The sequence below is a fragment of the Macaca fascicularis genome, chromosome 1 (assembly GCF_037993035.2).
Source record: "Macaca fascicularis isolate 582-1 chromosome 1, T2T-MFA8v1.1".
NCBI lineage: Eukaryota > Metazoa > Chordata > Mammalia > Primates > Cercopithecidae > Macaca > Macaca fascicularis.
This window is the reverse complement of record NC_088375.1, coordinates 171,410,536-171,482,624: the sequence shown is the minus strand read 5'-3', so window position 1 is coordinate 171,482,624 and position 72,089 is coordinate 171,410,536. Positions and strand designations below refer to the sequence as shown.

The window sequence follows — 72,089 nt, the reverse complement described above, 5'->3', positions numbered from 1 at the left end:
TTTGTTCTTTTTAAAAGATGTTTAGTTTTTGGAGTCCTGTGAGATTCCATATAAATTTTAGGATAAATTTTTCTATTTCTGTAATAAATGTCATCAGGATTTTGAAAGGATTATGGTGAATTGTAGATTGATTTGGGTAGTATGAACATCTTAACAATATTAAGACTTCTGATCCATGAATATGGGATGTCTTTCCATTTGTTTGTCTTTTTAAACTTCTTTCAGCAATGTTTTGTAGTTTTCAGTGTACATGTCTTTAATCTCTTTGGTTAGGTTATTTTGTTTTATTTTTTTCAATGCTATTATAAATAGAATTGTTTACTGAATTTCCTTTTTGAATTGTTCATGTTAGTGTATAGAAATGCAACTGATTTTTATGTGTTGATTTTGTATCCTGCAACTTTGCTGAATTCATGTATCAGTTATGCTTTTTTAAAGTTTCGTGATTTTCCTCATATAGATTTTGTACCATAGTTTGTTACTTGCTCATTTTTTATACAATTGCACTTACTTCAGTATGGCTTCTATTCTTCCTTTAATATGTATATCATTATAAACATTTATTGTACAAGCTCTTTCAAATTATTCTATTATTTCTGGTTCTTAGGGTGCAAATAGTGTTACTTACATCTGATAACTATTCCTCATGGAGGGTTTTTTTCTTTATAAGGTTTGTAATTTTTTTCTATTTCATTTTTAGAGGAGTTTATATACTCTATGGCAGAGATAGGTGCCTCTGGGTTGTAAAGGTATGGACAATGACACAATATTTTCAGTTGTTTCTGCAGACATGTTTCGTCCAATGGTATCAACAGTTCTGGATTATTTCTTGAATTATGAATCCTACATCACGGAGGTAGAATAAATTTAAGCCCCACACATACATATAGCATAAGCCTGAGATTTCAATTTCCTGGACAGATGGCAATGCCCCCAGACAGATGGCAAACTTCTTTACCACATATTTGGGACAGAGGAAGAGGAAGAGTTTTTCTAGACTGTGAGTGTAAGAACCTCTAACTTCTAGGCTGTATACAGGGGCAACAATTCCAGGTTCTGTACCTTGCGTAGGCTTATTAGCCAAATCTCTTTTCTCTGTGTGGGCATTAAGAAACCAACATTCAGCAGGACGTGGTGGCTCATACCTGTAATACCAGCACTTTGGGAGGCCAACGCGGGTGGATCACCTGAAGTCAGGAGTTCAAGACTAGCCTGGCCAACATGGCAAAACCCCATGTCTACTAAAAATACAAAAATTAGCTGGGCGTCGTGGCATGCACCTGTAATCCCAGCTAACAAGAAGGCTGAGGCAGAAGAATTGCTGGAACCCGGGGGGCAGAGGCTGCAGTGAGCCGAGATTGCGCCACTGCACTGCAGCCTGGGTGACAGAGCAAGACTATCTCAAACAAAAAAAGAAAAAGAAAGAAAGAAAGAAAGAAAGAAAGAAAGAAAGAAAGAAAGAAAGAAAGAAAGAAACCAACATCCTTTTCCTAGGTCCTGTAATTCTCCCCAAGTCAACTTTCCTCCATACAGGCAAGGGGTCCAGCAGTGCAGCTGGTGCACAGTTACTGAAATCTCATTCACTGCCTTTTCACCTACACAATCACCTATATGATTTTATTTGAAAGCTTCAGAGCAGCAACTCACCCCAAAGCATCTTCCCCAATCAGGGGTCTTAAATCCTATCACAAAAGATTAATTTCTATGGGATAATCATCGCTTTCTTCTCTTTACATAGACAAAATTCTAAACAGACTTGTCTTGGTGACAGTACCTCTGGGAACATTTTTCAGAATGATGTTGGCACACATCTACTGAAATATATTGTCCCCATCTGGACTTATTTGTTTGGAGAGATCAATAAATTCACATATCAGTGTAAATGACAAGGTGGGGGAAGTCAGCAGGAAGAAGAATGAAATTGAGGTTTTATAAATTATCAAGACATGATCACTGAAAAACATTTTTTAATTAAAATAAGCATTGTCTGGCCAAGTGCAGTGACTCAAGTCTATAATCCTAGCACTTTGGGAGGCTGAGGCGGGGGATCACATGAGATCAGTTTAGTGTATAGAAATGCAACTGATTTTTATGTGTTGATTTTGTATTCTGCAACTTCGCTGAATTCATTTATCAGTTATACTTTTTTAAAGTTTTGTTGTCCAGACCAGCCTGGACAACATGGCAAAACCCCATCTCTACTAGAAATACAAAATTTAGTCAGGCATGGTGGTGCATGCCTATAGGCCCAGCTACTCGGGAGGCTAAGGCAGGAGAATCGCTTTAACCTGGGAGGCAGAGGTTGCAGTGAGCCAAGATCGTGCCACTGCACTCCAGCCTGGGCACAGAGCGATACTCTGTCTCAAAAAAAAAAAAAAAAATTGAGTCAATGGAACAGAAGAGGCAGACCCACCCTCAATCTGGGTGGGCACCATCTAATCAGCTGCCAGTGTGGCTAGAATAAAGCAGGCAGGATAAAATGGAGGAGCAGACTTGCTGAGTCTTCAGGCCTTTATCTTTCTCCCGTGCTGCAGGCTTCCTGCCCTCAAACATCAGACTCCAAGTTCTTCAGCTTTTGGACCCTTGGACTTACACCAGTGGTTTGCCAGAGGCCTTTGAGCCTTTGGCCACAGATTGAAAGCTGCACTGAGCTTCCCTGCTTTTGAAGTTTTGGGACTCAGACTGATCCATCACTGGCTTCCTTGCTCCTCAGCTTGCAAACGGCCTACTGTGGGGCTTTACTGTGTAATCGTGTGAGTCAGTTCTCCTTAATAAACTCTCTTTTGGCCAGGTGCAGTGGCTCACACCTGTGAGGCACTTTGGGAGGCCAAGGCGAGTGGATCACCTGAGGTCAGGAGTTCGAGACTAGCCTGGCCAACATGGTGAAACCCTGTCTCTACTAAAAATACAAAAATTAGTCAGGCATGGTGGCATAAGCCTGTAATCCCAGCTACTCAGGAGGCTGATGCAGGAAAATTGCTTGAACCTGGGAGGCGGAGGTTGCAGTGAGCCGAGATAGTGCCATTGCACTCCAGCCTGGGCGACAAGAGCGAAACTCTGTCTCAAAAAATAAATAAATAAATAAATAAATAAATAAAAAGAAAAAATAAACTATATTTCATATATGCATATATCCTATTAGTTCTAACCCTCTAGAGAACCCTGACTAATACACATTGAAACTAGAAGTAAAGGGTGGATGTGAACACAGATTAGCTTGTTAGGGGTCTGAGAAAGTTGCATGTGCATTTGCCATAAATATTGTAGTGTATTGATTTATCAAACAGTCTTTCAGATCTCCACAAAGGCAAGGACTGTATAAATATAGTGTGTGGTCAAAAGGAAGAAGGCATCAGGGGGCCAGGGAGTGAGGGTCGCAGAAAGAATCCCAGAGTTGTGGACGATGAACTTGGTCGACTTCACAGTTTAGCTGAGGCCCACTCTCAGTGAGAAGAAATCTAGGAAGGAAGGCCAGGGCAAGAAAACTTTAAAACTATTCAAACTGACAGACTGACCCAGCACATGAGAATGAAGTTTGTCAAGTAAATGGACCCTCGGGATGCAATGGGGAGGGTGCCATAAACAAAGACAAGTCCTACCAACAGCCAGACAGCTGGTAACAAAGGCTGGGCTGTAAAAAGGTCTTTCTGGCTGCCCTTTTATACAGAAGTAGGAAAATCACACATCTCTTCTGGGTGTGAGAGTGATCTGGCTACAACATCTGTCACCCCATTGATTGCCAGGCTGGCTTCATTAGTTCTGGCTGGCTAGGCTGGGGTCTCCTTCCTCCTTACCTTCCTGTGTACATCTTTTCTTCAGCTGCATGCTGTCAAGAAGAATATAGTTCTTAGCAGGGAATAACCCCACTTGACTCAAGAACCCCCTAAACAATCTCTTAGTTCTGACATATTTGTTCACCCTAAAGAATTATCTCTAATGTCAACGGCACCCAGAGTGGCTGAAGCCTCACAGGAAAAGATGTTCTATCTCTGGAATTAAGGATTCAGCAAGGGGAGTCCAAAGACTTTCAGACGTTGATTGAAGATTAAAAAGTCCAAAAAATTAAGAGGAACGTGGTTCAAACCACTGCCATGAGGATATTGTAGGATGTCACGAATGTTTGTCCTTCCTTTTCATGTTTGTTGAGGAGGCAGTGCAGCTTTGTGGGTTTTAAAATCTGTACTGTCTGCCCCAGGGCCTCTTGTGTTCATATTTTTCTGACTCAGTTACCATCTATGCACTGCTGATTTCCTGTCCAGAACTCATTCTAGTACTCCTAACCCTCCTATCAATCTGCCTATAAGACTCTTCTACTTTAGTATTCCATAGACGAAAAATATTTATTTGACATCTACTATGTGCCACGTAGTGTCCCAATCTGAACTTATGATCTTCATTCCCCACAAAAGAAAACTGGATGAAATCTTGAGGCCTACACCAGGGTTTCATATTGAACTAATGCTGGGAGTATGTATAAAGTGCCAGGTACAGTCCCAGCCACTTCCACCTACAGATCTCATATACCCTTCACGCTGATCCAGTGAAATCAGAATCAACACCCTCCATTTAACAGGTGAGAAAACAGATATATAAAAGTAAAAGGTGCTTCCAAGAGTTTAGGATTTCAAGGATATTTCAAAAGAGATTTGGGGACGTGACATGGGATTGCTGTTGATCTTAGCAAAGAGAAACAGTAAAAAAATTAGTATAATTTCATAAAAGATAGGCTGTATTAAAAACAAAAAGTAAAAAGGAGAAAAAATACAAACATTCATTTAAGTTTAATAAATTTTTGTTTATGGAAAATATATATTGTCCTTAGTTTTTTCATTCTGCTGTCAACCTGTGAAAGCCTAGCCACAGGCCGGGCGCGGTGGCTCACACCTGTAATCCCAGCACTTTGGGAGGCCGAGGCGGGCAGATCACAGGACCAGGAGATCAAGACCATCCTGGCTAACAAGGTGAAACCCCGTATCTACTAAAAATACAAAAATTAACCAGGCATGGTGGCGGGTGCATGTAGTCCCAACTACTCAGGAGGCTGAGGCAGTAGAATAGTGTGAACACAGGAGGCAGAGCTTGCAGTGAGCCAAGATCACACCACTGCACTCCAGCCTGGGCAACAGAGCGAGACTCTGTCTCAAAAAAAAAGAAAGCCTAGCCACAGGTCTTAAACTTGGGGACCACTAATTTGAGTTACTTGTTGAGGGCTCCTAGACTGACTGACTGATAAGTAGCTAGCTATCAGGGTTTCCTGATATTTGCATAAAGAACCAGGTTACATCTCTCTTTTTCAGCCATATTTCTTGACAAGTGCTAGGCAAATTAAATTATGTTGCCTTGCCTTAAAAGATGTGAAATAGAGAACAGCTCGAGCTCTACCTTAGGGGAGCTTTAACTCCTTCAGTGGGGTTGCTTTATATTTAGAAAATAAAAGAATTATAATCTTTGGTCTTTCTGGAAAAAAAAAAAAAACTTTGGGGATGTTCCATTTTCTTCAGAGATAGAATAATAAATTTCCGCAGAGAACATCATTTTGTCGTAACTGTATTTTGCAAAGATTATAAGATTATTCCACAGTATTATCAGAATAAATCAGAAATGAGTGTAACAGGGCTTGAAATTCTAGGTTTCAGGGTAAACACAGTAATAATTTCCAAATTATGAACTAATGAAGCCTTCCAAATTGTCAGAAACAATGAAAATTAGTTTTGGGTATACTTTCTAATAGTGAAATTAATTGATTTTTTTAAACGGTAACTATATTTGGAAATTAAATACCACCCACTATACCCTGATGCTTAAAAGTCCTCAAAGAAGTCAAATAATACTGCTTGCTAGACCTAGCCTGTTGGACTCTAGGCTCATTAACATTAAAAAATATATAATTTAGTATTTAGAGTGACAGGTATATTACTCAATTAATTTTTTGGTAATGAAATACAATTCAGTGAAGAAAGCAAGGCAAATATCAGCAATCAAGGTGAAATAGAAAGGTAGAAAGAAAACTATAAACAGTAATGTAATTAACATATTTGCAGTTGTGATTATTTTGGTAACTTTATTACATTTTTGGTCAAGTTAAAACACCTTAGCAAAAATTAATAGGTTGAATTGTCTAAAATTTTTATTTTTCTGTAGATCAAAAAAATGATCAAATGCCAGCTATTTCAAATCGTTCAAACTGCTGGCCACAGTGGCTCACATCTTTAGTCCTAGCTACTCAGGAAGCTGAAGTGGAAGGATCACTTGATCACAGGCATTTGAAGCTGCAGTGAGCTATGAAGGGGCCACTCCAGCCTGGGTGACAGAGCAAGACCCTGTCTGTAAATAATAATAATAATAAATAAAAAATAAGCTTTCTTTCGGCCTTAGCACCCTCCTCTTGGAAACCTCCGCTCCATGAGAGCCAAGTGGAGGAAGAAGCAAATGTGCAGGCTGAAGCTCAAAAGAAGATGAGGTACAGGTGTCCAAGTAAACCGCTAGCTTGTGCACCCATGGAGGCCCCAGGAGCAGACACATGGAGACCAGAGGCTGGGGATGCCGGTATAAGTTGTTGGACTGCATGCTACTGTCTAGAACTTGTCTCTCAAAGGACCTAGAAGTTCCATCACCATCTGATCGCCAAGACCACCTTTGAGAGACCCACCTTGCTCATACCAAAACAGCCCCTGTTGGTCATTTACCCTGGACCTGTAACATTCTGGGCTCATTTCTGTGTTCACTTATGGCCAAGCGTAACAAGCATACAGTAAATCACCTCTTCTGCTGTCTTAGTTGAAGAATCGAAAAATCAAAAAATAAAAAATGAAAATAAATTGTTAAGGAACAAATAGTTTAAACGAATATCATATAATCCTCAATACATTTTAACTGGGTAAATGAAAACATTGTATTCATTTTTATACAGGAAAATGGGTAGATCCTGTGACTGCTTTATGCCGGATTATCATGGGAGAATCAACAACAGAACTAGAAGTATGGACCATTAGAATAACAGGATTATTAGTTACATTAAGTCATCAAGTGCCTACCATGGGCCAGGCAAAATTGGAGTGAGGGAGCAGTGTCACATACTTTACAGAGAGCTGGACATTTAAAATTTGCCGAGCAGAGTTTAACATTGGAAAGGCACAAGGAAAAGAAATAAGGCTACCTTTTTTTTTTTTTTTTTTTTGCTTTCACTTCTATTGTCAAAGTGAAGTATTTGTTTTCTATTAAACAGAAACTGGTTTAATAAAGATGTGTTGACTTAATAAGTGATATATGAATTACCCAGCAAAGCCAGGCTTAGGCAGTAGTTTCATATGCTAATATCAACAACCTAAGCACTTTCTGTCAGGGACTTAGACTGAGTGAAGTTTAATGAATTGACATTGTAGCAAAGTATTCACTGTAATAACAAGTCTGATAATTCTTCTTCCTTGCCTGTCTTGTTCAACACTACAACCCAGTGTTAGTCCATTCATGCTGCCATAACAAAATATCTTAGATTGGGTAATTAATAAACAACAGGAATTTATTCCTCACAGTTCTGGAGGCTAGGAAATCGAAATCCAAGATCAAGGCCCTGGCAGATAAGACATCTGGTGAAGGCTTGCTCTCTGCTTTATAACAGAGCCTTGTCGCTGTGTCCTCACAGAGCAGAAAGCAGAGGGCACAAGAAATGAACCCTGTGTCCTCACGTGGCTAATGAGATGGAAGTGCCTAGCAGCCTGAAGCCTTTTTCACAAGGGCATTAATCCCAATCACAAGGGAGGAGCCCTTGTGACTTAATCACTTCCTAAGGACTCACCTCTTAATACCATCACCTTGGGGTTTAAGTTCCAACACATGAATTTTGGAGGGACACATATATTCAAACCTTAGCCATCGCCATTCTGGCAAATAAAAAACCCTCAATAAATATTTGTTGTATGAACAAATTAGCTGGTGCTTGGTCCTCAAGTACAGTATAATAATTTCTGCCAAAAAAAATAAGTTCACGATGTTTATTACTACTTATAAACTTTTCAACGAACAGCAAAAATCACCATAAATTCATTAATTCTGACATCTTCCCCTTCCAAATAGTACCATTATCTCTCAATTGGAGTTTTAAATTTAATTTTGTTTTTTTCTTTTGTAATTTTATTTATTTATTTATTTATTTATTTATTTTTGAGACAGAGTCTCTGTATCAGCCAGGCTGGAGTCAGTAGCACGATGTCGGCTCACTGCAACCTCTGCCTCCCAGCTTCAGGCGATTCTCCTGCCTCAGCCTCCCAAATAGCTGGGATTACAGGCATGCACCACCACATCTGGCTAATTTTTGTAGTTTTAATAGAGATGGGGTCTCACCATGTTGTCCACATTGGTCTCAAACTCCTAACCTCAAGTGGTCTACCTGCCTCAGTCACCCAAAGTGCTGGGATTACAGGCATGAGCCACCATGCCCAGCCTTTTTTTCTTTTTTTAAAGATGGGGTTCCTCCATGTTGCCCAGGCTAATCAAGAACTCCTGGCCTCCAGCTCGGCCTCCCAAAGTGCTACCACGAGCCAAACAAAATCTATATAAAGTGTTAACTAACAAAATATTTTAAGCATTTAAGTATTTTGTTGAAACATTCTAATTCTTATGTAATTTATATGTACATATTTTATGCTAGAAATGTAATCAGAACTGCATGTATACAAAAACTCTGTTTTCTTTTTTGTCTATAATATAGTACTGTATGGCTAGTTCATAAAGCTGCTATAAGAATTAATGAATTATGTAAGAAAGAAATTTTAAGTATAAAAGTACAAAAGTGAAAACATTATTATAACAATCTTACCTCCTTATCTAATTATAATGCAAAGAACCATTTTACAAGGCAACTCGCAAGCTTCAAAATAGTCTGATTAAGAAAATGTTTTAGACTATATATTAGGCAAAAGAGAAAATCTCATTTTAGTGTTATTAAATGATTAAAAATAAAAGCACTGTCAATACAAGTATTTCAACTGCCAGAGTTCTATAGGCCAGATAATAATTTTAAATAATAGTTACATTGTTAATTGTTGAAATAATATGTAATAGTCTTTTTTCTCCTCAATCATTAAAATCTTATATAATATTCTAATAATAATTTGTCACTAAGACAGGTATTTTTCTAAGTAATGTATCACCAAACCACATTTTGTTTCTAGTGTCATCTGCTGAAATCAATCCATGTTATAAAATGACACATTGGCTAAAAACTTGATAAACTTTGGAATGAAGTTCACTGACATGCTACTAAAAATAGACCCATTTTAATTTTTTCAACAAATTTAATAGGAACATGGTGATAGAAGTACATTAGGATAATAGAAATTCACCCTACATTAGTTTCTAATGAATCTTAGATATCACAATTCTTTCATATTCCAAAATTTAATTAGTCTTCAAAAATAATAACTACCATTTCTTGAGCTCTTACAACATGCAAGATACTGTGCTAAGAACTTTACATACTTCACAGAGTCTTCCAAACAACCTTATGCAATGCTGTACATAATAATGTGTCCCCATTGTACAGAAATGGAAACTGAGACTCAGAAGCTTAAGAAATTTGTTGTAAATATTAGATAAATAATAGAAGAGCTGGGATTTGAATACATCAGGTCTATCTGATTCCAAAACCTGTGCTCTTAACCAATATGATGTATTACCCATTCAATTTTAAGAAAACAAAGTCCCGGTCCGGTGCAGTGGCTTATGCCTGTAATCCCAGCACTTTGGAAGGCCTAAGTGGGAGAATTACTTGAGGTCAGGAGTTTGAAATCAGCCTGGACAGCATGGGGAAACCCCATCTCTACTAAAAACGCAAAACAATTAGCCAGGCATGGTGGTGCACACCTGTAGTCCCAGCTAGTAGGGAGGCTAAGGCAAGAGGATCACTTGAACTTGGGAGGCAGAGGTTGCAGTGAGCCGAGATCATGCCACTACATGCCAGCCTGGGTGACAGTGTGAGACTCTGTCTCAAAAAGAAAAAAGATAGGAAAAAGAAAACAAAGTCCTAAATATAGGGAAATGGAAAGTCAGTAAAGTAGAAATATAAAATTAGGTAAGATATGGAAAAAAAAGAAAAAGATGTTGTTAATTGTTAAAGAGAGAAGGAAATATAAACTATGGTAGGATTCCCAAAGGTATATTTACAAAATAAGATAAATGAATTTTCATTTTTAATAAATCATTTTCTTTTGGCACTATTTGAAGATGATTGCAGAGAATGATTCTTTTCAGAGTTTCTTGATTAACACATTTTTCATTCTAGATTAAAAATTCAAGGTTTTTTAATCATCTTGTTTATTTACACCTGTGTAGTGGTTTCACTAAATAATGTAAATACTTTTTAATAAGCATTTGATAACAAGAATCAAATATTTCTGAGGAAATGAACTATACTTATTTAAGCTTTGCACCATCATGTCTCCTCCATGGGAAATTAAGTTATTTTCACATGACCGAAAAAAATTCATGACACACAATTAAAAAACAACAAACAAGAGTCACATTCTATAAGGCAGCAATTATGTTCATGTGGTATCACTATAATTGAAAGACAGAAGACATTTCATTCGTTAGTAACACAGAATTTCTTCTAGTGGGTTTCCTGGAGCTCATTAGATATTCCCTGGCTGATTCTCCTAAGTAATTAGATTTTAACAGGATTTTCAACAGATCAGAGCAATCTCTGTGGGTGCCAATAGAAGAGCCCCCCTCTGGCCTTACCAGCAGGGCAGAGCAGATAATATCCAGACTGGGAGTTAATAGGACAATTACTGGCCTCTTTTAAATGAGTTACATTAATGCACTTAAGCTAAATGGCTCCGCATATGATTAAATATTAACATTTGCAAAATATGAAATCACAATATGCAATCAAGTTTTGTTGTTTTAATTTCCCCAAAGAAAGATTTCAATTGTTTACATAAATACCTTTAAATATTGTGTATTAAACATTGTTAGGATATACTAAAAGCAAGTTGGAAACCATTCCTCTTACTTAGGGGCCCTAAAATATACTAACCTTCAGGATGCCATTTCTGGCTAAGATGGAGTAACTAAAAGAATCAGATAAATATATGAAATAATATTTTTCAGAGATTAGATAACAGGCAATACAGGACAATGATCTCTGAGAGGAAAGGGAAAAAATGAGGTGGTTTTCCTGAGTGAAGAGACAAAGTGGAGAATTTAGGCAAGCCAAGGTGGCTGGAATTCACCAAACAGGAGACAGTATCAAAGCACCAAAGGAAAAGAACCCGAAGATCTGTGGAGGGTCCTCCTCAAGTCTTAAGCTTAGTGTTGATCAGCACATGCATGTGAAGCAACCACTCCAAGTTGGAAAAAGAACGACTTTTCCAGGAGCAGGTCAAATAATTTTCAGAGCTTACAGAGGCATGGGAATACTTTACATTCTCAACAGCCAGAGTTAAAAATAAACACCTCATAATATATAAGGCAACAGGCAGATATTGTCTCGGTAGTTGGGACAAATTAGCCCTAAACTAAAAGTTGCTCTGGTCCTACCTAAAAAAACCTAAGACAAACATCAGAAGGATGAACCTATTTTTAAATTATTTGAATACTCTAAAACAAAGCTCAAAACTATTTAGGAATACAAAAGAATCCACCATCAAACAATGTAAATTTCACAATGTCTAGCCCCAAATTCACAAAATCATGAAAGTAGCCAGAAAATATGACTTAAAATCATAAGAAAAAATTCAATCAATGGAAGCAAACCAAGAAATTACCAAGATTAGAAATTAGGAAAAAGGAACATTAAAACAATGATTATAAATATATTTCATATTATAAAAAAGAGAGGAAAGCATAAGCATGGTAAAAAGAGACATGGTAGATATTAAAATAACCTGAGTCAAACTTCTGAAGATGAAAAATACACTGTGTTAGGTAAAGAAAAAAAAAAAACATGGAGAATTAAAAATAGTTTAACACTGCAGGCAAAAAAAAAAAAGGTACAGAACACCATTGAGCTGTGTGACAATTTTAAGCAGCCTAATATATGAGTAATTGAAGTCCCAAAAGGAGAAGAGAGAGTGGAAGGGAAGAGAAAAGCAGTTTGAAGAAACAATGACCCCAAATTTTTAAATTTAGATTAAAACAACACAACCGTGAAACATGAAAAAAGCTATACAAAGGCATATCAGTAATTAAATAACCTAAAATACACTGAATTTTAAGTGAATTTTGAAAATATTTTCAATGTCTCCAGCAAAAAACAAAATACAGTTGGTCCTCAAACAATGTGAGTTTGAACCTCAGTGGGTCCACGTAACACAAGAATTTTTTGCAATAAATATAGTCAGCCCTCCATACCAGCCGGTTCCAAATCCACAACCAAACACAGACTGAAGTATCCACGAGTTCTGCAGGACAGATGGCAGAAGTGGAATATGAGCAGATTTTGGTATCCACAAGTGGTCCTGGAACCAATTCCCCACAGATACTGAGGAGTGACTAAATGGCCTAGACCTGATCCAAAGTCAGTTTTGTGCTTTGTTCCTATGATGTTAGCCCATAATATTTTCCTTTCTTTTCTTTTCTTTTTTCTTTTTCTTTCTTTTTTTTTGTTTTTTTTGTTTTTTTTGTTTTTTTTGAGACAGTTTTGTTCTTGTTGCCAAGGCTGAAGTGCAATGGCACCAACTGGGCTCACCGCAACCTCTGCCTCCCCGGTTCAAGCGATTGTCCTGCCTCAGCCTCCCAAGTAGCTGGGATTACAGGCATGCACCACCATGCCCAGCTAATTGTTTGTACTTTTAGTAGAGACGGGGCTTCTCCATGTTGGTCAGGCTGGTCTCGAACTCCCAATCTCAGGTGATCCATCTGCCTCGGCCTCCCAAAGGCATGAGCCACCGCGCCTGGCCGGCCCATAATATTTTCTGGAAAGAATTTTCAACCTAATACACTTAACTTTGCCACTGAGTATAAGAGATTTCAGAAATTTTTAATGAATTATACCCTTTACTTATAGACCTTATAAAATGACATTTCCTATTCTTCTTATAATAGTAGTACTTAGCCTCAGACGTCAAAACATTACTATAAAATACCAAATTCGGCCATCGTCAGTGCAGAGGCAGAAGCCTGAACCAGACAAATAAGTACTGTGAGCATTACCTCCATGCCTTAATTGGCTCTTATTCACTTGGACATAGGGAATAAGATGAGTAAGAGAATCTTTCCACTTATTAAGCCCTCATAAAATCATTATAACTAGTTCAGGTATTCACGATCCAGAGAGAAATGGAATCTGTGCATATAGGGTCTTACAAAGAGGCGGTGACCAGCTGCAACTTTTCTTTCATGCGACTCAAACTAGAGGCTTAGATTCGATCATAAGAAAAAGCTTCTTGACATTGGAATGCATTAAAAACAAAAATAATAGAATTTTCTGAAAACTTCAAATTCTGTTCCTGGTTGGTTGGTTTGTGAGAGACAAGGTCTCACTCTGTCACCTAGACTGAAATTCAGTGGCACAATACGGGGCTCATGCAGCCTCGACCTCCTGGGCTCAAGTGATCCTCCTTCCTTAGTCTCCTGCGTTGCCGTGACTACAGGCACCTGCCACCATGGCTGGTTAATTTTTTTTTTGTTAATTTTGTATAGAGATAGGTTCTCTCTATAAAAGAGACCTTTTATATGTTGCCTAGGCGGGTCTCAAGCTCCTGGACTCATGTAGTTCTCTGACCTCGGCCTCCCAAAGTGCTGGGTTCACAGGTGTGAGTCACCACGCCCAGCCCAGTTTCTGTTTTGACTAGATGGTTTGGATATAATCCTAGTAAAATCTGATGTACACTCAACCTGTCTTTTCTACAAGTCTGTGAACATTTGATTGGTTAAAATGATACCTAAACATCTTAGGTTGAGCCACAGCAAGTTCCACTAGCTTTCAAACAGTAAAGTTTGGAGCATATCTGTAGCCCTAAAAAATGTGAGAATATTCAGATCACCTTTCTGTGTTGAATTTCATCTCCTCATTTCTATTTGTTCATCTACAAGTTTATTTCTGTAATTCTATTTTTCCCCATGGAGATTTCAAGTGTCTATATCTTGCTTTATGTAATTGAAGTATTCCAGACATCTTAGGTTGGAACAGAACTTTTTCTATCTAATTATACTTTCGGGGCATTTAGGGAACTTGTTATTTAAAAGAAATCATTTTCTGTTTTTTTTTTTTTTTTTTTTTTTTTTTTTTTTTTTTTTTTTTTGAGACGGAGTCTCGCTTTGTCGCCCAGGCTGGAGTGCAGTGGCCGGATCTCAGCTCACTGCAAGCTCCGCCTCCCGGGTTTACGCCATTCTCCTGCCTCAGCCTCCCGAGTAGCTGGGACTACAGGCGCCCACCACCTCGCCCGGCTAGTTTTTTGTATTTTTTTTAGTAGAGACGGGGTTTCACCATATTAGCCAGGATGGTCTCGATCTCCTGACCTCGTGATCCGCCCGTCTCGGCCTCCCAAAGTGCTGGGATTACAGGCTTGAGCCACCGCGCCCGGCCTGTTTTTTTTTTTTTAAACAGGGTTTTACTTCTGTCACCCAGGCCGGAGTGCAGTGGGGTGGGTCTGCAAGCCACAGTTCACTGTGGCCATAACTTTCGGGGCTCAGATGATTCTCCCACCTCAGCCTCCTGAATAGCTGTGACTACAGGCATACGCCACCAAACCTGGCTAATTTTTCGTATTTCTTTGTAGAGATGTGTTGCCCAGGCTGGTCTTAAACTCCTGGGCTCAATCAATCCACACACTTTGGCCTACCAAAGTGCTGAAATGACAGGCGTGAGCCACCCTGCCTGGCCCATTTTCTGAATTTTTTGGTCTAAGTCTGACTTTTAGATATCAAATTTGCTTAATACAAGGTACACGGCCAGGCACAGTGGCTCACGCCTGTAATCCCAGCACTTTAAGAGGCCAACACAGGCAAATCACTTGAGGTCAGCAGTTTGAGACCAGCCTGGCCAACATGGTGAAAACCCATTTCTACTAAAAATACAAAAATTAGCCAGGCATTGTGGTGCACCCTTGTAATCCCAGCTACCTGGGAGGCTGAGGTGGGAGGATCACTTGAACCCCAGGAGGTAGAAGTTGCAGTGAGCCGAGATCGTGCCACTGCACTCCAGCCTGGGCAACCAAGTGAAACTCCGTCTCAAAAAAACAAACAAACAAAACAAGGTACACAAAACTAAATTGTTAATTAAGTATATTTGCAGACCAGGATGAAAGACGGTACCTTTATATAATTTGCTAAGTACTATCCATGGACAGTGGAAATTGTAGTATCACAAAGTACACAGAGATAACAAAGCAAACAATAAGTTTTAGAAAATGGGTTGAGATAACCTGGCCCAGTAGATTATATTAATCATACTGAGACCCACATGAAATCAGCATTTGCAAAGGACGTCAAGGATGTCAAACAACTGGCCTGAATTAGACTCTAATTCCCCTTTCATTATCCCCCTTTGAGAGTTTTCAAGCCTGTTTTACACAATGAACTTGAAAGACATTGGTAATAGGCGTATTTACAGATTTGATTGGTCCAGTGGGCATTTGAGTATGTCCTACTAAAACGTAAAGCATTGAAAGAAAGGAAAGACAAGGGTAATATACATGAAAGAGGGTAAAGGATAATATACTCCCATGGCTAATTGTTTGATTTTTGAATTACCAGAAAGTAGAATTAAAACCTAGGAGTTGTAGCCACAGGAGGACAAAGTCAGGCCCAATATAAGACTAAACTTTGTTTTTTGTTGTTGTTGTTTTTTTGTTGTTGTTGTTTGAGATGGAGTCTTGCTCTGTCACCCAGGCTGGAGTGCAGAGGCGCGATCTCGGCTCACTGCAAGCTCCGCCTCCCGGATTCACAACATTCTCCTGCCTCAGCCTCCCAAGTAGCTGGGACTACAGGCGTCCACCACCACAACTGGCTAATTGTTTGTATTTTTAGTAGAGACGGGGTTTCCCCGTGTTGGCCAGGGTGGTCTCCATCTCCTGACCTCGTGATCCGCCCACCTCTGCCTCCCAAAGTGCTGGAATTACAGGCGTGAGCCACTGCACACGGCCAAGACTAAACTTTCTAACAGTCTAGCTAAGCAAAAATCAAAGGCCAAGTTTCTCATCACTCTAAGTGTGTAAACATAGACTGACCATTTGGCAGGGATTTTGTAGATTAGATTCAAGTGTTGTATTGGTGATTGGATTAGAAAACATTTAAAAACCTAATCTTGGCCGGGCATGGTGGCTCATGCCTGTAATCCCAGCACTTTGGGAGGCCGAGGCAGGCAGATCACTTGAGGTCAGGAGTTCAAGACCAGCCTGGCCAACATGGTGAAACCCACCTCTACTAAAAACACAAAAATTAGCCAGGCATGGTGGTGCGTGCCTGTAGTCCAAGCTACTCGGGAGGCTGAGGCAGGAGAATTGCTTAAACCCAAGAGGTGGAAGTTGCAGTGATCCGAGATGCGCCACTGCACTCCAGTCTGGGAGACAGGGCAAGACTCCATCTCAAAAAAACAAAAACAAAGACATAATCTTAAAGCAGGCACGGTGGGGCATTCCTATAGTCCCAGTTGCTCAGGAGGTTGAGGAAGAAAGATTGCTTGAGCAAGGAGTTTGAGGCTGCAGTACAATATAATCGAACCTGTGAATAGCCACCACACTCCAGCCTAGGCAACATAATGAGACCTCATCTCTGAAAAAAACAAAACAAAAACCTTAATCTTTAAGTCTTTCTAAACATTCAGATAATCCGATTCCGTGATCCTAAATGCTCTGGTGGTCAGACAAGGGGCTTCCTTTGCCTCAACTTTTTACATAGGAAAAATTTTACTTTTCCTGCAAAGGTAAAAATAATTTAACTTTCTTGCATATAGAAAATATTGGACTGGAAAGAGGAAACCTAGGGTAGTTCTGGCTCCATCCCTAATTTGTTGGGTGACTTTGAACAAATCACTTAATATTTCTTGGTTTTGTTACCTGCAAGTGTGGCCTGGGGGCTCTAAAGACATGTCACAAGAGTTATGCTACTTTATAGACTTTGCTTCTTCCAGTCTGCCACTCTTAGCTGTATGTCCACCCAACACCTTCCTAGAACAATCAACCAAGATTCTGTTTGTGGCATTCAAGAAAATGCAAAATCTCTGGCATTATAATTCCATGTTGCTGATGTGGGAAATCTTATGGTCATAACTGACTTCTATCGGTTAGCTCCACCCATAATCATTCATGGTGGCCAATCACAGAGAAAGGTCCTGGACAGTACTCCGGTTATCAATGACCTTCACAGACCAGCTCAAACATTCCATTTTCAGATTGTGTTACCAAACAGTTTCACATTCCTGATAAGAATCATATTGCCCCTGCTTCTGAAGCAAAGCTTCATGCTGTAATCATTTAAAAAGAGCAAGCAAATAGATAAGCTCCAAGTTCTTCAAGTTTTTAGAACTCACTTGCTATTACAATATTCTAAAATATTAGTTGTATCATTTACTGCTGCTTCCAAAATAAATTATTTTGGAATAATACCAAGAATATTACCAAGAGACATGTTAACTGAATCACTCTGAAGAAAATGCCAAATATGGCACAGAAAAATGACTAAAACTAATTCTTTTCTTGCAGCAACTCATCAAAATTGACTGTCTAGTCATTTGCATATACCTAACGCTAAGTTGCTAAGTTCAGAAGCAATCTCACTAAAATGAGAAAACACTCCCACTGGCTTAATTTTCTCTGTCCAATGTTCACATTATGATATTCCTTTGCAGTACAATTGGAGATGGACTATTGCAGATTTCTTCTCTTAAACTTTCATGCGTTTGATTTAAAAAAAAAAAAAATTGGCCAGGCGCGGTGGCTTACACCTGTAATCCCAGCATTTTGGGAGACCAAGGCAGGAGGAACCCTTGAGCCCAGGAGTTCAAGACCAGCCTGGGCAACATAGTGAGACCTCGGTCTCTACAAAAAAATTTTAAAATTTGTAAAATTAGTGGGGGGTGGTGGTGTGTGCCTGTAGTCTCAGCTACTTGGGAGGCTGAGGTGGAAGGATTGCCTGAGCCCACAAGATTGAGGCTGCAATGAGCCGAGATCATGTCACTACATTCCAGCCTGGGTGACAGAGTTAGACCCTGTCTCAAAAAAACAAAAACAAACAACTCTACTACCAAAAGAAATCATCAAAATAAACTAAACTCTAATTTCTTACCAGAGGATCGGTTTGTTGTGAAATCTAGTTGCTGAATGTTTTAAGTCATTTTGGGAAAATCAGCATTCCTTGTTGTGCAATGTCTACTTCATACTGTCCTCTGCCTCCAGAAGATTTTTCTTGAGAAAGTGAGACCACAATCAAGCATTACCCAACTTTCTATCTGCCACTGAGAAACGCTCAGGTAAGAGAAAAAGAACTAAGGGTGGCTAAATAGTAAGAAAAGCCTGCCCTCAGTAACTATTAGATTCAAAAGTGAATAAAAATAATGCCATAGGTATGACACTTTAAACATTTCAGTGTGTTAATGTCCATGATTTCACTCGATATACTGGTAACCTTATCAGGTGACATAAAGTATGGGCCCCCATTTATAGAAAGGGAAATTGAGACAAAGCACTTGCCTTGTCACACAATGAACTTACCATGGACTGAATTATGTTCCCCAATTCCATACTCAAATGCATATTTTGAAGCCTTAACCTCCAATGTGACTGTATTTGGAGATAGGACCTACAAAGAGGTAATTCAGGCTAAATGAGATCATAAAGCGGGGGTCCTGATACCATACAATTAGTGTCCTTCTAAGAAGAGATGCCCTCTCTCTCTCTCTGCATACACACACACACAGAAGAGGTCATGTGAGCATACAGTGAGATGCTGGCCACCTAGAAGGCAGGAAGGGAAGTCTCACAAGAAACTCACCACGCTGACACCTTGATCTTGGACTTCCAGCCTCCAGATCTCCGAGGAAATAAATGTCTGTTGTTTAAGGCTACCCAGGCTATGGTATTTTGTCATAGCAGCCTAAGTTGAGTGAAACAGAGCTAATGATCATAAAATTTCTAAAACCCAAGCCTTTTGACTCTTTGTCTTCATTTACATCAGTATAATACAATGGCCAGCACTGAACCACTGAGAATGATCACATAAACTTCAAGCAATTTTTTCTGAACCTATAACTGTGGCTGCCCCAAAAGCTGCTGTTTTTTCATCTTCCATCAAGTAATAGAAGGACTGCTATCATAAAGATACCCTTCCGAGGGGAGAAATGGAAGCATCAACATAAATGTGTAACGTATCTGGAGGATTTCTCTGTAGTGATAAACTTTTGGATGAATTCCTTTCTTAAGATATTCCACTTGTTATTGGGAAATGATTTTTTAACTTGTGTCTAATATTTTCTTCATATGAGGAGATAGGTCTCTCTCTACCCACTTTACTCATTCAAACCTAACTAGTAACTTTTGTAAAGAATAACTGAGTATGCTCCACTTGGCTCAACTGTTCTTTCTCTTGAGATGGGTTTGTCCACAGAAAGCACAAATTCTTTCCTTTTCCATGTTATAAATCCTGCTGGGCTGGCCTTCCATGTATGGAAGTTGGGATCTTGTAGGTTAGTGTATCTAATGCCAGGATTCTGTTAGAAAGCCCATTTGGCTCCCACACAAAGCCAACTCAGCCTGTATCCATAGCAAAGGTGGTATTTTGGCCTCAGTATTTACTTTTTCAAAAAATATATATTTCTTGAGTTGTTCAGAAAGAAGAAAAGCAGGGAATTATTTAATGCAGATCCCTTTAGAGACCACCAGTGTAACTATAGGACAAACCTCTGTATTCTATTATCTCTACCATTTGATAGGCCAGGAGAAAACATGAACCTTAATGGAGATGGAATTATCCTTGCAATGACTGCAGTAAATGTTTGTTGAAGGGGAAAAAAAATGGAAAGAGAAGATATACCATATATACCTAGTTTTAATGGAAAGCCTATTTCTGCCATATACATTAGAGAAATTGTTTAAGAACAGTTCATCCATGTGAAAATATTAGCACTGTAATTCTGCCAAGGTCAGTAAGACCTAGTGATTTGCTGAGATATCACCTTCATTTCACCAGGTAAATAAAGGCTCCTTTTCTCAGTGTGTCCTATCCAAGAAGGCACTCCATAGCAACAGTTAAATTATGAATACAGCACATATGTTCCATACCATATCATTTACAGCACAATTTAGCATAGACATAATGCTTTGTAACAAACTACAATACCATTCACAAAATGCATTTAAATAGCGTAATTTAGTTCATTAAATTCAGTCATTTACAGTAAATCAAAATAATCATCGGAATTGAAGAGAGTACACAGTTGTTTGTTTGAATAGTTAAGCTAGGTAAGTCAATTTCTTTTTGAAGGTCAAGGACAGAGTTGTTTCCATTTTCTGTTATAAAAAAGATACAGCTGGTGTCAAAAGATAATTTAATGTCATTTCAAAACGATCAACCCTCTTTTTTTCCCTCCCCAGTCTCTCTCTCCTAGTTGCATATCAGATCACTGTCACTCCTAAAATAGATTCAACTCCCTGAAAATATCTTATAAGCCAGCTAACTAGAATGTATGTACAAATTTTACAAAATCTCAAATGTACAATTTCTTCACATTTTTAATCAAGATGTGTACATTCGGTCCCAAGAAAGCTTCAAATGCTGGATCGCAGTGTCTGTAATCATCTGCATATCTGTCTATTTTTCATACCATATGGGAAGCCCCTTGTGGGTAGGAGCCTTGTCAACCATATTTGGATTCCTACAACCCAGCACAGAGTCTGTTGACTAAACTCCTTGAAAGCAAGGAATGGTTCTTTTTTCAGTTATTTTTATTCCTCATGGCCCCAACCATATGCCTCACACATACTCAGTAAATATTTGTTGATTTAAACATCTTGTTGGCGGGGCTTACCTTGGGATATATTTCATAAGCACACAAAATGAGTGTGTGTTTTGAATTGTCTCAGCAAACCAGTGCCTGCATAACGTAGACAAAGTAAGAAAAGAGAAAGACTTTGGGATTGAGCACAAAGCATTCAACCTGATCTCATAGTTTCACAGTCCAGTATACTCTGAGCAGAACCATACTCCAGGTGGACTAAACTACATTTTACACAGTTCTTTCTCTTAGCCTTTCCCTGGAGTGCTTTCACCACAAACCCAGCAATAGTCAACAGTACAAGGCTTTACGTGCTAGTTCAGCTGCTTTAAAGCCAACATAATCTGGGCAGCATTCTACACTCAGCATTTATCCAGACATTTGATAACCTGATGTGTGCCTGGTACTGGGCACTGGGTAAACCATAGAGGAGATAGACTCTAGTAAGTTTTGAACTGTGTCCACAAGCCGCTTAGAATCTAGAGTAACACACTGTCAATAATGCACTGTTGTGTGGTAAGCACAGTGTCTGAGGAAAGAAAGCACAAGGTGCCCCAAGAGAAAGAACAGTATTTTGATCGAAAAAAGGTACCAGGCCAGGCGCAGTGGCTCATACCTGTAATCCCAGCTCTCTGGGAGGCTGAGGCGGGTGGATCACTTGAGGTCAGGAGTTCTAGACCAGCCTGGCCAACATGGTGAACCCCCATCTCTATTAAAAATACAAAAATTAGCCCGGCGTGATGGTGTATGCCTGTAGTCTCAGCTACTCAGGAGGCTGAGGCAGGAGAATTGCTTGAACCCCGGAGGCGGAGGTTGCTGTGAGCTAAGATGCATCACTGCACTCCAGCCTGGGCAACAGAGTGAGACTTTGTCTCAAAAAAAAAAAAAAAAAAAAAAGTACCACTTCTCTCTCCTTGGCACAATCCCCTCCCCTGCATATGAAGAACTAGTTCCATTATCAGCATTTTTTTTTTTTTTAAGAGACAGGGTTTCACTCTGCCTTCCAACTAGAGTGCAGTGGCACAGTCATAGTTTACTGCAGCCTCAGACTCCTGGACAGCTGGTTTTAGACGGCCGTTGATACGCTGGAGGTGGTCTGAAGGAGAGTTGCCAGGAGAAAGGGTTATATTTTCCCTTCCTCAAAGAGGAGAGAGAACTGAGAAGCATGTAAGAATATTAGGGAAAACAAATTGTTTGAAAACATTGAAAATAACTGTTCTTGAAAGCTTCTGAGTATTCCTGGGGTATTGATGATTTAAAGAACTATGTCAACTCTATTACCACGAACACACTCTAATTGTATTAAATCCCACACTGAGAGTATCAATAGCTCCACAGAGCCCAAGAAATAAAATACAAACTCTTTCTTAGGCTGTGTTAAAGACCTCTGTAATCTGGCTTCAGTCTTGTCTCTCTTTGTTACAGAGACTATATCCATTTCCCCTTCTTGTATTACTAATAAAAATTTTAGCTGGAAACATGGCCTCCCAGAAAAAAAAAAAACTATGCTGTCCAGTTCCCCTGAAGCTAGGTGAGGCCATGTGACCACGCTGAGGCTAATGGGATGCAAGTGAAAATGGCAGGTGGCAGCTTCTGGGAGTCTTGAGGTCATGGGTACACACCTCATCCTGTTGATTGGGACAAGAATGTCAGGACTGAAGTTCCATCCTGGACTATGATGACAAGGGCCACACCCTAGGGGTGGCAAAGCAGAAAATGAGAAGGAACTGGGTCCCTGGGGACTTCATGGAACACAGCCACCAAACCAGTCCTGGGGACTTCATGGAACACAGCCACCAAACCAGTCCTGGGGACTTCATGGAACACAGCCACCAAACTAGTCCTGGATGGACTATCCCCAAATTTTGAACTGGAAGGAAAATTGTTTTCTGTCTTATTTCAGCCACTACATTTGGAGACTTTGCAAATTGAGACCACTCTGAAGCAATAGCCTCAGTATAACTACCTCCCTTTCCTCCAGATCCTCCCCTAGTGGCCTGCTATGACAGGCACCATGCTAAAGCTCTCAACGGCACATCTCATTTAATCCTCACAAATACCTGTTAGGTAGCAACTATTATTAGTACCATTTCACAGATGAAGAAACTGAGACTTAGAAAGATTAATGTACTTGCTAACTAGAGGCAAAGCCAGTTTTTTCAGTCCAGGCAGTTTGTCTCCAGAAGCTATATCTGAATCTCTGTGTTCTGAATGTTTATGCTATATTACCTGCCTCACAGAACTACTTTCCCTATATTCCATGTCTTTACTCGTGTTATTTGCTCGGCACCTAAAATGACTTTCTGCCTTCCCCATGTCCTTTCCTTCCTAGACGCACCACCTTCTGCATGAAGGCCTTGATGCAGAATAGAAATAAATCCCTCCTCAATGAGTCCATTGCACCTTAGCTATGCCTCTATTATATCACTTTGCATATCCTGCCTTCTAATCTCGTTAGCTATGTTATGTGTCAGTTTTCCTCAATATATTTTAAGCTCCTTAAGAACAAGAAATATATTTTATCTGTCCTTGTGTTCTCCATAGTGTCTAACAGTAAAATTCAATAAATCTTACTTGACTTGCTAAAAACTAAGTTCTTGGCCTGGTGTGGTGGCTCACACCTGTAATCCCAGCACTTTGGGACCGCTGAGTTGAGCAGATTGCTTGAGCTCAGGAATTCAAGACCAGACTGGGCAACATGACAAAATCCTGTTTCTACAAAAAAATGCAAAAATTAGCTGGGTGTGGTGGCCCTCACCTGTAGTTCTAGCTACTCAGGAGGCTGAGGTGAGAGGATCACTGAGCCCGGGGAGTTTGAGGCTGCAGTGAGCTGTGATTACACCACTGCACTCCATCCTGGGCAGCAGAATGAGACCCTGTCTCAAAAAAAGAAAAAAAAAAAGTTCTGATTGGAAGAGAGGAGTTTTTGACTATTTTATAAATGAAAGACAGGTAGTGAGTTGTAGTTCTAAATAACTGATGCACTGTAACAGCACTGTCCAGTAGAACTTTCCACAGTGATGGAAACTTTCTATACCCACACTGGCTAATACAGTAGTCACTAGTCACATGTGGCTACTGAGCGCTTGAAATATGGCTAGTACAGAAAAGCGACTGAAATTTTAATTTTAATTAATTTACATATAAATAGACACATATAGATAATAGCTACCATATTGGATGTTACAACTCTAAAACTATGTTGAAACTTTGGAAAACAGCACGAGCATGCTTTGTATAGAGTAAGTGGTCAGTAAATGTTTGCTATAGGACTTTGAATTGGATTGAAGGGAATCAGTAGACATCATCTATGTAGATTTAAAAGGAAAAAAAAACAAACTGAGAAAGATAGAAACTTCAAAAAATTCGGGAACAACACAGAAAAAGGTAAAGTTGAAGCAACAAAAACAACAAGAAAAACACCAAGGATCATCATTTACAGCAGAAAAGAACCCTTAACAAACCCTTCCGGCAGGGCCGGGCGCGGTGGCTCACGCCTGTAATCCCAGCACTTTGGGAGGCCGAGGCGGGCGGATCACAAGGTCAGGAGATCGAGACCACGGTGAAACCCCGTCTCTACTAAAAATACAAAAAATTAGCTGGGCGCGGTTGTGGGCGTCTGTAGTCCCAGCTACTCGGGAGGCTGAGGCAGGAGAATGGCGTGAACCCGGGAGGCGGAGCTTGCAGTGAGCCGAGATCGCGCCACTGCACTCCAGCCTGGGCGACAGAGCGAGACTCCGTCTCAAAAAAAAAAAAAAAAAAAAAAAAAAAAAAAAAACCCTTCCGGCAAAGCCGGGAAGAGGTATGTCAAGACAGGCAATTATATGACATATAAGCCCAGTTTAATAAAGACTGGGCTGGCATCCATTTACAGAACCCTCCAGAGGACACTGAGGTTTCTCATGCTATATTTAAAGAAACTGTCTGTAAAACGTTGGGATGGGTCTCACTAGGCTGGAAAGAATAAGTCCAGATCACTCTATTTAACAACCATTCATCATAAATTCAATATTTTATTCGGTAGGGAAATGACAGAAACTCACTCACTCCTAGTTATGGTAATTCAAAGCAAAAAACCTTCTAGTTATACTATCAGGCCAAAATCTAAATTTTAGGCCCCTTTGGAATTTTTCACTTTTGCTTATTTGCCATTAAGGTGGCGCATGAAGAAATGCAGTCAAGGACCTACACTGTTAAGTGAGCTCTTCCCAGCCTGGCCATTCTGGGGGTGACCTTTCCACCAGGTTCCTGGCATAAGGCAGTGTGTCTCCTGGAGCAAAGCCAGAATGTAAGATGAAAAGCCACATGCAGAGGATGACGCAAGGGAAACAATCATGACTTTCATAATGAGAGCCAGAAAGAAATTTGAGGTCTTATGCTCACTTGTTCCTAAGCCTGGGTGTTGTAGTCAGCATAATAACTCCCTTAACATTTTATTCTTCAGGATTTCTAGCCACAGAAGAATGAGTTATACTAGCAATCAAACTTTGGGTGTACTTGTCCATGCTCCCCAGACAGAGATCCATACAGCATGTCATAATTTAAAGAGAAACTTTCACAATGTTTGGAGCCCTTGCTGCCCTGAACATGAAGGAGGAGAATGTCCTCACGTTCCTTCCAGCAGGAATCCACTTAGGTGGCACCAACCTTGACTTCCAGATGATACACTACAAAAGGAAAAGTGATGGCATCTACATCATAAATCTGAAGAGGACCTGCAAGAAGCTTTGGCTGGCAGCTTGTGCCATTGTTGCCATTTGGAAACTCAGCTGCTGTCAGTGTCACATCCTTCAGGAATGCCAGCCAGCAGGCTATGCTGAAGTTTGCTGCTGCCACTGGAACCACACTTATTTCTGGGTGACTTTATTAACCAGATCCAGGCAGCCTTCTGGGAGCCATGTCTTCTGATGGTTACGGATCCCAGGGCTGACCACCAACCTTTCACAGGGATATTGTATGTTAACCTGCCTATGTGTGCTCTGTGTCACACATATTCTCCTCTATACTACGTGATCATCACCATCGCATGCAATGACAAGGGGCTCACTCAGTGGGTCTAATGTGGTGGATCTTGACCTGGGAAGTTCTGCACATGCATGGCACCATCTCCTGTGAGCACCCATGGGAGGTCATGCCTGATGACTACTTCTCCAGAGGAAGAACAGGAAAGAAAATAGGCTGGGCACAGTGACTCAAGCCTGCAATCCCAGCAGTTTGGGAGACCAAGGCAGGAGGATCACTTGAGGCCAGGAGTTCGAGACCAGCCTGGCCAATATGGTGAAACCCTGTCTCTACTAAAAATACAAAAATTAGCTGAGTATTGTGGTACATGCCTGTAGTCACAGCTACTTGGGAGGCTGAGGCATGAGAATCTCTTGAACCTGGGAGGTGAAGGTTGCAGGGAGCCAAGATGGTACCACTGCTCTCTAGACTCTAGCCTGGGTGACAGAGTGAGACTCTGTCTCAAACAAAAACAAAAAAAAGAAAGAAAGAAAGAAAGAAAGAAAGAAAGAAAGAAAGAAAGAAAGAAAGAAAGAAAGAAAGAAAGAAAGAAAGAAAGAAAGAAAGAAGAAAGAAAGAGAGAGAGAGAGAAAGAGAGAAAGAGAGAGAGAGAGAGGGAGGGAGGGAAGGAAGGAAGGAAGGAAGGAAGGAAGGAAGGAAGGAAGGAAGGAAGGAAAAAGAAAAAGAAGTAATTACTCATAAACTGAAGTAATTACTATGAATAATAGCAATGATTTACTAAATGTCCACTACACTCAACATCTAGCATATTTTTTTTACAATTTCCCAGTTACAATGTAAGGCAAATATTATTAATATGATTACCCCCACTTGAAAAATAAAGAAACTGAGGGTCAGGGAAATTAACTGAGTTTACCAAGGCCATACAACAACTAACATAACACGTGCTCAATGAAAGGGAATTCCTTTATTTATTTATTTATTTATTTATTTATTTATTTTTGAGACAGGGTCTCACTCTGTCACTTAGGCTGGAGTGCAGTGGCATACTTACAGCTCACTGCAGACTTGATATCCCAGGCTCAAGTCATCATCCCATTTCCGCCTCCTGAGTAGCTGGGACCACAGGCACACACCACAATACTGGCTGATTTTGTTTTTGTTTTTTTTTTTTCCATTTTTTTGTAGAGATGGAGTCTCTCTATGTTGCCCAGACTGGTCTCAAACTCCTGGGCTCAAGTGATCCTCCTGCCTTGGCCTCTCAAAGCGCTGGGATTGTAGACATGAGCCGTCGTGCCCGGCTAGACTGACTTTTTAAAGTAATGAAAGTAATGCATACTCAGGTAAACAAATTAAAGCCCCACAGGATATGAAGTGAAAAGCAAATGTCTTCTTCCTGCCACTCCTAACTCCCTAGAATTTCTTCCCCAGCAATAAACAGTGTTAAACACTTTCAGATATTCTTCCAGATATTTTTATGCATTTATACCAGCAGGGCCATATTTGCCTATTTTCTTGCAATTTGCTTTTTTTCCCTTAATTTATTATAGACTTCTTTCCATATTAGAACATATAGATCTACCTCATTAAAAATAATTGTGGAATATTCTCCTCTATAAATGTATCATAATTTAACAACTTCCATGTCAATGGACAGTGTTTTGCTGTTACAGTCAATGCTTCAGTGATCATCCTTTAAATCACATCTTTGTACACTGGTATGATTTATCTGTAGGATAAATTTCTTGATGTGAAATTGTGTAAGACAATGTGCACTTGAATTTTTGGTAGATATTCCCAAATAGCCCACTTGAAATAATATATGAGAATGTCTGTTTTCTTATCTGGCATTTTGATATTAGTTTGTCTAAAAAGAATTTTATTTTCCCTTCTAATAGATATTTGTCTGTTCCTTATTATTTCTGGGAGCTACTCAAATGTCCTTTGGAAAATCATCACCTTCCCATGTAGTTTCTAGGGCTCCACCAGAAAGAGACTACGTGCCTTAGTCCCGGCCAATCAGGGTATCAAATCCTCCTACTAACATTGTTGACTCAGGGGTTGACCTATGACCTAAGTTCTTCCAATGCCCAAGGCTCATATAGTAGTCGCCAAGAATCACTCTACTTTTTGCCGGGCTGAATCCTGGGAAGATATAGGCATAGGGTTGCTAAATGGCATGTTGCCTTCTTGTGGCATACCAGTATGGAGGAGAGTTAAGCTAACAGACGTTGCCCCCTAGATCAAGTGTAAATGAAAGTCAGAAAAATTTACCTCTGAGTTTTTCAGTTGTTTGAGCTAGTAGATTTCACCTTTTGCTCAATCTGGTGTGAGTTGGGTTTTTGGTTACTCACAATCTGAAGAGTCCTATTGGAGATATGCCTATTTTCCAGTGCCCCAATATACTACAAATTTTAAGTAATATTACTAATTCTTGACCGGATATGGTGGCTCATACCTGTAACTCCAACACTTTGGGAGGCCGAGGCAGGAGGATCACTTGAGCTCAGGAATTTGAGACAAGCCTGGGCAACATAGTGAGACCCTGTTGCTACAAAAAAAAATTTAAAAACATTGCCAGGTATGGCGGTGTGTGCCTATAGTACCAGCTACTCAGGAAGCTGAGGCAGGAGGATTGCTTGAGCCCCAGAGGTCGAGACTTCAGTGAGCCATGACTGCACACTGCACTCCAGCCTGGGTGATTGAGTGAGACCCTGTCTCAAAAAAATAAAAAGCAATATAATGTTTTCATGCTAATCTAGCAAAATTATCTGGGCTACTGAATCAACTTGGTTCATTTATTTACTTTGTTTATCCGTCAGACCAGCCCATCACAGGATTTTAACACTATAAATTGGCCCCTGGACTAACTCATGCAGGCGAGCAGCAACTCCATCAAACCCAATAATTAATCGGGCAGTCCTCCTCCATATGTCACGGTGACTATTCATTAAAGCAATGCATATGGCTTGTACCTACCTGTGCTAGCTTTTTGCTTTTATTCATGGTTCAACAAATTTATTAACTTTAGATCCAGTGGAACAAAGAAAAATTAGTACAGAAGATATTATAACTAGGCTGATAGTTTAAAATTAGAAAAGAAAAACTAAAATTGAGAAGAGATGTTGCCACTAACAATAGAATTTGTGACATAAATACATAGAAAACATCTCAAGTTACAGACCTGGACTCTAGAAACATAAAGAGACACATATGATGATGTCCATGCCCAAAGTCTTACTTTTTGTTTGAGGAGATACCAATGTATTGAAAAGAATAAGAGATGGCCTAAGGATATCACTGGTGAATGTCACATACTTCTGATCATCAAGATTCCCATTGGAGACATACAAAGCATCTTAAGAGTCATGAGTGACCCAGGCGTGGTGGTTCACACCTGTGATCCCAACACTTTGGGAGGCCAAGGCAGGACGATCACTTGAGTCCAGGAGTTTGAGACCAGCTGAAAAACACAGCAACACCCCAACTCTACAAAGAATTTTTAAAAATTAGCAAAGTATGGTGGCACACACCTGTAGTCCCAGACACTGAGGAGGCCGAGGTGGGAAGATCACTTCAGCTCAGGGGTTCGAGGCTGCAATGAACTATGATCGCACTACTGCACTTTAGCCTGGGTGACAGAACAAGACTCTGTCTTTGAACAAAACAACAGAAAAAAAGATTTATAAGTCCAGGTGAGGTGGCTCATGCCTATAATCTCAGCACTTTGGGAGGCTGAGGTGCACAGATCACTTAAGGCCAGGAGTTTAAGGCCAGGAGTTCAAGACCAGCCTGGCCAATATAGGGAAACCCCATATCTACTAAAAACACAAAAAACTAGCTGGACATGGTGCTGCACGCCTGTGATCCCATCTACCAGGGAGGTTGAGGCATGAGAATTGCTTGAACCCAGGAGGCAGAGGTTGCAATGAGCAGAGATCACGCCACTGTACTCCAGCCTGGATGACGGAGTGAGACTGCATCTCAAAAAATATATATATTTATGAGTGAGTGAAGCATATCATACTATATATATTATATATACTGTATAGGTGTAAACCATTTGCTAAATTGAATTGACAAAGCTTTAGTAACTTAGGTATGCAAAATACAATTCCATATGATTTGTTGAACAATATACATAAGAAGCCAAACACTGATTTAGAGGAGACTCTCAAATTGTCATGGTGACTGACATAAGACATAATAATAGTAGCTAAGATTTATTCTAATATATCAAAAATGGATGTATAATAAATGAATGTATATATTAATTTAATTCTCACAAATATTCTATGATGTAGTAACATATTATTCCTACTTTACAGATGAGAAATCTGAGGCATGAGAGGTTAAGCAATTTCACTGGGCATAGTGGCTCACACCTGTAATCCCAGCACTTTGGGAGGCCAAGACAGGAAGATCACTTGAGCCCAGGAGTTCAAGACCAGCTTGGGCAATATAGCAAGACCTCATCTCTACAAATTAAAAAAAAAAAAAAATTAGCTGAGCATGGTGGGGTGCACCAGTATTCCCAGCTAGTTGGGAGGCTGAGATGAGAGGATCACTTGAGCCTGGGAGGCAGAGGTTGCAATGAGCCATGACTACACACTGCACTCTAGTGTGGGCAACAAAGCAAGACCCTGTCTCAAAAGAAGGAGAAGGAGGAGGAGGACAAGGCAAAGGAGAAAGAAGGGGGAGGAGGAGGAGGAGGAGGAGGAAAAGGAGGAGGAGAAACAAGGGGAAGGAAGAGAAGGAGAAAGAAGGGCAAGGAGAAGGAGAAGGAGAAGAAGAAGAAGAAGGAGGAGGTGGGAGTGGAAGTGGGGAGGGGGACGGGGAGAAGTAGTTAAGCGATTTCCCCAAGATAACTTCAGAGCCAGACTTCAAAACTAGGTAATCTGACTCCAGAGTCTATACCCAAAAACACTATAGTGAGTGTATGATTGATATTCTCTAAATTATTGCTTTGTTCATATTTTCAAGGAGAAAGAATAGTAGATAAAGAATAGTAAAGACATGACTTCTTCCATTCAGGAATTCTGTACTTTCTCTGTAGCCTCAAGCTGTGCCTTGCACATAATAGATGATCAATAAATGCCTATTTTATGAATGTATTAAGGAATAATGTTTATGACCCATATACCCCACTTGTCTTTGCAACCCCTGACTACATTACTTTTTCCTAGAATTCTAGTAGAGAGGATTACTGTCTTACCAAAATTCCCTGCAAGAAGCAGAGAGTGTTTGAAGTAGAAATTATGTAACAGAGCAGAGCACAGGTCTGAGACTAAGCCCTGACACTGTTTAGTTATACACCCTTGAACAAATCAGTTTACTCCTCTTAGAAATAAATTCTCATATATGTCAAATGAAAGAGTTGAAGTAGATGACTGATTTTCAGAGTGCTAATAATGAAGTAAGAAGGGGGAAGCATATGAACAGGTGCAAGCTCTTTGGCTTCAAGGAGAATAGCTCCCCTCAAATCTGTTTTACATATTAAGTATATAAGAGTTTGTAGGCCAGACGTGGTGGCTCACGCCTGTAATTTCAGCACTTTGGGAGGCTGAGGTGGGCAGATCACTTGAGGTTGGGAGTTCAAGACCAGCCTGACCAACATGGAGAAACCCCATCTCTACTAAAAATATAAAATTAGCCGGGCATGGTGACGCATGCCTGTAATCCCAGATACTTGGGAGGCTGAGGCAGGAGAATCATTTGAACTCGGGAGGCAGAGGTTGTGGTGAGCCGAGGTCGTACCATTGCACTCCAGCCTGGGCAACAAAAGTGAAACTTGGTCTCAAAAAAAAAAAAAGAATTTGTTTGCATAAAGTAACTCAAGGAGTTACAAAGTTTGAAGACAACTCGATTTGACCAAATTCTTAAGTACTGTCTCATTTCTAATATTCTATCCCTGGACTACCCAGACACAGTCCAATACATCAGACCCTTTGCCTGTTTTGACCTGTTCAAGAGCTATTTGAACTGAATCTTAGAATTATTTCCATCATTACAATTCTAGATCTGTCCTTTCAAAAAAAGAAATTGATTTTTTTTCCTCCACTCACATTTATCAGTTCATTTTTTGGAGGCTCTCCTTGCCACATCCTTAAATAAGTAACTAGGATAACTGTGGTAATTACCTGACCTGCAAAGTGTATAGAACTTCAAGGTTAATGCTCCTGGCACAAGATTTTCGCTACAAACAGCAGAAATCCTCTAGCCCTTTGCTGAGGCATTGGTTCAATAGTAAGAGAAAATCATGCCATGTATTGAATTACTCAAAAGAGAATTATCAGAGTTCCCTGATGGTCTACCTATGGCTAAACTGTATTCCAAAAAGAACTGTCTTAAATAACTCAGGAAAGACCCTCACCAGACATACAGTAGAAGAGCCAAATACTTAACAAAACTAAAAACCAAAACCTATATATTCAAGAACTGGTACAGCCCTACCCCAAATATTGTGCTAATTCCTTATGTTTCATTTTATAATACCAAACTTCCTTTCACGTGAATGAAAAGAATTGTTACTATTAAGCCTATCCATTCTCTGGAATTTCTTTAATCAGTTTTCATTAAGAACTGTCAAACACATACATCATTTAGGGACTTTTAAATCTAAATTTTATTGAAGATATATTACATATGGTTTAATATTTCAGCTCAGCAATGGCCATCAGCAATAAGCATTACTCCAAGAGTGGGATTAATTAAATATTCTAGCAAACACAGTGATCCAAATAGCAAAGAAAAATCCTGGGCACTGAGCCCAGATTTCCCACCCTCTCTTCTGGTGCGGCTCATCACTTTCTCTCAGATAAACTAGACAACCAACAAATCTTTCATCATTACTAGTAAATGTGTAGATGGGTAATAAATGATCAAATATCTCCATCAGGTCTCCTATTAGATTTTTTAAGCATAAAACGTTGCACAAAATCAAACTGCCCCATAAAAGGGTATTTTTTAAACCAAAGAGAAATACAGTTTTCAGAAATAAAAGGTAATTCCCCACAGTAATCAGTAGTTCTATTCTAATTTGACTTTACCATTCCTCCAGTGACAAGTTGGGAGATAGTCCTATTCTATAATTATAATCCTGTCTTTGCTATGTTATGAAGTTTTAAAGTATTTCAACTTTGTATATTATAGTGAATCTCAGCTCTACAGAAACCAAGAGATTCAGAGCAAACTCACGATCTTGATCCTATCAAGATTCCTGGTTTTGCACTCATAAGTTAAGACTGATACTTCAACCTTAAAACTTTAGATCTGAATTTCTTGGCTTTTGTGATTTTAATCTAGGCACTAATCTACTTTAATGGTGAGGGAATGGGAGGAGCTCCAAGCAGAATATTTACAAAGGGTCTTATTTATCAAACAGTCATAGTTCCTCTTCATTCCTTCTCTCAGCTAACAGCAGAGCTATTTGGTGACACAACAGATAAATCTAGCTGATTCGAAAATGACCTGGCAACAACCATTTCTTGTCATCACCAAATCTGCACTTCTGGGACACAATGTACCGTAAACCTTCTAGCAAAGCACCTTCTTCTTTCAATGGGAAGGCTGTTAATAAAGTAAAATCTTTGAAGCTGGATCATCTGACAAAAGGAACAAACAGTGAAAGAGGAGTAGCAGCAGCTTTACATTTATGTAGCCTAAACAGTTTTCAAAGCATGATCAAGTACATTACTAATTTTATCTTTCCAGTGAATTTATAAGGTGGTTATAGCCTTAAGTAAGTACCTTATCTTCTGTGAACCTCAGAATCTTAACCTTTATTATTTCATATTTATTTATTTATTTATTTATTTATTTATTTATTTATTTATTTTTTGAGACAGTCTCACTGTCACCCAGGTTGGAGTGCAATGGCTGGATCTTGGCTCACTGCAACCTCTGCCTCCCAGGTTCAAGCGATTCTCCCGCCTCAGCCCCCCAAATAGCTGGGACGACAGGTGCCTGCCACCACACTCAGTGAATTTTTGTATATTTAGTAGAGCTGGGGTTTCACCATGTTGGCCAGGGTGATCTTGAACTCCTGGCCTCAAGTGATCCATACACCTCGCCTCCCAAAGTGTGGGGATTACAGGCGTGAGCCACCACACCCAACCAGAATCCTAGCCTTTATTTTATTTTATTTTATTTTATTTTATTTTATTTATTTTTGAGATGGAGTCCCACTCTGTCACCCAGGCTGGAGTGCAGTGGTGCGATTTCAGCTCACTGCAACCTCCACCTGCCAGGTTCAAGTGAATCTCCTGCCTCAGCTTCCCAAGTAGCTGGGATTACAGGTGTGTGCCAGAATGCCTGGCTAATTTTTGTATTTTTAGTAGAGACGGGGTTTCGCCATGTTGGCCAAGCTGGTCTCTAACTCCTGACCTTAGGTGATCCACCCGCCTTGGCCTCCCAAAGTGCTGGGATTATAGGCGTGAGCCACTGCGCCCCACCAGAATCCTAACCTTTAAAATGAGAATAATATTTCACAGGGATGTTATTAGGCTGGGACAAAATAACATAGGTCAAGTACTTGGTGCAGCATACTTCAATGGTAGCCAGGGTTTTATTATTATTATTATTATTATCATCATCATCATCATCAGTCCTACAAATAGTGAAAACATTGCTCAGAGAAAGTAAGTAACCAGCCCAAAGGCATTCAATGTATACATTTTACTGAGTCCTGGCATAGGGCTATGGATATTAAAATGTATACGATCTGGCAGGGTGTGTTGGCTCACGCCTGTAATCCCAGCACTTTGGGAGGCCAAGGCGGGCAGATCACTTGAGCTCAGAAGTTTGAGACCAGCCTGGGCAACACAAAAAATTAGTCTGATGTGGTGGGAAGCGCCTATAGTCCCAGCTACTCGGGCGGCTGAGGCAGAAGAATCGCTTGAACCCAGGAGGCAGAGGTTGCAGGGAGCTGAGATTGTACCACTGCACTACAGCCTGGGCAACAGAGCAAGATTCTATCTCAAAAACAAAAAAAAAAATTATAAGATCTAATCTTAACTTTCTATCTAGGAACTCAGAGTCACCCTTAGTAAGAAAGAGAACAAGTTCTGGAACAAAATGTTCTTTTCACTCTATTCTGAATCAAATCTAGAAAGGAAAAGATAAATTATTTCTTAGATGAAAATCATTACTTCTATGCAGTAGATTTTGTTCACTGTGGTTAAGAGTACTCTACCTAACACAGGTAATAAGGAGTATGCGGTTAATGAAGTTGTGGCAGGGATAAAAGAACACTTCAACGTAATGTTGGGCACCCAGCTACTCTACAAATTTGAGAGACCACAGTATGCCGAAATTCTTGCAGATCATCCCGACGCACCCATGTCCCAGGTGTATGGAGCGCCACATCTCCTCAGATTATTTGTACGAATTGGAGCAACGTTGGCCTATGCACCTCTGGATGAGAAGAGCCTTGCTTTATTACTCAGTTATCTTCACGATTTCCTAAAGTACCTGGCAAAGAATTCTGCAACTTTGTTTAGTGCCAGCGATTACGAAGTGGCTCCTCCTGCGTGCCATCGGAAAGCTGTGTGAGAGGCACTCTCACTCACTTATGTTTCGATCTCCGTGAACACATTTTTGTTCTTAGTCTATCTCTTGTACAAACAATGGGCTTTGAAGATGTTAGTGTGTAATAATTGATGTTTGTTTTCTGTTTGATTTTTAAACAGAGAAAATAAAAGGAGTAATAGTTCCTTTATTCTTTTCTTTTTTTTTTTTTTTTTTTCATTTCAAATTTGCTGCCAGTGTTTTCAATGATGGACAACAGAGGGATATGCTGTAGAGTGTTTTATTGCCTAGTTGACAAAGCTGCTTTTGAATGCTGGTGGTTCTATTCCTTTGACACTACGCACTTTTATAATACGTGTTAATGCTATATGACAAAATGCTCTGATTCCTAGTGCCAAAGGTTCAATTCAGTGTATAGAACTGAACACACTTATCCATTTGTGCTCCTTTTTTTTTTCTTTTTTTTTTAAATGGGGCTTAAAGAGCCCATCCTTTGCAAGTCATCCACGTTGTTACTTAGGCATTTAATCTTTGCTCAAATTGTTGAAGAATGGTGGCTTGTTTCATGTTTTTTGTATTTGTGTCTAATGCACGTTTTAACATGATAAATGGAATGCATTGTGTAGCTAGTTTTCTGGAAAAGTCAATCTTTTAGGAATTGTTTTTCAGATCTTTAATAAATTTTTTCTTTAAATTTCAAAAAAAAAAAAAAAAGAGTACTCTAGCTCAATGTCTTTCCCCCAACCTCCCCAGCAACCTTGCCCCCGACCAATAAGGAAATACTTAATAGCGGGATTTCATCCTTTGAATAGAGAATGCCTTGTTCTTGTGTAACACTGTACAGTTGACTAAGAACACTTTCAGCTACACTAATCTAATCTTCACCCACTCCCCTCTGAGCTTTGAATTAGAGAAGAGGAAATTGAGGCCCAGCTACCATTGTCATAATCCAGAGTAGAACTAGATCAGTAGCCCCATTCTGATTAATAGTTAATGTTAAATTAATAGTTTAATGTTGCCCAACAAACTACTGTGTACTTATATTAAAATATTTTTGCAGCCAGTCGCAGTGGCTCACGCCTGTAATCCCAGCAGTTTGGGAGGCCGAGGAGGGCAGATGATAAGGTCAAGAGATCGAGATCATCCTGGTCAACATGGTGAAACCCTGTCTCTACTAAAACTACAAAAATTAGCTGGGTGTGGTGGCATGTGCCTGTAGTCCCAGCTACTCGGGAGGCTGAGGCAGGGGAATCACTTGAAGCTGGGAGGCAGAGGTTGCAGTGAGCCGAGATCGCACCACTGTACTCCAGCCTGGCAACAGAGCAAGACACCATCTAAAAAAAAAACAAAAAAAACACATTTTTTGCACTCTCACCTAGATTTCTTTTCTATTTTCTCTGAGTCTGTATGGCACACTCTAATTCTCCTAGGGGTTTAATACTGAACCTTACATTTGAGGAATTCCCTCAGGCAATATGTTTATTCAATAACCAATTCAACATAATATAATATCAGTATTCCAAGTATGGCTATGACTTTTACATAGAGTAGATCCATAAAGAGAGATGGAGAATGATATTTTGCATTTGTTTAGCACTCTTTCAAAGTGCTTTCATATCTATTATTCAGAGATGGAGAATGGAATTTGAATTTAAGAGTAGAAAGGATGTTAGAGATTCTCTAATTCAGCATTTCTTAACCTTCTTTGGATCACTTGCCTATTTGAGAATCTGACAAAAGCTATGGACCTCATACCCAGAAAGATGAATAGATGAATGTATTTTTAAAAAAAACTGCATTGTTTCAAGGAGATTCTTGAACTAGTCCCACTTTAAGAATTGCTCTAATTTGAAAACTTTCACTTTACAAATGAGGAAGCTACTATTTACCACGATAGCATCCCCATGAAGTGTCAGAGCAAGAATTATGATCGGCCGGGCGCGGTGGCTCACGCCTGTAATCCCAGCACTTCGGGAGGCCGAGGCGAGCGGATCACGAGGTCAAGAGATCGAGACCATCCTGGCTAACACGGTGAAACCCCGTCTCTACTAAAAATACAAAAAATTAGCGGGGTGTGGTGGCGGGCGCCTGTAGTCCCAGCTACTGGGAGGCTGAGGCAGGAGAATAGCGTGAACCCGGGAGGCGGAGCTTGCAGTGAGCCGAGATCGCACCACTGCGCTCCAGCCTGGGCGACAGAGCGAGACTCCGTCTCAAAAAAAAAAAAAAAAAAAAAGAATTATGATCTACATTTTCCAGATCTGGAACTAAGGTTCAGAGAGGTTTCAAGATGCCCAAAGTCTTATAGCTAGTTAGGAGCAGTAGCAAAACCCAGGACTCTGGATAGTCTAGTTCTTATTCTTCCAGATCACATCACCCTCCCACGCACCATGCTAGAATTCTTTCACTATAAGAATAACTCCTATAGGCGACAGTTTGTTTTGCCTTCTGTAGCACATATAATTCTTAATCTCCAGTAAAAAAGTTCCAAATACAAAAATGGTTCTAGGCCGGGCGCGGTGGCTCAAGCCTGTAATCCCAGCACTTTGGGAGGCCGAGACGGGCGGATCACGAGGTCAGAAGATCGAGACCATCCTGGTTAACACGGTGAAACCCCGTCTCTACTAAAAAATAAAAAAATAAAAAAAACTAGCCGGCCGAGGTGGCGGACGCCTGTAGTCCCAGCTACTCGGGAGGCGGAGGCAGGAGAATGGCGTGAACCCGGGAGGCGGAGCTTGCAGTGAGCTGAGATCCGGCCACTGCACTCCAGCCTGGGTGACAGCGCGAGACTCCGTCTCAAAAAAAAAAAAAAAAATGGTTCTATTCACAATAGTAATTCATTTCTTACAGAGTTCCAGTAGGTTTCAGTTATTGCTGACACATTAAATACTGAAATCCAGAAATTATCATTGTAAACAACTCCATAACTTCTAAATTGATAGTTAAGTATCAAGCTGGCCAATCTCTCTATCCTTCTCTCTCTCTCTCTCTCTCTCTCTCTCTCTCTCTCTCTTTTTTTCTTTGGTAGGGACAGATTCTCACTATGTTCCCCAAGTTGGTCTCAAACTCCCGGGATCAAGCAATTCTACTGCCTCAGCCTCCCAAAGTGCTAGGATTACAGGCTTGCACCGCTGTGCCTGGCCAATTTCTCCTTTTAGCAGCAAAGGAGCATACCTGAATCCAAGCAAAGAAGGCAAAAATACTAATGTTTCTCTTGAAAGGGTGTGGAAAAGTAGTTTTAGCACATTAGGCTTATACCTAACACATAGAGGTGCTTAGTAAATATTTGCTAAATGAATACACAAATTTCCCAATTAATATCAGTGAGTTTTTCATGTATTTCCACTTTCAAAAGTTAAACTAAGTGGCCTGGACAAATAGTAAGACCCTGTCTGCATTTTTTAAAAATTAGCCAGGCATGGTGGCACCTGCTTGCAGTCTTAGTTACTTAGGAGGCTGAGATGGGAGGATCACCCAAGCCCAGGAGTTCCAGGCTGCAATGAGCTGTGATCACACCACTGCACTCCTACCTGGGCAGCAGAGTGAGACCCTGTGTCAAAAAAACAAAAAAACAAACAAACAAAAAAAACAAAAACAAAAAAACTACACACAAAAGCAAACAAACAAGAAGTTAAACTAAGAATACTGTACTTTTCACTTAAGGTCTAAGTCAGACCAGCAACAGCGTCATATTCAATACTAAAATATATATAATGACAAATAAGTTTTTTAATATGTTCACTCACATTTTATCAAAACAGTCTAGGTCATTAAGATAGTAGTTTTGATGAATTTTATTATAATTTATACATTCTTCCTATAGCAATAAATACATGTAAAATATTTATGGGAAGAAAATATCTTAGATATATATAAAATATTTAGATATGCCAAGATTACTATAACGTTTATGATGAATGTTAGATTTTTCCAAGAAAATGACTATTATTAACATTTAATTTAGCTTCACTTAATAACAGGCTATCTTGCTATACTGAAGATTTCCATACCTCACAAAGTCTTTATTTATAAGCCAAAAGCTTCCAGAATATATTCTAAGGTGCTGAGCATTTTGGTATTTAGAAAGAATCAAAGACGCTGTGTTTTAGCTTTGATTATTCAGGCTGGCTTTAGTAGATTTCAAGTGTGAATTTTAAAGTTTCATTATCACAGTTTTTCTGTGATAATCTAGATAGATTAAGAATATTCTACAAAACAAATGCTTAATAAGGCAATAAACCTGTTGAAGGAATAAATTAGCAGGCAGGTTATGCTTTTAGGATATCTACACTACAGAAAAGATATTGTACCCACTCTACCTAGTGATTAGGTTTATATTGCGATGTGACTCATAAGACTCACTGTACTGAATAAAATTTAGGCAATTAATGATCTTATTTCTTAGGAAGAACTGCTTGCTATTGGATATTAACACAGATCTTGCTCAATTAAAAGTGCTCACCGTCAGCAAAAATAATTCTGCACTGTAATGAAATAATGAAATAATTATATGCAAGGGAGGACTTGTGATCTTTTTAATTATTCTATTCTTCATTTTTAAAAGGGCTATTTGAAAACGTACTCTTATAATTGATTGCTATAAATCAGTCAAACTCATTCTAAGGATCATAAATATTCTAACTTTTAAAAGACAAAGAAATGCTAAATATTCAATGGGATACTTCAATATTCAGAAAATTTAATCTGGGGGGAAAGGATAGACTGCTCTTTGGAAAATAAAAAAGTAAATTTGTTGTCCCGTGAAAAATGAAATATCTTGAATGTCAGTAACAGAGATGGAATTAACAAGAGATCTTTTTATTGTTTTTTAAGGTCATTAGGCTGTGAATTCTATAATTATGGAAATTGTCAGTCCAGTTCTGTAAGAATGTTTGCTCCCATCCATAAGGTAGTGGAATGTTCAATCAGTCTCTCTCGTGGGAAAGTTAGGTCATAACTGTAAGTGTACCAGCAAAATTGAATTAAGCAAAGAGATTTCATTAGTATTTATAGCCAGAAGGCATCTGTAAAAGTACAGGGCAAAGAAGTTATGTGGAAGTCAAAGGAGAAAAAAAAATGGGTTTCTAGTGACAAAGGCGAATCTGAAAGAGATATAAGTGTATAATGAATAAGAGCTATTGAACGCTACTGCAAAGAGGGAGTTGCAAAGATGTCAAATATTGATTTTCTTGTGTATGCCTTTGGACTACATATGTAATTGTTTAGATTTGCTGTCTTCATGGTACAACAATATTTGTTGTCGAAGGTTAAAAAGCATGATGTGAAATAAACTAAAACCTGAGAAACATGTTGGAGAATCATAATTCTCCACTCAGAATCTCATTAAGAGGTTTCTCTGTATTTTCTTGCAAAAGAATATTTTTAATGAAGAAAAATGGCATATTTTTTTCAAATAAAACACAAGATCCAAATACTAGTTAATTATGTTACTGAAAATTATTTGATTAACTTTCAGCATCATTTTAAATTAAACTAGTTTCTCTACTTTCTTACTTTATTGAATATTCTTAAACCATATATCTAATTTTGAAAGTACAGTCAAACTATACTTTATTTTTCCGGTATGATTATAAGGAATTCTATTAACACTAAACTGATAATAAAAATCTGATGTTACCCCTTTACAAGAAATACTTCCTGTGATATTTTCCTCTTCACTACTAAAAATCCAGAAGGAAAACTGTGCTTTAAGGTCTATGTAAGCATATATATTCAATACCAAACTGCAAACTCAAGTAATCAAATTAATAATCAATCTAGGACAACAAAATACTTTTTTCTAATGTTTTTAGGGGTTAGTTTCCCTTTAAATATTCAAGTCTTAACAGAATGTTAACTATCATAACGTTCTTTTTAAATAACAGACTCATTTGTTTCATTTATCTGATTTTTTACTATTTATTAGAAACTTGAATCATACCTATTAATATTACTGTATTCTCTTTCCTACCTCAGAACATTGAAAAATAACAGCCAAACTGTTAAATTCTCCAGGTGGAATTTACTACACTTAAAGCCATAATGACCACAAACTAAAAAAAGAATGTTTAAAAAAAAGTATGAGCTGTTTTAAGTATCAGCAGGGGACAGGGGTACAAATAAGAAACAGTGTAATATATGGCAGAAGCAAATCGTTCTACCAGTACAGAAAACACTAGACAGGAAAACTGCAGAGAAGACAATGTCTCCAGCACAAATAAGTTTCAGATTTTATTTTCAATGTCTCACTTTTAATGTTATTAAATATTTAATAGCAATGTAAAACAGAGTGACAACATTTTGAGTGTATGTGCAAATCAAGGTATTTCTTTCCCCGGGGTTTTGGAAGCATGTGGGACACGAAGAAGATAGTCTAGTAGTAACGGCAGCTTCTCTCCGAGGTAAATACTCGTCAGGAACAAAACATAATTCAACTGCACTCTTCTTTTCTGAAAAGGTTGCCTGTGGAATATCAATCATAAAGTCCTTTCTATTTCTTAAGAGCTATTAGTGCCTGGCCCCTTGGCTTCATTAAGACGCTTTTTCTCAATATGTTATTTTATTTTAGACTGCATCCCACTTCTCAGCTACACAGTGCACACTGCAATTTCTAGGCTCCTGAGGGAGACGTCCACTATGCCCCTCAGTGACTGACATACAAGGACAAGGTAGCAATGGAGAGAAAGGTGGATTTGTTGGCACTAAGTCGTAAACATTTTTTAAACCCTAGAGGTTAAAAGAGAGTTTGGCCAAGCCTCTGAGACAGAGTGCTGTATCATTTAACTGACACTAACATCACCATGCTCCCCACTAGGCAGGGATCAGTCTCCCGGCCTGTTAATTGCACCCGATGTTCTGGTGGAGCTAAAGAAGCTAGAAGTTTTGAGAGTCCCTGTGTTGCCTAAGCAAGCATTAAGAGACTATGGTAATAATAGGTGTGCTTACACCAAATAAAAGGTTTCATTAATCAAGCCATATTGAGATAAACCTGTCACTGGACAGAGGCGACCAGAAATCAAATGCTGTGAAAGTTCTGACAGATTGTTAAATAGAAACCCTTTAAAATAGAATTTAATTTACTGTGATATTATAGATATTTATGCATCAATAGACAAGTGCAGATTGAGTTCAGAGGTCGGCTCTGGTATTTGAAAAATAAAAGCACAGGATGAAACAAAAGGTGACAGTTACCTTTGTCTGAAATTAGGGTTCATTAGACTAAATGGGAAGGTTTTAACTGATTCATGTAGGGAACTGAAGCACAGCATGTGATGTGGTGTGCAATATTGGATAACAGGCAAATCCAATTAAGGGATCTTTATCCTGTTAAAGACTTGTCTACAAACTTAAAAAAAATCCAAAGGCCAGCCACAGAAGAGCCCAGTCAGTCATCGTCAGTGGTAGTTATCTCTCAGACCCTAATAGGTGAACATGTTTCCTTTGTGGCATTGTAGCCAGGAGTGTTAGATTTTGAAGGCAGACAGACCTGGGTTCAAAGTCCAGCTTTGCTACTTATTAGGTGTATGACTTTTGACAAATTACCTTCTTTTAGCTTCAATATCCTAATCAGTAAAACAAAAGTATTGCCAGTACTACCTCACAGGGCTGCTGTGAGGACTGAGATCAAGTTTGCAAAGTACTTAGCGTGGTGGCTGGCGGTGCTCAACAAACAATAGTTACTAGTTCTTCCTTTTTCTTCTCCTTTCCTTCTCTCCCTCTTTTCTTTTTCCAGTTCCCTCTTTTTGCCTTTTGTCTCCTCTTCCTTGTTTCTTTTTTCCCTCTGCCTGTCACACAGGAGCAACCACTGGCACAGCAGCACCTCCAGGCATTTTGCAGCCTCTTTGAATCGAAGGGCCCGCTGACCTTTGATTTGTGGGCAGAGTTCAAAATGAAGTTATAAAAGGCCTCTTCATTCAGATTGCCTCATTCATGGAAGACTGTTGGAAGTTCCTTGGCTGTATAATGTCTGAAACTTGCTTGTTCAAACTGATAGAATTAAGTTCTAGACTCTACCAAATTGATCCATGGGTATAATCTTTCCTTGAAGCCAAACCAGCACATTGCCACAAATTTCTTATTGACTAGTAGCTAGAAATACGTGATGAAGCATTAGGAAGAATTGTTTAATACATTTTTTTAAGAATTCCACACCCCAAATGTTTTTTTCTTACAGTTGGCCTTATGTATTTCAGCCTCCTGACTTGTTTGCAACACTTCTATACTTCCTGAGTTTTGTTTTGTATTGTAATGTTTCTGTTTCTTAGTCTTTCTGTCCCATTCTACTTATCCTGGCTGACAGAGAAAGTCATTTAAAAAAAAAAAAAGTTTGAGCCAGGCACAGTGGCTCACACCTTTCTCATCCCAGCACTTTGGGAGGCCAAGGTGGGAGAATTGCTTGAGCCCAGTACTTCAAGACCAACCTGGGCAACATAAGGAGACCCCATCTCTATAAATAAAAAAGAAAAAATAGTTTGAATAATGTCTTAGTGAATAGTGAGGTCACAGAATGGAGTCTCTGTAAAGAAACATAGACTGTACCTTACAAATACGTGAAAGGGAATAGGCAGGCAACATACAATCCTGTTACTACCACTCCCAGGTCTCTAGAAAACAGCCAAGACAGAGTCAAGATGCCACACACAGCTGTGTGTCTTTGAGAAAGTAATTTGTCCTCCCCGAGCTCTCTCTCTAGTTTGGATGTACCTCCTCTATACTCTACCTGAACCCTATAAATACCTGTATCACCATTGAAATTATCGGCCCTACCACTAACCTACAAACATTTTAGCACAGATGTTATTATCTTATTTATTTTTGTATCCCCTGGCCAGTGGTGGTGCTCTTTACAAGTGTCTATTGAACAGATTAAAATGTTCATATCTAGGCCTATGTTAAATGATCCCTTGAATCCCCTCCACATTTATTAACTGAAAGTGGCATAACTGACCTGTGTGTAAAGATAAAATGACTAAGAACACTTGAAATGATTTAATACTAAAATAGTAGCTCTCAGAAAACTTACCCTTAAACAAAAGTTTGCACAAACCATAACTCTCTTTTAAATTTGCTGGTGTCATTTTGGATTTCATCTTTACTTCTATCTGTTTGAATAGAGCCATACTTTAAAGAGAATTGGAAAAAGAATAGAAGTATATTTCAATTCTCAGCAACTACCAGCTCCTCCAAAAAGTAAATCACTTAACTTTCCTGTTCTTCAGTTTTCTTTTTAATCAAATGAAAATACTGAATACAGACCAAATAAATATAGTGTGATTGCTTATAAGGGTCAAATCTCACAATTAAAATCTCCATTTACTATGATTATTTCTTTTAAATTAAGAATGCTAGAGACTGGGCACAGTGGCTCATGTCTGTAATCCCAGCACTTTGGGAGGCCGAGGCGGGTGGATCATGAGGTCAGGAGTTCGAGACCAGCCTGGTCAACATGGTGAAACCCCATTTCTACCAAAAATACCAAAATTAGCCAGGTGTGGTGGTGGGCACCTGTAATCGCAGCTACTTGGGAGGCTGAGGCAGGAGAATCACTTGAACCCAGGAGGAAGAGGCTGCAGTGAGCTGAGATCACACCATTGCACTCCAGCCTGGGTGACAGAGCAAGACTCCATCTCAAAAAAAAAAAAAAAAAAAAAAAAGCTAGAGAGCCAAGCACAGTGGTGTGCATCTGTAATCTCAGCTATTGGGAGGCTAAGGTGGGAAGATAGCTTGAGCCCAGGAGTTCAAGACCAGCGTGGGCAACATAGCAAAACCCCATCTCATAAAATCAATTAATTAATTAAGGATATCTAGCTTTTATCTTCTCAACTATATTAGTTATCTATTGCTACATAACAAATTATCCCCAAAATGTAACAGCTTAAAACAACAAGCATTTATTATCTTACACAGTTTCTGGGGTCAAGCATCTGAGAGTGGCTAAGGTGATGGTTCTGGCTCAGGGTCTCTCATGAGGTTACATTCAAGCAACCTCAGGTGCTGCAGTCACTTGAAGGTTTGACCAGGGTCGGCAGATCTATTTCCAAGATGGTTCACTCACATGGCTATTGACAGAAGGCTACAAATTCTCATTGGCCATTGGTAGAAGGCCTCAGTTCCTTGCTATGTGGAAAGCTGTCTCAGTACCCACATAACCTGGCAGCCTGCTCTCCCCAGAGTAAAAGATCTGAGAAAGTACAAGGCTGACGCCACAATGTGTTCCACGAGCTAGCCTCAGAAGTGACATACCACTATTTTGCCATATTCTATTAGTCACACAGAAAAACCCCACTATAATGTGGGAAAAGACTCTACAAGCCATAATTACTAGCAGGCAAGGAATCATTGGGGAACATTTTGAGGACTGGCTGCCACACCAATGAAAATAAATATCCACACTAATGGAGCAGAGAAGTAGTAATGTTTTTGGCCTTTCATAGGGTGGAAGGCCAGAGATCAAATGATTTCCCAGGAAGAGAGATTAAACTCTGTACTAAACCACCTCAAATAATACGTTAATTAGCCGGGCGCGGTGGCTTACGCCTGCAATCCCAGCACTTTGGGAGGCCGAGGTGGGCGGATCACAAGGTCAGGAGATCGAGACCATCCTGGTTAACACAGTGAAACCCCATCTCTACTAAAAATAGAAAAAATTAGCCAGGCGTGGTGGCGGGTGCCTATAGTCCCAGCTACTCGGGAGGCTGAGGCAGGAGAATGGCATGAACCCGGGAGGCAGAGCTTGCAGTGAGCCGAGATTGCGCCACTGCATTCCAGCCTGGGCGACAGAGCAAGACTCCATCTCAAAAAAAAAAAAAAAAGGTAATTAGATAAGTAGATAAACTTAAGGTTCTGACTCCTTATTCAAGTTTTGTTTTTGTTTTTGTTTTTCAAGTTTAAACTTCTCTGTCCTGTGGTTTTTATATCCAGAACTCTTCAGTGTATTACTTATCCCCTGAATTCACCAAAAACAAATTCACCTTCCCAAACTTTACCTATAACTGCAGCACTTGGGGTTAGGGGAAAAACATTTTCCCCCTGAGCAATAACTAACATCAATAACCAAGACATAAAATAAACTATGGATATACTAACAATGCAGACCATATATTCAGTAGGTAGCAGTTAATTTTATCATACCAGTTCTTTTCAACATCTTAGCTGGTTGCACAAGGATCATATGAAACTAGATTCTTTAATTTCAAGGTGAAGAGTATAAAAGTCTGAATCTCTGAGGTTCTAACACATCAAGCTCCATCAAAAGATAATTACTCCTATACCCTACCTTCTGTATCCTGCTTGGTGAAAAAGGAAACCGGCAACTGAGACCTGGGTTCTAGCCCCAGCTCTGTCATTAATTTGCTATGTGATATCTGGCAAGTAACTTGACATCTCTGATCCTCAACTTTAAAGACCCAAGGTTAGATCAAAATAACTCTTCCAGGGCTAACATAAATTTGACAATTCTGATTAATCTGTGCTTTCAGGTGAACCCAGATTTCTTACCCTTATCTACTTATAGTTGTGACTCTACACCGATTTTCTTTCTTTTTTTTTTTTTTTTTTAACCACACTGCATCAGAAAACAATAGGACATTGGCCATTTCTGAATTTATATTAGGCTTTCCTCCCTAACCTTTCCCCATCTCACCACATAGTGCTGGAAAAATACTCTGCACTATTCATTGTGGGAAGCTCAACAGAAAAGAAAATACTCAGCCAGTAATGTGATCAATAAAACCAAATTGGAAAGAAATTTAGGTACATGAATATAAAACCAATGTTTAAAAAATGGTTTCAACCAAAAAATGATTGCTCATAGACATAGACAGGAAGATGTCTTTTCCCAAAGGATTCACTCTTCACAGAGTTCGGCAGCATGATGAAAGGCAGAGGAGTGTGACTCCATGGCAGTAGAAGAAATGATACTCTCATCAGCTGGCAACCAGTTTCCCTCAGAGGAGGTACAGACACAGCTAAGTCAAGCCAAAAGTTATGAATGTCCCCGAATTCCCATGGGAAAACAGTGAAGTGCCAAGAAAGAAGTTTCATCTATTGGGCCTAGATGAGCTTGAAGAAGACAGGGTAGTCCCTTAACAATTTTCTTACAAAGAGAGAAAGCAAGAGAAATATGGGAATGAGGGAAAGAAACAAAGGTAAAGAAGAGAAAGGTTAGAGAAAGAAAGTGGCAGAGAAGCGTTAAGAATGAAAGAGAAGGGGAAAAATTATCCAGCACTAGAGACTCATCAAGAGAGCCCTGATTGTCTTCGCCAATAAGGTATCCTGACCACCTACCAGAGTGCCTGTACAGAACAGGAGTTCAGCATATGTTGAATGAATGAAAGAATGCAGATAAAGAAACAAAAATCAGTTTGGAAAAGGAAAACCAGGATATTCATTTTCTTGCAGTGATGCACTAACTCTAGCTAAAAATTTCATGACCTAAAAAATGTACATGAGGAAGGCTAGAAAAGGTAGCTAGATCAGTACAAATCTATAACCCTTTGAAAAAAAAAAAGAATAAAAATACATGTGCTGCTGTTAAATATTTTGTCACTTTCTTATTTCCTTTTGTATGTTAATAATCTGTCTCAATTAAGTACCTCATAAATATTTTAGGATCTCATGTTAAGAAAGAAATAACATCTTTATTTTTATGCCAGTTCAAAAGAATTTGATGGTTCTAAAAAAAAAAAAAACACTCACTTTATTTGGCATAGAAACCACATAGTCATCTATGTCATTTCTTAGAGCTCTGTCAATATTTCAGTATTAAAATAAAGTTGTCAAGAAAAAGTAACTGAGTAAAGAAACATTTCAATGTTTTCTAGGACTTTTATCTTTCCAAGAATAAGTTGTCTGCATATGTGTTTCTTTTGGTTAAATACTGACACAAGCTCAAACTATTACAGTTTGAAATTGCAGCTCATTCGCCTTTTACAGATTTTACAGATTGTTTTAGATCTTGCTCTAACACAACTATCCCTGTAGGACCAGTCACATTGCCATAGTAATTGTTCCGTGACCACAGTTGTTGCAACTTTGACACAGGAATGACCAGAGTTCTAGGTCAGCTTTCATTTCACCCAGATATGAAGACACATTAACAAAAGTAGGACTACACACACATAGACAGAATCACAAATACAATATCTGTTATAGAGAGGAAATAGAATAGTATCCAATTTGACATCACATAAAGACTCAGATGGAAAATACTATCTATTATTTTTTTCCTTCATCAATCTTCTCTTTTAAGAACATGAAGAGATTACTTCCACACAGCATTTTAATCAGATATGCTTTGTTTAAATTAATTATATTATTCAGTGGAAATAAACCACATAGCCTGTTAATAATATATGGAATGTTTTTTTCTAAATTCATATCTGGAAGTAAATAAATATTTTAGAAACCAGACTGAGATCTTTCTTTCTTTCTTTCTTTCTTTCTTTCTTTCTTTCTTTCTTTCTTTCTTTCTTTCTTTCTTTCTTTCTTTCTTTCTTTCTTTCTTTCCTTTGAGAGGTAGTCTCACTCTGTCCCCCAGGCTGGAGTGCCATGGCACAATCTCGGCTCATTGCAACCTCTGACTCACGGGTTCAAGCCATTCTCCTGCCTCAACCTCCCGAGTAGCCGGGATTACAGGCACGCGCCACCACACCCAGCTAATTTTTTCTGTATTTTTAGTAGAGACTGGGTTTCACCATGTTGGCTAGAATGGTCTCGATCTCCTGACCTCATGATCCGCCTGCCTCGGCCTCCCAAAGTGCTGGGATTACAGGCATAAACCACCGCGCCCGGCTGATATTTTTTTCTTAACAAAATTAATTTGTGTTGAGGGGAGAGGGGGCTTTCTGGCAAAACCCAGAAAGCCTGCTAGACAAATTCTAAAAGAGCTGTAGTACTAATAAAATAAGTTTCAAATTATTTTCATGTCACTTTAAAATTTGATTTTTTTGTGGGCTGGGGGGGCGGGGGGCCGATCACGGTGGCTCACACCTGTAATCCCAGCACATTGGGAGGCTGAGGCAGGTGGATCACGAGTTCAAGACCAGCCTGGTCAACATAGCGAAACCCCATCTCTATTAAAAATACAAAAAATTAGCCAAGCATGGTGGCACACAGCTGTAATCCTAGCTACTCAGTAGGCTAAGGCAGGAGAATTGCTTGAACCCAGGAGGCGGAGGTTGCAGTGAACTGAGATCACAGGTGCCACTGCACTCCAGCCTGGGTGACAGAGCAAGACTCTGTCTCAGAAAAAACAAACAAACAAAAAACATCAATGTCTGATATAAAAAATGTACTGGATGAGATTAATGGAAGGTTAGACATTGCAAAAACAAAACAAAAAACAAAATGGTGACCTTGAAAACATATCACTAGAAACTATCCAAATATAAACACAAAGAGAAAAATATGCAAAAATAAAAAATAAATAAAACAAGAATTAATGAAAGACAGGAAAGAGAGAAGCAAGGGAGAGAGGGAGGGAGGAAAGGAAGGAATATCAGTATCCTGCAAAACAACTTCAAATGGTCTAGTATACCTATAACTGGAATTACCAAAAACAACATGTGAGACAAAAAAAAATTTGAAGAAATATGACTGAAAGTTTTCCAAACTTGTTGAAAACTATAAACCCACAGATCCAAGAATTTCAATATACCCTAAGCACATAAAAGCAAACGATAACGGCCAGGCGCAGTGCCTCACACCTGTAATCCCAGCACTTTGGGAGGCCAAGGCAGGCAGATCATGAGGTCAGGAGTTCAAGACCAGCCCGACAACATGATGAAACCCCGTCTCTACTAAAAAAAAAAAAAAAAAAAAAAAAAAATTAGCCAGGCATGGTGGTCGGCGCCAGTAATCCCAGCTACTCAGGAGGCTGAGGCAGGAGAATTACTCGAACCCAGGAGGTGAAGATTGCAGTGAGCCGAGATCGCGCCATTGCACTCTAACCTGGGTGACAGAGTGAGACTCCGTCTCGGAAAAAAAAAAAAAAGCAAACGATACCAAGGCACATTATAATCAAATTGCTCAAAACCAGGGATAAAGAGAAAATCTTAAAGGCAGCCAGACAAAAAAGACACATTACTTACAGAGGACAAAAATAAAAATTACAGCAGGTTTCTCATCAGGACAAGCACAAGTGAGAAATCTGAAAAATGTACAAAGTACTGAAAATAATAAAAACCTGTCAAACTACAATTCTACACCCAGTGAAAATATCTTTCGAAAACAAAGGTGAATATTCATCATAGCCAAAAGGTAGAAACAATGTAAACTTCCACCAGTAAATGAATAAACAAAATATGGTATATCCATGCAATATAATATTATTTGCCTGTAGAAAGGAATGAAACACTGATAGGACAATATGGATAAATTTTGAAAATACTATGCTAAGTGAAAGACACCAGTTATTAAAAAAAAAAAAAAAAAAACTATGTACTTTATGATTCCAGTCATATAAAAGCGTAGAATAAGGAAATCTATATGGATAAAAAGTAGTTGGCTGACTGTAATGGCTCACGCCTGTAATCCCAGCAATTTGGGAAGCCAAGGCAGGAGGATCATGAGGTCAAGAGATTGAGACCATCCTGGCCAAGAGGGCAAAACCCTGTCTCTACTAAAAATATAAAAATTAGCTGGTTGTGGTGGCGCGTGCCTGTAGTCCCAGCTACTTGGGAAGCTGAAGTAGGAGAATCACTTGAACTCGGGAGGCAGAGGTTTCAGTGAGCCAAGATTGCACCACTGCATTCCAGCCTGGTGACAGAGTGAGACTCCATCTCAAAAAAAATTTAAAAAAACAGGTAGTTCAGTAGTTGCTTACAGGTTGAACTGGAGGAAGACAGTGGGAAAAGGAACTAATAGCTAAAAAATACAGTTTCTTCTTGAAGCAATAAAAGTGTTCTCAAATTGACTATGGTAATGGTTGCACATATCTGTGAACATACTAAAAAACAAAGAATTATAAAATTTATTTTACTATTATTATTATTATTATTATTATTAGAGACAGGATCTCACTCTGTCACCCAGACTGGAGTGCAGTGGCATAATCTTGGCTCACTGCAACCTCCACCTTCTGGGTTCAAGAGATTCTCTTGCCTTAGCCTCCTGAGTATCTGGCACTACAGGCATGCACCACCATGCCCAGCTAAATTTTATATTATTTCAGTAGAGATGGGTTTTCACCATGTTGGACAGGCTGGTCTCAAATTCCTCAGCTCAAGTGATCTGACCTCCTTGGCTTCCCAAAGTGCTGAGATAACAGGTGTGAGTCACCATGCCCAGCCTAAAGACCAACAAGTTATACAATTTAAATGGGCAAATTGTATTGTATATGTATTATATCTCAATAAAGCTATATTTTTAAAATGAAGTAGCCAGGCACAGTGGCTCACACCCATAATCTCAGTACTTTGGAAGGCCAAGGTGTGAGGACCACTTGAATCCAGGAGTTTCAGACCAGCCTGTGCAACATAGTAAGAGCCCCATCTCTAAAAAAAAAAAAAAAAAAAAAATTCAAATTAGCCAAGCATGGGGGCACACTCTTGAAATCCCAGCTACTTGGAAGGCCAAAGTGGGAGGATTGCTTGAGCCTGGGAGATTGAGGCTGCAGTAGGCAGTAATGACTGCACCGTGCACTCTAGCCTCTAGACAGAGCGAGACCCTATCTCAAAATAAATAAATAAGTAAATGAAAATGAAATAGATATTAAGATTTCTTCAGACATACAAAAACTGAAAGAATCACCCACAGACCTCCAACACAGAAAATGTTAAATAGTGTCCTTCAGGCAGAAGGAAAACAATATTAGTTAGAAATATGGAATGTAGAAATGGAAATGTACTATTATAAGGTGTTTATACTATATGTGAAGTAGAACAATATCACTTGTATGTAAACTGGTAAAGATCTATACTATCAATTCTAAAGCAAACACTAAAATAATAAAAAAAAGTTATAATTAAGTCAACAAAGGAAATAAAATGGAGTCATAAAACACACTCAATCCAAAAGAAGGCAGAAAAAGGAGAAAAGAGGAAAAAAAGAAAGACTGAACAAACAGCAAGATGGCAGATTTAAACCTAACATAATCAATAATCCCATTAAATGTAAATGATATAAATACCCCCAATTAAAAATCAGAGATTATCAAATTGGGTAAAAAAGCAACAACCAACTGCATGCTGCCTACAAGAAACTCACTTTGAATACAAAGACACAACAGGCTAGAAGGAGAAAAATGGAAGGAGTTATACCATGCTAATGCTAACCAAAAGAGAACTGGAAGGGCTGTTAATATCAAGGTAGATTTCATAGGACAGACTATTACCAGGGATAAAGAAAGATATTTCATAAACATAAAGGTGCCAATTCATCAAGATGACATAAAATCCTAAACGTTTATGAACATAATAACTAAGTTTTAAAATAGATAAGAGAAAACCCAATTGAACTATAAGTAGATAAATTTGCAATTAAAGTTAGAGACTTCAATATTCCTCTACAAAAACTGATAAACTAAGTAGAACTCCAGCAAATATACAGAATTGAAAAACACTTATCAACCAATCTGACCTAATTGACATTTATAGAACCCTCCATCCAACAACAGCAAAATACACAATGTTTTCAAGTGTACACAGAGTATTTACTACAAAAGACCATATTCTGAGCAATAAAATGTCTTAATATATTTAAAATCATTCAAGTTATACAAGGTGACCAAACTGGAGGTAAATTCGAACTCAGTAACAAAAGAACATGTAGAAAATCCTCAAGTATTTAGAAACTAAGCTTTAAATAACCCATAGGTCAGAGAATAAATTAGAAGAGAAATTAGAAGGTATTTTGATCTGTATAAAAATAAAAGCACAACATATCAAAATTTGTAGGATACTGCTAAAGCCACACTCAGAGAGAAATGTATAGAACTAAAATGTCTATAACAGAAGAAAGACTTCAAATCAATGACCTCAGCCTCCTATATCAAGAAGCTAGATAAAGAGGAGCAAATTAAATCCAAAATAAGCGAAAAAGAAGTAATGAAAATTTGAGTAGAAATTAATTAAATAGAGAAAATCAATGAAACCAAAAGATGGTTCTTCAAGACCAGTAAAATGGATAAACCTCTAGCCAGATTGATCAGGAAAATTTAAGAGTACACAATAAATGAATAATAAGCATACAAATAAGCACAATAAATATCACAAATATAATGTATAAAGTAGAGGAAGGAAAAAGCAAGTTGCTGCTGGGCACGGTGGCTCACGCCTATAATTGCAGCACTTTGGGAGGCCGAGGCAGACAGATCACGAAGTCAAGAGTTTCAGTCCAGCCTGGCCAATATGATGAAATCCCATCTCTACCAAAAATACAAAAATTAGCTGGGCATGGTGGCGCACGCCCGTAATCAGCTACCCAGGAGGCTGAGGCAGGAGAATATCTTGAACCTGGAAAATGGGGGTTGCAGTGAGCCGAGATCACCCCACTGCACTCCAGCCTGGGCGACAGACCGAGACTCCATCTCAAAAAAAACCCAAAAACAAAGAAAAAGCAAGTTGCAAAAGAAGACATACAGTATGATTTCACTTAAGTTCAAAAGTCTATAAAGTGTGTGTATTTGTGAGTGTGCATGTGTGCATGAGACATAAGTAAGAAAAGTATAAAGAAAATCAAAGAAAATAGGTCGGGCACGGTGGCTCATGCCTGTAATCCCAACACTTTGGGAAGCCGAGGCGGGTGGATCACCTGAGGTCAGGAGTTTGAGACCAGCCTGGCCAACATGGTGAAAACCCGTCTCTACTAAAATACAAACAAAATTAACTGGGCGTGGTGGCAGGCGCCTGTAATCCCAGCTACTAGGGGGACTGCAGCAGGAGAATCGCCTGAACCCGGGAAGCGGAAGTTTCAGTTTGTCGAGATCACGCCACTGCACTCCAGCCTGGGTGACAGAGAGTTAGAGAGAAAGACTCTGTCTCAAACAAACAAACAAAAAAGAATAAAAATTTCAGAATAATAATTATCTCTAGGAAGGATGGTTAAATAATGTTGAATTGAAGGTTTCAGTCAAATTATTAAAGTTTCTATTTTTTTAAGCTATAGGTTGGTTACACAGCTGTTCATTTTATTATTCTTAATAACTTACATGTACATAATATGTATTCTTTTGTATGTATAAAATATTTTATAGTAAAAATTTCAGTAACATATATAGGTATAGGTAATCACTAAAAGAATAGAATAGGGACTGGGTGCAAAGGCTCACGCCTGTAATCCTAGCACTTTGGGAGGCCAAGGCAGACAGGTCACTTAGGCCAGGAGTTCAAGACTAGCCTGGCCAATATGGTGAAATCTCGTCTCTACTAAAAACAAAAAAATTAGCCAGGTGATGTGGTGGCACACACCTGTAATCCCAGCTACTCGGGAGGCTGAGAGAGGAGAATTGCTTGAACCTGGAAGGTGGAGGTTGCAGTAAGCCGAGATCACGCCATTACACTCTAGCCTCAGTGAGGAATGAAATTGTCTTTAAAAAAATTGTAAATTAAGGTGATAGTAATAAAACCTGCAAGATCAATCATAAAAAGTAATAGAACAAAATGTATAACTTCTAAAGCAACAAAGAGGAGTGACATTAGCAAGATGGCAGAATAGAACTTTCTAGAGCTCATCCCATTCATGAAGCCTGGGGAAATATTAATTTGTATCTGTACACCAAAGTACCATCATAAGAGTTAAGAAAATCAGGTGAGAGATTACATCACATAAGTATATCACAGAATTAAGACACATTGAAGAGAGCCTAGGAAGGACAGTTTCATATTACCCACGTTACCTCACCCCCGACCACAAGCAGCACAGCATGGACAGAGATACTATTAGGAGAAGGAATATGAGCACTGGACATTGCCTCAGATCCTAATACCAGGCCCACTCAAGTAAAACCCAGCACCAGGCAGGCCTCCACTGCCCCAGACTCCAGGCCCACCCCAGCACCAAGCCAGTCCTCCCAACTCCAGACCTTAGGCCTATCCCACAGATTCAGATGCCTGTTGGAGACTGTAGACATGCCCCACTACTAGGCTCACTCCGTAGGTCCCAGCTTCCAGATCACTCCCAGCACTAGGCTAGCCCCCATGGCCCCAACCTCTAAGCCAGCCTCTGCAGCCCCATCCTCTAGGGCAGTACCTACAGATTGTAACATCAGGCTGACTGTGTAGCCCCAGAATCTAGGCCTGCCTCCACAGAACCAGCCTCTGACCTAGCTTCCAGGCCCATCCCAATGCCAGGCTAACCCCTGCTGACCTGGCCTCCAGGCCTATCCCAGCACCAAGTCAGCCCTCACAGCCCTAGACTCCAGGCCAGTACCCACAGACCCAGCCTCTAGCCCCACTGCTACACCAGGTTGGCAACCACAGACCCTGGATCAGGGCTAGTTCCTGCAGATACAGGCTCCAGATGTGCCAAGTGCCAGATCAGGCCCCATAAGCTAAGGCTCCAGGCCTTCCCCAGGCTCCAGACTGGCCCAGCACTAAGCCAGCCCACACAGCCCCAGGCTTTAGGCCCACCCCAGCACCCAGTTGGTATTGGCAGACCCAGTAGATCAAAGCCCACCCCTATGGCCTCAAGAACCAGGCCAGTACCCTCAGACTCCACCTCCAGCCTTGCCCAGAGGATACAGGCTCCAAATTCACCCTGTACCATGCCAGCCCCAGGGTCCCAGCTCCATGCCAGTCCCCAAGGACTCAGGCTTTGGGCCCGCCCTAGACTTCAGATCAGCCCAATGCCAGGCTAGCCTCCGTGGACACAGGCTCCAGGCCATTCCTTGTGGGCCCACACTTCAGCAGACCCAGAGCCCAGGCCCAGTAGACAATAGCACTAGGAAGGTTCCTATAGACCCATCCTCCAGAAGCATTTCTGAGTCCTGGTTTCCAGGCTGGCCCCAGTGGCCCCAGGTAGACTCTCCCAGACCCAGCCTCCAACCCAACCTAGAGCTAAGCCATCCCTCAAAGCACCAGGCTCCAGGCCAGACATCATGGACCTAGCCTTCCAGCCAGTACCCACACAGCCAGCCTCCAGTCTGTTCCCCATAAACCCAGGGATCAGGACCATCCCCATGAATCCAGGCTTTAGGCCAGTCCCCAGGCCCTCAGGTTCTAGTGGACTAGAACTCCAGGCCCAGCATATTAGACACTAGAAACAGCCTGGCCTCTGTGAATTGAGGCTCCAGGACTATACTTGCAGACCAGGCTGGTCCAGGCCAGCTCCTGCAGACCCAGGATCCAGGCCCACCCCTGTAGACCCAGGTTCCAGACCTATGCCTACAGACAGATGCCAGTCCTGTCCAAGTTTCTGGCCAGCCCCTGCAGACTCAAGTTCACTGTCTCAGTGGCAGATTGGCCCCAGTGGGCTCAGGATTCAGGACAGCCCCCATGGACACAGGCTCTGCATCTGCCCTCACAGACAAAGTATCTAAGCCTGTCACAACAGACTCAGTCAACAGGTCCACCCCAGTGGACCCTGGTGCCAGACCAGCCCCCACAGACCCAGAATCCAGGATCATCCCAGCAGACCCAAGCTCTAGGCCTGCCCCAGTGGACTGAGACACAAGGCCCAACTCTGTGGACCCAGATGTGAGGTCCTCCACCTGCTCACCCAGGCACCAGACCATACTACCCAAGGGCTCCAGCAGTAAGCCCTCTTACAAGCAACAGCAACTAGCCTGCCCAGAATCTCTGGTAAAGAGTTTTCCCTGACAAAGCCAGTCTGCAAAAACTGGAATAAATCCCTACCTCTTCAAATGCACAGGCATCAACACATGGTCACAAGTATCACAAACAATCAGGAAAAACATGACACCACCGGAGAAACAAAATAAAACACCAGTAACCAGATCCAACAGAAAAGGAGATTTATAAACTGACTAAAAAAAAATTCAAATAATTGTCTTTAAAAAGCTTGGTGAGCTACAAGAGAATACAAATAGACAACTAAATGAAATTATAAAAACAACACATGAACAAAATGAGAAGTTCAACAAAATAAAGAAATTATGAAAAAGAAAAAAAGAACCAAACAGAAATTCTGGAGTTAAAAAAAATAAATAAATAAAGATGACTTAACTCTGAACTGACAGTTTCCATAAAGAGCTTCAACAGTAGGCTCAATCAACAAGAAGTATCAGTTAGCTTGAAGACAAGTCATTTGAAATTATGCAGTTAGAGGAACAAAAGAAATAAAGAAAAAGAATAAAGAAAGCCTACAGAAATTATACAACACTATCAAGCAAATCAATGTAGACACATTATAGGTGTCCTAAAGGAGCAGAGAAAGAGAAAGGGGCATGTATTACTCTGTTCTTTCATTGCTATAAAGAACTACCTGAGACTGGGTAATTTGTAATAACGAGGTTTAATTGACTCACAGTTCCACAGGCTGTACAGGAAGCATGACTGGAGAGGCCTCAGGAAACTTAAAATAATGGTGGAAGGTGAAGGGGAAGCAGACACGTCTTATATGGCCAGAGAAGGAGGAAGGGAGAGGGAATGGGGAGGTGCTACACCCTCTTAAACAACTAGATCTCATGAGATCTCACTCACTAATCAAGAGAACAACAAGGGGGATGTAAACCCCTATCGTCCAATAACCTCCCACCAGGCCTCTCCTCCAACATTGGGGATTACAATTCAGCATGAGATTTGGGTGGAGACACAAATCCAAACCATATCAGGGCAAAAAAGCTTATTTAAAAAAATAATGATAGAAAATTGTTCAAATTTGGAAAGAGAAATAAACATCCGGATTCATAAAGCCCAAAGAGGCTGGGTGCAGTGGCTCATGCTTATAATCTTAGCACTTTGGGAGGCCAAGGCAGGAGGAACACTTGAGGTCAGGAGTTCAAGACCAGCCTGGCCAACATGGTGAACCCCCATCTCTTTTAAAAATACAAAAATTAGCCAGGCATGATGGTGCATGCCTATAATCCCAGCTACTCGGGAGGCTGAAGCAGGAGAATTGCTTGAACCCGGGAGGCAGAGGTTGCAGTGAACCAAGATTGTACCGCTGCACTCCAGCTTGGGTGACAGAGCAAGACTCCATCTCAAAAAAAAAAAAAAAAAAAAAAAAAAGGAAAGAAAAGAAAAGAAAAAATTAGCCAGGCATGGTGGTGTACACCTGTAGTCCCAGCTACTCTTGAGGCTGAGGCAGGAGAATTACTTGAACCCAGTAGGCAGAGGTTGCAGTGAACTGAGAGCACGCCACTGCACTCCAGCCTTCCAGCCCGGGCCACAGAGCAAGACTCCGTCTCAAAAAAAAAAAAAACCAGAAACAAACAAAAAAAACCCAGGATTTGGAATTAGATGTCCAGCATCAGCTCTACTACCTACTTATCTGTGTGACCTTAAACAAGGTACTGTGCAACCATAAGCCTTGGTTATAAAATGGATTGATAATACTTACCTTACAGAATTATACAACAGAATGTATATAAAGACCCTAATGAGTACCTGGCCCATAATGGCTTTTTAAGAAATATTAGTCTTCCTTTCCTTTATATAGCTATTCAAACTAGTACATACTATGGACCCAGCATCTTCATAATACTATTTTCAATAACTATAAACCCCAATTTAAAGATATACAGATATCTTAGGACGATAGTATACCAAATATACACTTCCCTTAAAATCTTTCCTCAAATGTCACCTTTAAGGCCTACCTTAACAACCATATTTTAAAATTGTGGCCAGGTGCAGTAACTCATGCCTGTAGTCCCAGCACTTTGGAAGACCGAGGCAGGCAAATCACTTGAATCCAGGGGTGTAAGACCAACCTGGGCAATATAGTGAGACCCCATCTCTAAAAAAAACACAAAACTTAGCTGGACATGGTGGTACACGCCTATAGTACCAGCTACTCAGGAGGCTGAGGTAGGAAATGGCTTGAACCCAGGAGTTTGAGGCTGAAGTGAGTCATAATGTTTGCAATTCATTCCAGCCTGGGTGGCAGCGGGAGACTCTGTCTCAATAAATAAATAAATAATAAATAAATAAAATTACAACAGTCCCATTCCTAGTACTCTTAACCCTTTTATCTTCTTTTTTTCTTAGCACTTACCACCTTCTAAGATAATGTATAAATGTTGTTATCTCTTTTATTATCTTGGTAGAAAGTGAGCTCCACTAGAGCAGGAATCCTTTCTGTTTCACTGATGTACCCCAAGCACCTACAACAGTGCCTGACCTACAAGCACTCTATAAAGATTTGCTAGCCGGGTGCGGTGGCTCACGCCTGTAATCCCAGCACTTTGGGAGGTCAAGGCGGGTGGATCACGACGTCAGGAGTTCAAGACCAGACTGGCCAACATGGTGAAACCTTGTCTCTACTAAAAATACAAAACTTAGCTGGGCATGGTGGCGGGTGCCTGTAATTCCAGCTATTCAGAGGCTGAGGCAGGAGAATTGCTTGAAGGTGGGAGGAGGAGGCTGCAGTGAGCCGAGATCCCGCCACTGCACTCCAGCCTGGGTGACAGAGCCAAGACTCCGTCTCAAAAAAAAAAAAAAAAAAAAAAAAAAAAAAATTGTTGAATTAATTATCTGAAAGTATAATAGACTTAGGATGAAGTTTATCAATATTAGTGAAGATAAATCCATATTTCAAAAATTCTTGATAATTTTGAGTTTTTGTCGAATTTCTTGACAGATCTAATGAGATCACCATTGCATTGTCTTTATTTTGTAATATTTTAGAGAAAAGTTCTAATTAGATCACCATTATTTTTATCTAGTAATTGTGGCTGAGGAAGAACTCTATTAAAAGGGAAAAAGAGTTGGCTTTGCCATTTTATCATTAGTACCATCTGCAAAACAAAATTTCTTTGCAACAATCTTTTCAAGCTTAAATTATAGGTACAATTTTAAGGGTTATTTTAACTACATATTATAATCTATAAATTTACTTAACCCAACAAATGCTAACTGCAACTACTGCTCAGTAAGCTGGAAGCAAGCGAAAGAATGAAAGATCCCTGAAAGCCTCTCTGTATTGTGCAATTCCTACTCTTCTCTCAAAACACTGCATTTACCTTATTTATACTTACCACTACTTAGGAGATTACTACTTTAAGTAACCAGTGCAAAAGAAAACACAAATTATACAATTTGTCCTTAGTGTTAAGGAAAATGGCAAATCCGGGTACCTTCACAATTCATGTCACAGACTATTATTAGGTTTTTCTGCCAGAGTAAAAGCTAATTGCATGAATATCCTGTTTAGTCCTGGTAAGGGAGGGGGTGGGTTGCATTCCTGAAATAGGTGTGCAAACTAAATCTGTATATGTGTAGTTGTTTAGCATGGCCCCTGTGGAGATGCTTTTGTAAGTCAGCATTGTTCCCTTCAAATCCCCTGAAGTCACTGCATCCCTTAGGTAACAGTCACCTCGTGCTACCATTCCTACAATTATCGGTCAATCCTCCAAGACTTCAGTAATGTTTATTATGCCATTCATAATGTCAAAGAGCTCTACCAGTGTTTAAAGGGCTTCTGGCTGTTTCTGACTCTTTTTCCTCTATCCTTCACTTGAAGACACATCAAGCTGCCTTGAAAATGCATTTTAACACCCAGTATGATGCCCTTCCTTTGTTACTTTGTTACTATTCATGTATATCTTTTGTCAGCTATTAGAGGTTTGCTAGAGCACAGGATACATGGCAGAGAGAGGCTACAGTAGAGTAGATCCATTGCCTAACACACTCAACTCAGGACTGCAAGATAAAGAGCTCTGATGATTGAGACCGGATGGCCAGAGTTCAGATGTCCAGAAAGTTCAAAGACCAAGAGTATACAACAGCTCAGAGAACATGATGGGTGTGGTGTGTGTGTGTCAGTGGGGGCGTGGTGTGGGGACGGATACACACACACACACATCAGTAACATACATTGTGTTTATATGGGAAATATTTCATATACAGAGATATAGAAAAATCAGTGTCGTTTAAAGCTGTTTTTCTCTGTCCTGATGAGTGTTGTCTTTCTGAAACAACATTTTGGAAGGTTATAAACTTATTTTCAAATCCTCAAAACATTTTTAGAATTCTATGTGGAAAGCAGACTAAAGCACATTCTTTTAGTCATCCTTAAGGATGAGAAATTGTCATTATTTGTCATTATTTGATGCTGGCTCTAATTCTAGACAACAGCCTCTAAAAGTGAGTTGTAGAAAAGTGGATAATTGGCCAGGCGCAGTGGCTTACGCCTGTAATTCCAGCACTTTGGGAAGCCGAGGCGGGCGGATCACAAGGTCAGGAGATCGAGACCATACTGGTTAACACAGTGAAATCCCGTCTCTACTAAAAATACAAAAAATTAGCTGGGTGTGGTGGCACATGCCTGTAGTCCCAGCTACTCAGGAGGCTGAGGTGGGAGAATCGCTTGAACCCGGGAGGCAGAGGTTGCAGTGAGCCAAGAGCACACCACTGCACTCCAGTCCGGGCAACAGAGCAAGACTCCATCTCAAAAAAAAAAAAGGGAAAAAAAGGGGCTGGGCTTGGTGGCTCACACCTGTAATCCCAGCACTTTGGGAGGCCAAGGCAGGTGGCTCACCTGAGATCAGGAGTTCAAGACCAGCCTGACCAACCTGGTGAAACCTCATCTCTACTAAAAATACAAAAAATTAGCTGGGCATGGTGGCACATACTTGTAATCTCAGCTACTCGGGAGGGAGGCTGAGGCAGAAGAATCGCTTGAACCCGGGAGGCGGAGGTTGCAGTGAGCCGAGATCGCACTATTGCACTCCAGCCTTGGCCACAAGACTGAAACACTGTCTCAAACAACAACAACAAGTGTATAATTGAGCTAGTACTATTTAGGGAGTCAAAAGTTAAATGTCATTATAAAGTAATTAGACAGACTTTATTCTTATGATTATTTATAACATCTCATGAATTTTATAATACTGCATAATAATTTTGGAGTACTTTAGAAAAGAGAACTCAGAAATGACACATGGTACCACAAAGAAAAGATAGTAGAGAAGGAAAAAACACATTTAAATTATAATATTCATTACTTACTATGATCAAAAACCATTAGTGATAGGTCATTATTTTCAGCTATTAAACCAGTTTTATGGATCTATTTGTTTGGTCCAAAATAATGCGAGATTTAAAACATGTTAAATACACATGTTTATATATACATGTATTTATAGGATAATGAAAGTTTTGTTATGTCTTAAAAAAACATAAAGTTGAGAAAACATTTATATAATTAGTATCATTAATGTTCTGTCTTATAGCTGGCCTTAAGTACTCACATCCATAATTTTGTTATGTCTAAGACTAACCCTCTTCTTAGGATGCCATCTCCAAGAAAGTTTACTTTCCCATCCCTTGAGACCATCTGTACCCAAACTTGTTTGATATTGGTAAATGCTAAAACTTTTGGAATAAAAGACAAAAGTGTTTTCAATATATATTTTTAAAACCTGAAAACCTTTTTTAAAAATATGAGCATTACTATTCACAATAGCAAAGACTTGGAATCAACCCAAATGTCCATCAGTGACAGACTGGATTAAGAAAATGTGGCACATATATACCATGGAGTACTATGCAGCCATAAAAAAGGATGAGTTCGTGTCCTTTGTAGGGACATGGATACAGCTGGAAACCATCATTCTCAGCAAACTATCACAAGAACAGAAAACCAAACACCACATGTTCTCACTCATAGGTAGGAATTGATCAATGAGATCACTTGGACTCTGGAAGGGGAACATTACATACCAGGGCCGATTATGGGGGTGTGGGGGGAGGGATGGCATTGGGAGTTATACCTGATATAAATGACGAGTTGATGGGTGCTGATGAGTTGATGGGTGCAGCACACCAACATGGCACAAGTATACATATGTAACAAACCTGCACATTGTGTACAGTACCCTAGAACTTAAAGTATAATAAAAAAAAAATTTTTTTTTAATGTGCATTAGAATGTAACTGCTAGAAACACTGGTTTGGTATTAGGGTTTACTAACATTATTTTTTATTTTTTTATTTTGTTACTTGCCCATAGGGCTTACTAACATTTTAAGTGTCTTAACTCTGCTAGTAGTCTGCAAGTTCAGTAGGTTAGGCTCCATATTTAAGCCACTTAGTGTAAGACTTCAGTAAATTATTTCTGAATGCCAACAAATGTATTATAGAGATAGTGTGGGAATAAAACACTGGACATTTTCTTTTTTCTTTTTAATAAAAACTGTATATATTTAAAATGTACATGGCTATACATATAAGATTTCAAAATAAAACAGTGTACAATATGTTTTGATTTACATATACATTAGCTTGACTACTGTCAAGCTAATTAATATATCTATCTCCCCATATAGTTATGGGGGTGGTGGGGGCGGCGAGCTGGGTATTTTCAAAAGGGAAATTACCAAAGAAAATGCACGCACTCTTGAAAAGGTATTAGAATGCTAGATAATAGTAAAGGGATACAGAGTAGTTTGATTAGAATGTTGACATTTCATTTGATACAATAGATTTACCAAGTGTTCCAATTAAGAATTTCTCAGGCGGGGCACGGTGGCTCAAAAGGCCCAACACGGTGGCTCACGCCTGTAATCCTAGCACTTTGGGAGGCCGAGGCAGGCGGATCACCTAAGGTCAGGAGTTGAAGAACAGCCCGGCCAATATGATGAAACCCCACCTCTAAAAAATATATAAAAATTAGCCAGGAGTGTTTGTGCACGCCTGTAATCCCAGCTACTTGGGAGGCTAAGGCACAAGAATCACTTGAACCCAAGAGGTGGAGATTGCAGTGAGCCAAGATCGTGCCACTGAACTCCAACCTGAGCAACAGAGTGAGATTCTGTCTCAAAAAATATATACAATTAAATTTAAATATATATACACACACACGCATGTGTAAAATCTATACTGAACATGTATAGATTTTTTTCTTGTCATTATTCCCTAAACAATATACAATATAGTATAATAACTAGTTATGTAGCATTTACATTCTATCATGTATTATAAGTAATCTAGAGATGATTTAAAGTGTATGAGAGAACGTGTGTAGGTTATATGCAAATTCCACACCATTTTAAATAAGGGACTTGAGTTTTCATGGATTTCATTATGGTGGGGGCCCTGAAACTAATCCACTACAGATACTATATTTTCTATCACAACACTTTTCCTTGTTTATCACATTTTTTTGGAGGTGCTGTTTTTTTGAGATGGAGTCTCACTCTGTCACCCAAGCTGGAGTGCAGTGGTGCAATCTCTGCTCACTGCAACCTCCACCCCCCAGATTCAAGCAATTCTCCTGCCTTAGCTTCCCAAGTAGCTGAGATTACAGACATGAGCAACCACGCCCTGCTGATTTTTGTATTTTTAGTAGAGGCAGGACTTCACCATATTGGCCAGGCTGATCTCAAACTCCTGACCTCAGGTGATCCACCCAGTTGCTCAGCCTCCCAAAGTGCTGGGATTATAGGCATGAGCTGCCACGCCCCACCTCTTTATCACATTTTGTACTTTTTTGTTTCTTGTCTTTTATCTGTCTGCTCCATCAGACCCTATGGTGGAGAGAGCGTGACCACATCTGTTTGGTTACCACTACATATCTAATACCTGGTGTTTTATAGGTTCTTTATTCATTTGCCTAAATGAATGAAAAAAAAAAAAAAGTCAAATCCATGGATTTCAAACTGTAATGTATAAGCTCACTTCAGGATCTTTTTTTGCTTGTTTTTGGTTTCTTGTGTTTTTTTGTGTTTTTAGTAGAGATGGGGTTTCTCCATGTTGGCCAGGCTGGTCTTAAACTCCTGACCTCAAGTGATCCTCCCACCTTGGCCTCCCAAAGTGCTGGGATTACAGGCATGAGCCACCACGTCCGTTCTGACTTCAGGATCTTGATAAGCTTCAACCTCAAGTACTATTATGTTTAAAACATTAGACCTGGGTTCAAATTCCAGTTTAACTACTTACTAGCTATGTAATTTTGAGCTATTTAGTTAAGTCCTCCAAATCTCAAATTCTTCCAAAAGGAGCTAAAAATAGTATCTACTTCTCAGAGTTGTGAGAACTGAATGATAATATTCCTCCCTCCCTGTGAAGCTATTAAGCACTCAATAAATGGTTGATATTATTATTCATATTAGAATTTCTTTTGTCTCCCACTGGTTATTTGTTCTTCCTTTCTCTGCATCAATTGCTTCACTTAAAGCACCAATTCTAATTTAATGAGGTTATTTTAAATGTGATCTTGGCTCAAGGGTCTTCTAGACAATATGATAAGGAATGCTGACCAGCGATACTGTGTATAACCTTCCATACCGTATGAATATAGGAGCATCCCTGTTTGGGAAACCTTTAGGAAATTCTATGTATAGATTCACTGAACACATATTTAATGAGTACCAGGTATGTGTCAGGTAGTATTCTAGGAGTCAGGGATATACCAGTGAACAAAACACACAAAAATCCCTGCCTTTCTGGAGTTGACATTCTAGTATTATTTGCTATAATGCAAAAGGATTTGTAAATTTTAGAAATTTTGTGAATTTTTTTAAAGGGGATTCCTTTAAATAGCTATAAACTATACTTAAAAAGTAGCCGGGTTGGCCAAGCATGGTGGCTTACTCCTGTAATCCCAGCACTTTGGGAGGTCGACATAGGTGGATCACCTGAGGTCACAAGTTCGAGACCAGCCTGGCCAACATGGTGAAATCACGCCTCTACTAAAAAACAAAAATTAGCCGGGCGTAGTGGCGCACACCTGTAATCCTAGCTAATCGGGACGGTGAGACAGGAGAATTACTTGAACCCGGGAGGCGGAGGTTGCAGTGAGCCGAGATCGTTCCAATTGTACTCCAGCCTGGGTGACAGGAATGAAACTCTGTCTCAAAACAAAACAAAAATTAAGACTATTCAGAAACATTAAATGTATCCTAATGAAGATTAAATAAATGCATTCTCATTAATGTATTTAGATAAGCATTCTAAAGACTCATCTATCACATAAAGTAAATATAGCTACAATAAAAGACTACCTCTATAGCCGGGTGCAGTGGCTCATGCCTGTAATCCCAGCACTTTGGGAGGCCAGGGTGGGCGGATCACAAGGTCAGGAGATCAAGATCATCCTGGCTAACACTGCGAAACCCTGTGTCTACTAAAAATACAAAAAATTAGCCGGGCATGCCTCAGCCTTGGGAGGCTGAGGCAGGAGAATTGCTTGAACCCGGGAGGCGGAAGTTGAAGTGAGCCAATATCACGCCACTGCACTCCAGCCTGGCAACAGATCTGTCTCACACATAGATCTGGCAAGATCAAGACTCTGTCTCAAAAAATAAAAAATAAAATAATAAAATAAAAGAAAAGACTACCTCCACAATCAATTTTTTTTTTTTTTTTTTTGAGATGGAGTTTCACTCTAGTTGCCCAGGCTGGAGTGCAATGGCACGATCTTGACTCACTGCAACCTCCACCTTCTGAATTCAAGAGATTCTCCTGCCTCAGCCTCCCGAGTAGCTGGGATTACAGGCGTGCGCCACCATGCCCGGCTAATTTTGTATTTTTAGTAGAGGCGGAGTTTCTCCATGTTGGTCAGGCTGGTCTCAAACTCCCAACCCCAGGTGATCTGCCCGCCTGCCTCGGCCTCCCAAAGTGCTGGGATTACAGGCATGAGCCACCACGCCCGGCTTCTACAATAGGTTTAAAGTGTATCGGAGGCAGAGGTTTCAGTGAGCCGAGATTGCACCACTGCACTCCAGCCTGGGTGACAGAGCAAGACTCTGTCTCAGAAAAAATTTAAAAAAATAAAATAAAATAAAGTGTATCCAGTAAGAATCTCATAATCATACTCAAGTTATGGCTGTTTCATTCATTAACAGATCATTTATTCTATAAGACACTTCCTGGCTGCAACTTCCTCCACTCCTGAAGCTAGCCCTAATAAAAATTTCCCTTCTAGGCAACTATGGAGACAGCAAAAAGATCAGCGGTTACTGGTTTTGGGGGAGAGGATGAATATAGGGGTACAGAGAATTGTTAGGGTAGTGAAAATACTCTGTATGACACTATAATGATGGAGACATGTCATTTTACCTTTATCCAAACCCATGGAATGTACAACACCAAATGTGAACCCTAAAGTAAGCTATGGAGTTTGGGTGGTAATGATTTGTCAATGTACAGTAGCTCTCCCTTATCAGAGGAAGATACATTCCAAGATCCCCAGTGGATGCATGAAACCACAGATAGTATTGAACTCTCTTTATATCATGCACAAATTTCTTTTTCCTTCTTCACAAGTTCACAGATAGAAGAGTTGTTCTTACCATAGACCCTAGCAACATCAGCATGTGATTTTTTTCTTTTTTATTAATTAGAGAACTTTCTCCTTTTCACTGAAAGGTAGTACTTCATGGCTTCTCTTTGGCATATCTGAATTGCCAGCATCACTACCCTTGCACTTTGGGGGCTTTTTACTTTTTTCTGTTTTTTGAAACAGGGTTTTTCTCTGTTGCCCAGGCCAGGGTGCAGTGGCACCATCATAGCTCACTGGTGCCTCAAACTCCTGGGCTCAAAGGATCCTCATGTCTTGGCCTCCCAAAGTGCTGGATTACCTGTGTGAGCCACCACGCCCAGCCTGGGGCCATTATTAAGTAAAATAAGTGTTATTTGAGCACAAGCCCTGATATACTATCACGGTATCTCAGGGTAATCTGATAAGCGAGACTAATAGGTGGGGAGTGTATACAGCAGGGATACACTGGACAAATGGATGATTCACATCCCAGTCAGGATGTGATGGAATAGGACAGTACGAGGTTTCAACATGCTACTCAGAATGGCACACAATTTAAACTTATCAATTGTTTATTTCGGGAATATTCCATTTAATATTTTCAAACAGCAATTAACCATGGGTAATTGAAACTGAGGATAAGATGGGACTTCTGTAGGTTCATCAGTTGTAACAAATGCCCCACTCTGACGTGGCATGGTGATAATGGGAGAGGCTATGCATGTGTGGAGGCAGGGGGTATATAGGAAATCTCTGTATCTTCCTCTAAATTTTGCTGTGAACCTAAAACTGCTCTAAAAAATAAAGTCCTTTTTTTAAATTGTCTTTCCATCTTTATTTTATTTTATTTTATTTTATTTTTATTTATTTATTTATTTTTTTTTTTTGAGACACAGTCTTGCTCTGTCGCCCAGGCTGGAGGGCAGTGGTATGACCTTGGCTCACTTCAGCCTCCACCTCCCAGGTTCAAGCAATTCTCCTGCCTCGGCCTCCCAAGTAGCTAGGGCTACAGGCACACACCACCACGTCCAGCTAATTTTTGTATTTTAGTAGAGACAGGGGTTTCACCATGTTGACCAGGCTGGTCTTGAACTCCTGACCTCAGGTGATCCGCCCACCTTGGCCTCCCAAAATGCTGGGATTACAGGTATGAGCCACCTCACCTGGCCACCTTTCCATCTTTCAATCTGTAAAATCCCAGATCTGAAAATAACATGTGAAGGAAATAAGTAATTAGGTAAAAATGTGAAGGGCAACATAAAGGAAGGGAGGTTTTATTTCGCTTCAGCATTCCCCAAAGTGAATAAGAATATGCTTGTTTCATTCTATTACTTCCTAAAATCTTGATAGTGTTTTATCACACTGTTGGTCCCAAATCATTAGTGGGCCATGAAATCAATTTTGTGGGTCTGACTAGCATTCTTTTTTTTACTAGAATAGAAAAAAATATGGTATTACACAGTGTGAATTTTGTTCTGTGAAACTTGTGTTTCATGTATGTATATATGTAGTTACATGTATTTTATATACACTGGGTCGTGACTATGAAATGTATTTCTCATCGTGAGTCATAGTCAAAGTTCGAAATATCACAGAAGCTTCATGTGTTGGGGAGGAGGAAGGATGCAAGAACGAAAGAATAAGCTGAGTTTTATGAATCAAAGTTCAATATTAAAACTTCTCCAAAATGGTAACCAGTTTGTAGATTTCTGTTTTAACTATTTGAGAGGAGAGCAAGAAACATTATGACCAGAAGCATTCACTTTTAATTCAGAAAATCAGTGCTAATTTAAAACAAACTTTTTTCAACCTCTTTATATAAGACAGAAAATGTTTCGTTCAGAAATAAAAGAAACATGGTTATGTTGAATTCATTTCCAAAGTGCTGTGATTGCCGTTAAGATCTAGCAATTCAAGATCCTCTGGGGTTCTCCATAAGCCTGTCCTATCCCTGGAAGAGTTGATCCTTCCTTCCTTCCTTTGTAAAATAACATGTGAATACCTAGGGCAAGGATAAGCCTCTTGGAAAAACAAAACAAAACAAAGATGTTCCTACCTTAATAGGTGGTAAATTCATGCTTCCCAACTGCAGGTTTCTTCATTCTAGGCTGAAAATTATTTGCAGCGCCTTATAAATATTATTTGAAACAGGAGCCCTTAGATCAAGAAAGTCATTTTCTTAGGATATTAATTTACATCCTTTGAATGTTATTTATTTACAGGGCTTTAAAAGTAATTAAGACATTTAGGGAACACATTAAACTATGGATTAATGTGAATTTTTCTCTTGGACTATCTATCATTCAAAGGCTTACCCCTACCCTTTTCCACCCAGGGAGATAAATGTTTCAGAACCAAAGAGGCATATTTCCTTTCTGTCTGGTTTCTTAGAATTCATTTAAACATGCTTATTGAAATATCCTGTCATGCAATATTTTAGCAAGATTCCCTAAATATATACTGCTTGCAGACTGTAAATATTGCATGACAAGATTGTTACCATGTTTTCTTCCTTAGGCAAACAATACCACAGTCAAAATCCCCTATATAAACAATTCCAGTCGGTATGTACATTAATTTACATAACAAAAAAGTAGGTATAGCTGTTTTCCTCTAAGGCTTTTAAATAAGTAGAAGTGAATATTCAAAAACTTTAAATGCCTTGGGACAAGGGGACTGCCTACCTCCAAACTAAATTTCACTTTCTCTAAACACACCCAAATCAGATCACAAAGAAAACATTTTCCTCTTTAAGGCACCGTCTTCAAAAAAAACTTGAATTCCTAAGGAGTCCCAGTGGGTTATACACTGATAAGACCACCAGAAACAGAAGACTCCATGAGCATTTTTGAGACCAATTTCCTATTTCTAAAAAGGAAAGATACTTGTCAAAACTAAATATGACTCCCATTAAACAACTGCATAATCAGGACACTAATAAACAAAGATTCATCCCCTTAGGTCTCTTGGCCATGGCATGGTGTAAAGTATTCTAGGAAAAAAGAGAAATATCAGAAGTGGTTGCCACCCTTTTAACAGTTCATTATAGGTGGGGGTGGGTGAGAGGATCTGGGACTGAAATTTTACTCATCTAGCTACTTAAACTGGGCAAAATGATCAGGTCTGTACGGAGCCGGCTAATTTAACAGGCAAACAACCAGTTAGAGAAATTAGAATCTTGATCTTGTTTTAAACTTTTGGGTTTCCATTTCCTTCATTTTAAAGGAAAATAAACATTTAAAATTTGATTTTGTAAAGCTACAATGTTGGCTCCCATAAGAATTACAGCTTTAACCCTAGTTTTGTTTATATCCACCAGTTAGGTATATGAACTTAACTAATTTAACACGGACAGCTAGCAAATTGTCCTTCTTGTGGAAGAGTCCCTTTCACTCCTGCATAGTGGTTAAAGCACAGACTTTGGAATCATACAGGCTTAAGCTAGATGCCTGGTGGCCACTTTTTAGCTGCATGATCGTGAGCAAGTTCCTTAATCTCTCAACTAAATACTAAGAATATTACCCGTACCTATTAGATGGGGTCTTTAAGAGAACTGAGTAAGACAATGCATGCAAATAAATGGTAGCTCAGAGACTGAGAATCAGGAAACTTCACAGGAGGAAGAGAAGGAGGAAGGGGAAGGGAATATAGAATGAGGAAAAGCGAAGGGGAAGAGGACAACAGAGAGGAGCAGGGACACAGGGAAGAGGTGGGGATAGTGGAAAGGGGTGAGCGGGGAGAGGAAAGGGGAAAGAAACAAACACAATAATAATCCCTTCCTTTTTTTTTTTTTTTATTTGAGACGGAGTCTCGCTCTGTCACCCAGGCTGGAGTGCAGTGGCCGGATCTCAGCTCACTGCAAGCTCCGCCTCCCGGGTTCACGCCATTCTCCTGCCTCAGCCTCCCGAGTAGCTGGGACTACAGGCGCCCGCCACCTCGCCCGGCTAGTTTTTTTGTATTTTTTAGTAGAGACGGGGTTTCACCGGGTGAGCCAGGATGGTCTCGATCTCCTGACCTCGTGATCCGCCCATCTCGGCCTCCCAGAGTGCTGGGATTACAGGCGTGAGCCACCGCGCCCGGCCAATAATCCCTTCTTTGTGAAGGACACCCACTGTACTTGGCAAACACATAATCACATAACATTGCTTGCACCTCAATACCCACTTTCTCCAGTCTTCACCTGAGCGTCTGGCCCCCATTCTCCCCAAAAAACAACCGCACAGCCATACCAACTAGGTTTCACTTGAAATTCATGACCAAAACTAGCAACTGATTTTTTTTTTTTTTTTTTTGAGATGGAGTTTTGCTCTTGTTGCCGAGGCTGCAGTGCAATGGCGCCATCTCAGCTCAC

General features: G+C 39.7%; 1 non-coding gene and 1 pseudogene across 1 annotated transcript; one reads left to right on the top strand and one right to left on the bottom strand.

The window, feature by feature from the left end:
* Positions 1 to 25,489: 25,489 nt before the first annotated feature.
* Positions 25,490 to 26,120, top strand: LOC123572810 (small ribosomal subunit protein uS2B-like; annotated as a pseudogene).
* A 23,131-nt stretch (positions 26,121 to 49,251) lies between these two features.
* Positions 49,252 to 49,313, bottom strand: LOC123571030 (U7 small nuclear RNA). Its single transcript, XR_006695208.2, has one exon. It is a non-coding gene; the product is annotated as a U7 small nuclear RNA (small nuclear RNA).
* Positions 49,314 to 72,089: the final 22,776 nt, after the last annotated feature.